Consider the following 72,089-nt stretch of genomic DNA (forward strand, 5'->3'; position numbering starts at 1 on the left):
CTGCCGCGTCGCGTGCGTGCTTTTCTTGTTTTTTTTATGCAAAATGCAGAATGCAGTATGCAGATGCTGATGCAGATGTTATGAATAATTCCAAGTTCAATAAAATAAAATAAAACTCAAACAAAACTAAATAAGATTGAAAATTGAACGATCATACCACGGTGGGTTGTCTCCCACCTAGCACTTTTAGTTAAAGTCCTTAAGTTGGACATTTGGTGAGCTCCTTGTCATGGCGGCTTGTGCTTGAACTCATCCAAGAATCTCCACCAATGTTTGTAATTCCAATAGCCTCCGGGATCCCAAACTAGGCGCAGAAAGCCTTCAAGCAAGGTAAAGCAAGTGACAAGGCCCCAAGAGTGTTGATTTCTAGAATGAATTCCGGGATCCCAAACCTTGCTTTTGTGCCCGTCTTCTTGTTGATCATTATGATTCCATCCGTGTAGCAAGCAATCTGAATTCTCACTAAAGCGGCCAAACAACTTCCTAGACCCATTCAGTTGAGCTTTACGCCAACCTTTGCGTTTAAACTTAAAGCTTCCAACCATAATGAACCTTGCAGGACAATTCTTACCACTGACCATCTTCCTTTTACTCTTTATGCCACAAAGAGCTCTAAGTTGACCATCCGTCTCCAGTAGCCCATATTCAAGTGGAATTAGAAAGCTAAGGGATATGAATTTTACCCACTTGAATGTTGTGAAGGATGATGGCAACTTAGGGGGAGGTATTTCTAACGAATTTGCAAGCTCCACTCCCTTGTGCTCTTCTCTGACAACTTCCACCTCTTTGTAAGTTTCTTCAATATCAACCTCTTCCTCTTGGTAGCTTTCTTCCAATTCAATCTCTTCTTCATTGCTCACCAAGGGCATGGGAGGTTGTGCCTCTTTTTCTTGAATCTCCATCTCTTGATCAATCTCTTCCAAGTCTTTAATCATGACATGCCTTGGAGGTTGTACACCCTCCTCAACATCAAATGCAACCGTCTTGGAAGGAGGCTCTATGTCTTGACTTTTCCATGGAGGTTCAGCATCTCGCAAGTCTTCAACCATTTTTTCCTCTTCAATAATTACTGCTTTATCCAGTAGTTTTAATATAAAATCGTACTCATTCTTGATGATTTTTTTTCATGACAACTCCTTTCAACTATCCTTTCATCTTCAAGGGTCTTTACGACCTTCACCTTTAGGGCCTCCTCTAGCTCCTTATGAAGTATGGATTCGCGAAGATGATCCCTTCTCTCTTGTTCCATATCAATACCATCATTGGAATCATGTTGCTCTTGGATTGATGGATGTGGGTGCTCTTCCATGGATGGTGGTGATGGGATGGAGAGATCATTCTGTGGTTGAAAAGGAAGTGAACTCGAGCTTGAGGGTTGATTGTTGAAGGTATTTGGTGGTTCGATTTGGGCGACGAGAGCTTGTATAGTAGAGTTTAGATCGGTAAGTACTTTCTCCATGGAGGTTTGGGGTGGATAGGAGGGTTCAGTTGGCTCATAAGGTGGTTGGTATGGTGGATACGGGTTAGGGTCATATGGAGGTGAATGGTGGAAAGGGGCTTGTGAGTATGGTGGTCCAAAGCTATTTTGAGGAGGTGGTTCATTGGCATATGATGGAGCTTGCTGGTAACTACAAGGGGGTCCACCATATCTATTGTCTTGGCATGCACTGTAGGATGGTCGTTGTACATGGTGTCTTGGAAGGTGATGTTGTCGAAAGGGTTGATCAGATCCTCGTGGCTCCTTCCATCTCTGATTGTTTTGACCTTGATACATGTTCTTGTAATAATTTCTATTCCTTGCAACAGCATTGGGACCAAACTCAAAGCGATGGGGGTGAGAACTCATAATAGCAAATAAAAATTAAAAACAAAAATAAAAAATAATTTTAAATTAAAAGGTTATTGAAATTTAAATTTTGAATTTGAAAATTAAATTTTGAATTTTAAATTTTGAAATTTGAAATTTGAATTTTAAATTTTGAAATTTGAATTTTGTAAAAGTCAACAATATAAGATAAAGTTTTGAAAAAGATTTAAATTTTGAAAAGGTTTGATTTTTAAAATTTTAAATTTGAATTTTGAAATTTGAATTTTGGAATTTAAATATTGAAATTTGAAATTTGATTTTGAAATAAGATAAGATAAGATTTTGAAAAAGATATGATTTTTAAAAAAGATTTGAATTTTGAAATTTAAAACTAAGATAAGATAAGATAAAAAAGTTTTAAAATAAAAATCTGAATTTTTAAAAGGAAAATTCGAAAATCCAATTAAAATAAAGAGAAAAGATATTTTTGAATTTAATGAGGAAAGAGAAAAACAATAAAATGACACCAAACTTAAAATTTTTAGATCAAAACGAAGAAAACAACTAAGAACAACTTGAAGGTCAAGATGAACACGAAGAACAATTTTTTTGAAAAAATTTTAATAACTAAATAAAAACCAATAATCTCTTAATTTATGAAAAAGCAAAAATAAAAACAAATAAACAAGCAAAAAGAAAATATTTACAATAACCAATAATAAGGCACACGTTTGCAATTCTCCGGCAACGGCGCCATTTTGAAGAACGAAACTCTCGCGCGATCTAGAATTTTCACAACAAATTCACGTTGTAAGAATAGCTTCTAGATCGACAAGAATTCCTTTCTTACAAATGTTTTGGTTGTCACAAGTAACAAACCCCTTTAAAATTGATAACCGAAGTATTTAAACCTCGGGTCGTCTTCTTAAGGAATTGCAGGGAGGTGTTCTTATTATTGGTTATGAGTCTTGTAAATTGGGGGTTTTGAAAGTAAAGAAGAAGTATGACAAGTAAAATAAATAAATAACTATAAAATAAACTCTTGGCAAGGTATAAGGATTTGGAAGTCCTGTTCTAGTTATCTTTATCAGATGTGATGAGAATTGGGTTTTAATCCCACTTAGTTAAGTCAAGTGGAGTAATTAGCTTGATCCTCAAGTCCTAGTCAATCCCTGTGGGAAGACTAGCTTTAGAGCGATCTAGATTAATTAGTAATCTGCCAAATTCAACCACTGCTTTATTTGATAACTCAAGCGTCACCAATTACTTAACCAGAGCCAAAAGGGAAGAAAATCTACTCGAATGAAAATAATTTGGATAAATCGAAAGCATTCATAACATAAATAAAACAATCTTATAACTGAATTACCTCAAATTATATTAATTAGAATATTCAAATCTAACATGGAAAATTTCATAAATTAAATTGGAAAAAAAAATAAAAGGAACATTGAACCTGTGATGAAGAAGAAATAATCCTAAATCCTAAAACTAAATCCTAAGAGAGAGGAGAGAACCTCTCTCTCTAAAAACTACATCTAATCCTAAAATTATGAATTATGAGCTGATGATTATGAATGAATGGATTCTCCCACTTTATAGCCTTTAATCTGTGTTTTTTGGGCCGAAAACTGGGTCGAAAACAGCCCAGAAATCGCTAGAGAAGAAATCTGCCACGCTGATTTTCGTCACTGCAACGCGTTCGTGTGGAGCACGCGTTCGCGTTGCCTAGCGTCAATGAAACTATGGCATATTGTATATCAAATCAAAGCCCTGGACGTTAGCTTTCCAACGCAACTGGAACCGTGTCGTTTGGACCTTTGTAGCTCAAGTTATGACTGTTTTAGTGCAAGAGGGTCAGGCTGACAGCTTTGCAGTTCCTTCAACTTCTTGTATTCCTTCCACTTTTGCATGCTTCCTTTCTATCCTCCAAGCCATTCCTGTCCTGTAATCTCTGAAAACACTTAACACACATATCAAGGAATCTAATGGTAATAAGAGAGGATTAATATTTGGTAATTTAAAGCCAAAGAAGCATGTTTTCAATCATAGCACAAATTCTGGGAAGGAATTGTAAAACCATGCATATAGTATGAATAAGTGGGTAAAGAGTTGATAAAAACCACTCAATTAAGCACAAGATAAACCATGAAATAGTGGTTTATCACATACTTTCGGGAGATAAGATTTTTTTAGGAGGAGATTTAAATGACCATGTTGGAAGAGAAGTGTCTAGGTATGGAAGTATTCACGGAGGCCATGGTTTCGGGGTGGTCAATACTGAGGGTAAAACTATTTTGGATTTTTTCCCAACTTTTGACTTTCTCATCGCAAATACATGTTTTAAAAAGAGAGGCGAACATCTTATAACCTATAGGAGTGGCATGACAAGCTCTCAAATCGACTTCTTCTCGTTGAGGAGAGTCGACTGAAAATTTTGCATTAATTGTAAAATTATTCTGAGAGAGATTTTAACAACACAACATAGGATGCTCGTCATAGATTTTCATGTTGAGCAAAAGTTGAGGAAAAGACATCATACGAAGATCCCAAGGACGAGGTGGTGGCGGATGAAAGGTGAGGAACAAGGAACTTTCTAAGACGAGTAGGAGAAGAGGCAAAGTAGGATAGGGATGGAAGCGCAGAGAAAATGTTGAGGGAGATGGCAGAAGTTATTAGAAGAATAGCAAAAAAAAGTTTTGTGAAATCTAGTGGGATAGGACCAAAAGACAAAGAGTCATGATGGTGGAATGGGAGTGTACAAGAAATGATAAAGACTAAGGGAGTGCTTTAAGGAGTGGTCTTTGGCCGCAATGTAGATAATTGAAAAAAATATAAGGCAGCTAAGAAAAAGATAAAAGTGGCTATAAGTGAAGCAAAAACAAGAGCTTATGAGGGTCTCTACCAGTCTTTAGGCACGAATGAAGGAAAAAAATGTATATATAAAATCGCAAAGAGCCATAAAAGAAGAACGAGAGACTTGGATCAGGTTAAGTGTAAAAAGAATAAAGACAGAGAGGTTTTGGCACAAGATGAGAAGATCAATGAAAGGTGGAAGAACTATTTCTACGAATTATTTAATGAAGAGCAGAAGACTCTTCCGAGTTTTGGTCGGTTATGAACGAGGGAAGAAGATCAAAATTTCAACTACTATCAAAGGATTCAAGATTTCGAGGTAAAAGAGGCTCTAAAGCGGATGAAAAATGGCAGGGTAGTAGGACCCGATAATATTCCGATTGAAGTTTGGAAGGGCCTTGGAGAGAAAGTCATCAGCTGGTTAACCAAACTTTTTAATGAGATTTTAAGGTCAAAGAAGATGCTAAATGAGTGGAGAAAGAGAGGTACCTATCTACAAGAATAAGGGGATATACAAAGTTGTGAAAACTATAAAGGGATCAAGCTCATGAGCCACACCATGAAGTTATGAGAAATGGTGATAGAACAGAGGTTGAGACAACAGACACAAGTAACAGAGAACCAATTTGGTTTTATACCAGGCAGATCCACCACTGAAGCGATATACTTGTTAAGAAGGATGGCGGAGATGTATCATAGTAATAAAAGAGATCTACATATGGTGTTTATTAATTTAGAAAAAGCGTACGATAGGGTGCCAAGGGAGGTCTTATGGAAGAGAATAAAGATCGCATATATTCGTGCAATTAAAAATATGTATGATGGGACTACAACTAATGTAAAGACTCAAGGTGGTGTAATAGAGAAATTTTCTATTGGTATAGAATTATACCAGGGATCCTCCTTAAACCCATACTTTTTTACATTAGTCTTGGAAGTACTCACAAAGCATATCCAAAAGCCTGTGCCATGGTGCATGCTTTTTGTCGATGATATCGTCCTTATGGGAGAACTAAGGAAATACCTAAATAAGAAGTTAGATTTATGGAGAGAATCTCTAGAAGTGTATGGTCTACGCATAAGCCGTAGCAAGACGGAATAAATGGAATGTAAGTTCGGCCGTCAAAGGGAAAACCCTAATACATAGGTGAAGATTGGAGAAAACATCATACGAAAAGTTAAAAATTTTAAGTATCTTGGGTACATCATATAAGATAATGGAGAGATTGAATATGATGTAAATCATAGGATACAAGCAGGTTGGTTAAAATAGCAAAGTGCGTCTGATTTTATATGTGACAAAAAAGTACCTTTAAAACTTAAAGGTAAATTCTATCGCACTGCTATCAGGCCGGCTATGCTTTATGGTACAGAGTGTTGGGCAGCCAAAGGCGAGCACGAACATAAGTTAAGTGTTATAGAGATGAAGATGTTGAGATTGATGAGTGGTCATACGCAATTGGATAGAATAAGGAACGAAGATATAAGAGAGAGAGTTGGAGTAGCACCTACTGTGGAAAAGATGGTAGAATCACGTCTCGGGTGGTTTTGACATGTGAGAAGAAGACCGACAAAGCACCCAGTCAAAAAGATGGATGAGATCGAAGATGGACAAGGGATGAAGGCAGAGGAAGACCTAGGAAGACTTTCCACGAGATGGTCAAACGAGATCTATATGTAAATGGTCTCTCTGTAGATATGATATATGATAGAGCTCAATGACGTCGTTTGATTCATGTAGCCGACCCCACCTAGTAGGACAAGGCTTTGTTGTTTTTTATTGTTGTTTCCAAATGCTAGGATCCACATGATCTACTGTAATTCTGAAACCATAATGAAGAAACAAAATGAAAGAAACCGAGATCCAAAAAGAAGTTTAATAAGTTACATGCAAACACATGTCCAATTATTTATAATGAGGATCGCTGAAGCTTCTTCAGCTATATTTGCCTCGGTTGTGAAACTATATTGTCTTCAGTGCACCAAGATGATCTCGCCAATGAGCTAACGAAATCGCAAGGCACTTCAGATTACAAATTCATATTCTAAAAAAATTTTGGAGCTTTAAATGTATACTAGATATATATGCTTCAAAATGCAGAGAAAAGTTGCCTTCAAAAAATTCTATGGCATAAATTAGGATACCTTATTCTTCGTCTTGCTACAACAAATAGGAGGGTCCGCAACGGCGACTCTAGTAGTATGGTTGGCATGTTTTTCTTTAGATTATAAAGTAGGGCCAAATCTTGCACCAATACCAACATATATACTCACAGTTTTCCATACCATTAATCTAAGTTGGGACTTTAACTTAAGAGAAATTAGTCAAAATTGTTAAAGAAAATACTCATTTACACTTACACCTATCAATACTTTTAAAGAAAATAACACTGAAAACCAAAACAATTACACATTGATTTTAAAATTTTATTATTTTATCACTCAGTTTCTTAACATCATCTTGAGAGCTATATAGATAAACTAAGAAAGAACAAAAATAAACTAAGAGAAAACAACAAAACCCAATTGAAAATATATGTTACAACTTACAACACATTCATGTCAACAAGAAGGAACAATAAAATGATAATTATGTTCGTATCCTTTTCTGGAAGTAACCAAAATAGTAGAACCAAATTAGATACCCTGGTTAAGTAGAAGCACAAAAAATTCAGGGCAAGCACAAGCACAAAAATTCAGTTCAAATTTAGACTTACAAAAAAACGCAACAAATAAACACAAGATTCATTTTAAATTTAGACATATAAAAAGAATTTCAGCAAACAATGCAAGATTAAGTCAAGAAATAAACAAACAGCAAGCAAGCAAAAAAACAAACACAAGATTCAATTCATATAATGTTAGGAATAGCAATAATCCAGTGACTACCACCATTCTTATTCATTAATGCTTATATTCAGGGCAAGCACAAGCTCAAAAAATGCAATAGAAACATCACAAGGATGTTAAACACGAAACAGATAAACAGAGAATAAACTAAACACAACATTCACTCACAATGGCAGAGAATCAAATAGGAAATAAGAACAGGAACAAAAATTGATAAATCAGATTCAAACTTTCTTGTGTTATGGCGAGGGTTGAGCACTGATGGTTTCAGTGGCTAAGAGAATGGGGGGTTGAATCTTAGCCCCTTTTCACTTGATAATACTTGCTGGTCTTTTAAAACAACTTCTGGAGACTTTTTTATTTTTGTCTCGTACCCAGCTGATAAACCCATATTTTATGATATATTTTGTGCTTAATTTGAGTGATTTATTCAATCCTTCACCCACTTATTCATATTAATTGCATGGTTTTACTTTCCCTTCCTTATTATGTGATGTATATGAAAAATATGTTTCCTATGCTTTAAAATTAATTATTTTAATTACCTTTACTTCCATTCGATGCCGTGATTAGTGTGTTGAGTAGTTTCAGATCTTCTAAGGCAGGAATGACTTAAAGGATGAAAAAGGAAACATACAAAGATGGAAGGAAAGCACAAAACGGAGTTTCTAAAGAAACGGGCATCCACGCGATCGCATGGGCGACGCGGACGCATGCCAAGCGCGAATCAACAGCGACGCGGCCGCATGACTGACGCGACGGCATGACAAGAAAAGTTCCGAATGACGTGACCGCGTGACCCACGCACCAGAAATTGCAGAAAACACTCCCAGCGATTTCTGAATCCCTTTTTGGCCCAAATCCAAGTCCAGAAGGCATAGACCAGAGGTTATGAAGTGAGGGAATGCATCCATTCGAAGGGAGCTGGACAATTTTAGTTACCTTCCATGATTTAGATTTAGTTTTGAGAGAGGTTCTCTCCTCTCTCTCTTAGGATTTAGGATTTCTCTTAATTTTAGGAGTGACTCTCGATCCCAGGTTTAATGTTCCTTTACTTTAAGCTTCCCTTTCACTTTTATTCATTCCATTACTTTAGTTGATTATTTACTTTTACCATTTAATTTATGAATTCTTCTGTGTTCCAGATTATTTGAATTAATGCTATTTGAGGTATTTTAGTTTATTATTGCTCTCTTTTATTTATGTCACCATTGCTTCCAATCTGAAGATATTTTTATTCCAGCAAATTTACTTTTTTCCCTTTTGGTCTTGGTTAAGAAAGCAGTAACTCAGGAGTTATCTTATCTCAACATAATTGATAACTGTTATCTTTGCTAATTGAACTGAACTTCAATAATCCCAACCTTTTCTTAGGAAATAAATAGGATTCAAAGATCAAACTAATTAGTCCCTTGACTTTCCTTTGCTTTAGTAAAGGTCAACTAAGTGGAATTAAGATTTAACTTTCATTATTATTGATAAGGATAACTAAGTCTAGACTTCCAATTTCTCATACCTTGCCAAAAGTTTATTTTACAGTTATTTATTTATTTTTAATTGCCATTTAAATTATTTGTCATATTTGTTCCTCATTCTTGAACCCCCTAATTTACAATCTCCATAACCAATAATAAGAACATACTTCCGTTATCAATTTTTAAGGGGTTTGTTACTTGTGACAACCAAAACATTTGTATGAAAGGACTTTTGAAGGTTTAGAAACTATACTTGCAACGAGGATTTATCCGCAAATTTCTAGACCACGCAAAAGTTCTCTCGTCAAAATGGCGCCGTTGCCGAGGAACTGCTAATGTGTGCCTTATTATTGGTTATTGTAAATATTTTTCTTTTACTTGTCTATTTATTTCTGTTTTTTTCCTTTTTAATTTTATTTGCTACTTTGAACTCTCATCCCTCTCGCTTTGAGTTTGGTTCTAACTTTGTTGAAGGAAATAGAAGCCACAGCAGGAATATGCATTAAGGTCAGACCAATCAAGGATGGATGGAGCCAAGAGGATCTAATCAACCTTTAGGCAACAACACCCTCGAAGATATCATGGACAACGACCATTCTACAATGCATACCCAGCTGATAGATATGGTGGACAACCTTGTAACTACCAACAAGCCCCACCCCGTGCCTATAGACCATCCTCTCAACATAACCTCGAACCACCACACTCACAAGCTTCTCTTCACCATTCGCCACCACATGATCCCTATTTACCCCAGTTCCAATCCAATCACTCCCAAGCACCACCACTTCCCTATATATCATGTCCAAATCCATCACCCCGAGAATCAGAGGTTTGCCTCAAGGAAACAGTAAATAAACTTTAAACAACCATTCGACAAGTGGAGCAAGCAGTAATTCAATTAGCTTCTAGACGTTCGAACATCCAAGGACCAACCACAGCCCCATGTGGACAATCTAACGAAGAGCGTAGCATGAAGGAAATACTAGAAACTTCAGTGGACAAGACAGAGAATGACTTCGTACTAGAACAAGTAGAAGAAGCTGTCATTACGCAAGAAGAAGAGTTGGTTGAAGATCTAGGAGACACTGAACCTCCATAGGAATTCAGAGCTGAGGAGAACTCTGTCAAGGACGTTACAGTTGATGCTAAGGAGGACAGTGCACAATCCCCAAGGCAAGTCGTTTATGAAGAACTAGACGGAATAACCCAGGATACAAATTCCCTTGATGATGATAGTCACAAGTCAACTTCTCTTAGTAATGAACTTGCATCCGCAAGTGAATTCTCTAAGATCGAAGAATCTTCCCCAAATGAATACGAAGATGATGCAGAGGTAGATTTCTCTCAACCTCCAATCTATGACTCGAGTGATGAGGAAGACACAGAAGACTTTGACCAGGACACAGATGCATTTGAAGAACCTTGTAAAGAAGTGGAGGAATTCACAGAAGAGCACAAGGGAGTAGAACTTACAGAACCATCGGAAACACCTACCCCAAGGCCATTACCACCCAATACAAGCTTCAAGTGGGTACAATCCATAACCTTTAACTTTACTTTTTCACTTGAATACGGTTTGCTTGAAACAGATGGCCAGCTTAGAGCTCTCTGCGGCTTTAAGAGTAAGAGGAAAATGGCTCGTACTTAGAGCTGGTGCACAGGGTTCAATAAGGTTCCACGCTTCAACTTGAAGTGCACGGATTGGTATCATATTCAATCGAATAGATCTCGGAAAACGTTTGGTCACCATGGTGAGAATCTACTTTCTAAGCCGCCCGGATGGAAAAATATAGATCAAGACGGAGGCGAATTTAAAAGCAAAGTTTGGGATCCTGGAATCTATTCCGACATTCGTCATTCCGGGAGCCTAAAAATTTGTTTGAAGCTGCTCAGGAGCTTTACATGCCTAGTTTGGGACCTCGGAGGCTATTGGCATTCCAAGCATTGGTGGAGATTTTTGGATGAATTTAAACATAAGCCACCATAACAGGAAGCCCCTCCAATGTCCAACTTAAGGACTTTAACTAAAAGTGCTAGGTGGGAGACAACCCACCATGGTATGATCGTTCATTTTTCAATTTTTATTTCGTTTTGTTTGTTTTCAAGTTTTATTTTATTTTATAATATTGAACCTGAAATTTTGCATCGCATTCATATTAATCATTGCATTCTGCATACTGCATAAAAAAAAAGGGGGTGCGTGACGCGACCGCATCACTCATGCAATCGCGTCATATTGCGAAAAACACTACCCACGCGACCGCGTCATCCATGCGGCCGCGTGATATGGAAATCGGCGTAAGGATCCAACGTCCAGAAAGTTGGGCTGGAATCATGTGGCCATTGTGCGTTTTGCACAAGATGCCCACGTAATCGCATGCCCCATGCGATCGCGTCACTTGCACACAACCAATCCCACGTGACCGCGTGAGCGACGCGATCGCGTCGCATGGATTGCACAACACCCCAGAGGGAGACAGAGAGTTGCGCGGAAACGACGCTGGATTCGTGCGTTTCGCACAAATTCCAATGACGCGATCGCATGCCCCAGGCGATCGCGTCATTCACTCTTTTAGCCATTCCATGCGATCGCGTGCCCTATGCGATCGCATCACCCCCCATTCCGCTCCAGCCACGCAACCGCGTGCCCCACGCGATCACGTGGATTTAAAATTATAACCCCCCTCAGTCACGCGAACGCTATCAGTCGCGCCCCCCTGAAACCCTTTCTTCTCCCTCTCTTCTCCTCCAATCCAACCATCACCACCCAGCCACCACCACGCCACCGCCGACCACCCAGAACCCGCCGCCACCCACCCCCCCTTCCTCCTTCCCCCTCCTTTCTTCTTCTCCCTTCTTCCTCCTCCCTCTAACACCACTGCTCCTCTGCCGTCACCGCCGCCGCCTTGCCCAGCGCCACCCACGCCCTCCTCCCTTCCCCTATCCCCCCTACCCCCCTTTACCTCTACCCTTCCCTTCCTGTCCAGAGCCCATCTATCATCTAGTGCACCGCCTATTTTGACGGCTTGACCAGATGGAGCGTCGCAACAAGCGACGCTATGAGCACCTGAAGCTGATGATACGATCTGGTGACATTCCCTCCGAGCCTGACACACCATCCGAGGCATCTAAGGAGGAGGCGGATGCGCCCGAGGTTGCGACTCATCCACAGCAGGAGACCCCGCATCAGATCTAGGCTGCAGACCCTGAGATCCCTATTCAGACAGCCCCTCCTCTACAGCAGCCGGATGCTCAGACCGCCACCACAGAGACCCCTGCCACACATCCTTCCAGTGATGACACCCCTTCACACCCTGCATGACTGAGCATCAGGGACGATGCTACATTTTAAGTGTGGGGAGGTCACCATCTCTGGCGTTCTTTTTTTTTGGTGAACCACTACATATTCTTTTTATTTATTTTGCTATTTTTCCGTATTTTTCTTTTAATTTCTATTTTGCAGTACTTATACATTGCTATTTTCATGTATTTATACTCTATTTCTGCATTTTGCATTTTCAGTTCATATTTTAGCCACTTAGTTTAGTTGCAATTCTAACTTATTAGTTATAGAAATTGTGGATTGATTAGTATAGTTTACCCTTTTTAGCATAAGATAACTCGGAATAGATTGAAAAGAAAAAGGAAGTAAACTAGAGACTTTAACAGAATCAAAACAACCCACACCTTGTATATATAGCATTACATGTTAGTTAATTAAACAACATTTCATCAAGGAGAAACACTAGAACTTTAAAGCCACCTTAAGTTTTACATTGAGAATAATGGGAATTTTTAACTAAACCTGCATGACATACATAATTGATAAATGATTTTTGAGCTAGAGAACACATAACCTGTGAGTTCTGAGCTTAATTGTATGGTTACATTCAAACCATAATTTTTATTCCTGTGTGTTCCGCCCTTCTTGTTTATTCTGGTGTTCTTTACTTTGTTTTAATCTATATGTCCGATTATAGAATAGAAATACATACCAAGAGAGTGATTGAGGCCATTATTTGATTTTAGCTCACTTATCCCAAAATAGCCTACCTTTTACATCACCCTTGTTAGCCCCCTTGAGCCTTTAAATCCCCTTCTATTCTATTAGCCACATTACTAGCCTTAAGCAGAAAGACAAAATAAAAGTCCCAAGTTGAATCCTTGGTTAGCTTAAGATAGAAATTGTGTAATTGTTTAAATGTGAGGAAACCTATTGGGAACATGGATGATAGAAACAAAGGGTAGAAGGTTGAAAAAGAATAAAGATGTTTCAAAATAAGAATTTTTGGGAAACATGCTCATGTGAAGTTAAAGAAATTAAATTACCATGTGTATTAAAAAAAATTATTAATTTTCAATATTTGAATAAAGGGGACACCAAAGGATTCCCCAAATGCAAATAAAACAATGCACATGGGATAAAAATAAACATTAAGGCATGAACATGTAACATCAAAAGTGGGAAAATATGGGAAAATAGGTAAAGCAGCTTTGCTTTAGAAAGTATGTATGTTAGGTGAGATCTTAGACTAATTAAGGATTCATTTATTAGCTCACTTAGCCTTATACATATACCATTACCTTTACCTTGGCCCCATTACAACCTTAATTAAAGACCTCATGATTTTTGATATGTCTATATTCTATAATTGTTGATTGGTTAGATGAAGAACAAAGTTATAGAAAGAAAGAATAAAAAGAAGAATAGAGTGATTAACCCAATAAACACTGAGTGATTAGAGAGTAAACACAAAATCCAGTGAGGGTTCAATAGCTCATTAACATATATCTCTGCTTAAATTATTAATTGTCTTGTAAGTTTTTAAAATGTTTTTCTCTCCCATCTCAATTGTAAAGGCACTTTATCACTATCTAAGGCTTGGCTATATATATATATATACATGACTCCTTGAGAATGTGAATTAATTTAACTACATGCAAGCTTTATATTCAAGTGAATAAAAATTAGAATTGCATGATGCATCATTCATCTAGGTAGTTGCATTTAGATTAGATTACATTGCATGACATTCCACCACTTTAACCTTACTTTTTATCTTGGATTTAGCATGAGGACATGCTATTGCTTAAGTGTGGAGAGGTTGATAAACCCATATTTTATGATATATTTTGTGCTTAATTTGAGTGATTTATTCAATCCTTCACCCACTTATTCATATTAATTGCATGGTTTTACTTTCCTTTCCTTATTATGTGATGTATGTGAAAAACATGTTTCCTATGCTTTAAAATTAATTATTTTAATTACCTTTACTTCTATTCGATGCCGTGATTAGTGTGTTGAGTAGTTTCAGATCTTCTAAGGCAGGAATGACTTAAAGGATGAAAAAGAAAACATACAAAGATGGAAGGAAAGCACAAAACAGAGTTTCTAAAGAAACTGGCATCCACGCGATCGCATGGGCGACGCGGACGCATGCCAAGCGCGAATCAACAGCGACGCGGCCGCATGACTGACGCAACCGCGCGCCTCAAGCAAAACACATATGACGCGGCCGCATGACTGACGCGACCGCGTGACAAGAAAAGCTCCGAATGACACGACCGCATGACCCACGCGGACACGCGACAGAGGCCACGCACCAAAAATTGCAGAAAATGCTCCGAGCGATTTCTGAAGCCCTTTTTGGCCCAAATCCAAGTCCAGAAGGCATAGACCAGAGGTTATGAAGTGAGGGAATGCATCCATTCGAAGGGAGCTGGCCAATTTTAGTTACTTTCCATGATTTAGATTTAGTTTTGAGAGAGGTTCTCTCCTCTCTCTCTTAGGATTTAGGATTTCTCTTAATTTTAGGAGTGACTCTCGATCCCAGGTTTAATGTTCCTTTACTTTAAGCTTCCCTTTCACTTTTATTCATTCCATTACTTTAGTTGATTATTTACTTTTACCATTTAATTTATGAATTCTTCTGTGTTCCAGATTATTTGAATTAATGCTATTTGAGGTATTTCAGTTTATTATTGCTCTCTTTTATTTATGTCACCATTGCTTCCAATCTGAAGACATTTTTATTCCAGCAAATTTACTTTTTCCCCTTTTGGTCTTGGTTAAGAAAGCAGTAACTCAGGAGTTATCTTATCTCAACATAATTGATAACTGTTATCTTTGCTAATTGAACTGAACTTCAATAATCCCAACCTTTTGTTAGGAAATAAATAGGATTCGAAGATCAAACTAATTAGTCCCTTGACTTTTCTTTGCTTTAGTAAAGGCCAACTAAGTGGAATTAAAATTCAACTTTCATTATTATTGATAAGGATAACTAAGTCTGGACTTCCAATTTCTCATACCTTGCCAAAAGTTTATTTTACAGTTATTTATTTATTTTTAATTGCCATTTAAATTATTTGTCATATTTGTTCCTCATTCTTGAACCCCCTAATTTACAATCTCCATAACCAATAATAAGAACATACTTCCCTGCAGTTCCTTGAGAAGACGACCCGAGGTTTGAATACTTCGATTATCAATTTTTAAGGGGTTTGTTACTTGTGACAACCAAAACGTTTGTATGAAAGGACTTTTGAAGGTTTAGAAACTATACTTGCAACGAGAATTTATCCGCAAATTTCTAGACCACGCAAAAGTTCTCTCATTGATAGCCACGAGACTTTTCTTTTTATCTCATTACCCGGCACGAGATATTTTTCAATTTTATCTCCTGTGCAGCAGAAACAGAAATGGAGTAGAAGAGAGAGAAAATTACACCCAGATATATCCTGGTTCAGCTGCTAAGTGCAGTGCAGCCTACATCCAGTCTCCATCACAACAATAATGGAATTTCACTATAATCATCTTTGATTACAATCACCAATTTTTCCTAGGAACTACCCTTCCTATCCGGGACAAATCCAGAATCTAAACCCCAATCCTGAACTTGACTTGATCACTGCCAAGCTTTCAACTGCTAAGTGCTAACCTAACTTGCAAGGGGATTTCCACAGAATCATGAAACACAACACAGATGTAACAAAGGACCTCTAAGAACATCTATGACTTTTTCTTTTAATTTTGCGCTCTTTGCCTTTTTCCGCTCTATGGCTTTTTCTTTACAAACCTCACTATTTGCCTTTTTTCCATGAGACTCAAGACAGACAAAATTAAACAGAAAAATACAAAACAGAAAATATTGAAGGAGAAGAAATTTTGTTAGCTTAGGTAGCTCTGAGAATCCTGTGCTTTGCACTCTCACTCCTTGCTTCAAGCCCTGGCTGTTCACCCTTACTTATAGGGAGAAGCCTCCACGGTTGAAACCAAACAAACCAAGCTAATATTCTTCTTCTTCATGCAAACCGGTTCGGCCAGAGAGAGAAGAGAAGTAACCGAATGCAATAACCAACATGCAATTACCTCTGGTTCTTCCTTGGTCACCAACAATCATCAATCCGAGCCTTCCATCTTGCCTTGCACTCCAAGATGAACTCCTAGCCCTTGATGCATGCTTGATGATGACATCTTCATCTGCTCCAATCTCTGCCTCTTCCATCACGTAGCCACTGTAGCTACTTTCTGTGGTGGTTGAGCAGAATCAGAGTCAAGCCATCCCTCCAAGGATCTTCTTCCTCTGACCAAAAATATTCTTCAACCATTTTTGGTATGGAGAAGCCAAGATCTCTTCACCAAATCTTACCATAAGTGATGAGAATCTCAGCCACAACATACTTTTAGTTTTCTTTTTCTTGCCATCATTGTGATGGTCTTGTGGCGTGCTTCTTCTTCTCTTCGGTGGCTAGCTTTAGCTTCCATGGTTGCTATTGTGATATGACCGAATAGAGAAGAGAGATGAAAGAGAAGAAAGAGTAGAAAGAAAAGCAATTAAGTGAGTTTGAACAAAGTAATTAAAAGTGAGTTGCTTTTGCTTCCCTCTATGCTGAGTAGCGTGCCTTCATTAAGGCCAACCATCTAATCAATCATAATTTCTCTCTCATGATTTCAAGGACTGTATTAACTCTACTCAATAAAATTTTGAGTTCCATCACATGATTAAAAAGGAGATCCGTTGGAAGTAATAAAGCAAAATATTTGCTTTCTTTCTTAATTAAATTCGGACCAAGCATTGGATCATTTAGCAAAGATTATAATTGGGCTAGTGGTAATAATAATCCAATCTGGCCCAATTCCTTTTGATTTCGGACCAACTTTAATGGTCTTGGAACCAGAATTTCAATTGGGCTTGTATCACAAATTCTGACCCAAATAACAAAACAACAATTCAGCCATAAGGATCAAAATAATTTTGTATCAATGCTGAATGTGTTTTCAATATAATTAGGCTTGCAACATTTTTCTTCTTTGTTCGGCCCATTTGCAAAATCTGCACCAACAAAATTATCAATTAATACATATGAATTAAAATCAAATTAACAATTTTGTATTTTAATTAAGTTAATAATGTTTGTTCATCATCAAATTAAATTTAGAGTTTTTAAAATCATCAAGCGCCGATTGGGGGAGAGGCAGCGGCAATTGAGGGAGGAGAGAGAGAGGCAACATCGACGGAGGTAGGTTTTGCGAGGGAGAGTGAGCGCCGAAGGAGGGGCCGATGTAGGGGGCATTGATAGAGGGTGTGAGGGTTGCGAATCCGATAAGGAGGCTTACAATAGAGAGTGCGAGGGCTGCGACAGAGAGGAGGGTTGTGATAGAGGGTGCGAGAAAGGGCTGGGAGAGACGATATTGCGAGGGTTCTCAGTGATGAAGATGAAAATGGATTAATGTTCGAGGGTTCTCATCACAGCGTGAGTGAATGTTGAAAGTGAGGGTTGAGGGTTCTCACTTCTCAATAGGGTTCGCACTTCTAAAAAAATTAGTGAAAATTTAATTTTTTTGTGTGAACTCTATTACTACGATTTTTTAGGGTGTCCAAATAATTAGAGGATATGGACACGCTTTGAAAATGTGACCGTAAGAAAACAAACTAGCCACGCTTCAAAAGCATGCATGTTTTTCTCTATGGTCATGCTTTTGAAGCATGGCAAAAAAAAGTGTGGCCAAATCACTAATCAATCGCCACCCTCATAAAAGCGTGTCTGTTTTCCTTTATCGCAAGAAAAAGCGTGGTCAAATCTCTAATCAATGGCCACTCTCATAAAAACGTGGTTATTGATCATTTTTGGCCATGCTTTTAGAGCGTGACAAGAAAAAAGAGTGGTGATAAGCTTTTTTTACTTTAGTAATTTTTTTATTTTGTTTGATGATAAACTATAATAAATGGTGAAAGTTTAATTTATTTTTATTTTTTTATTTAAAAAATTTGGGAAGAAAAATATAATAATAAAACATATAATTACAAAAAATAATAAGAATAATAAAAAAAATAAGTTGTATCTCTTATTAATGTCTCTGTGTCTTTTCTATTAAAATTGACATATATATAATACACTAATTCAATATTTCTAAATACAATATCTCTATTAATGTCTGATCTGTCAAATACGATTTTATGTTTCTATATTCATATCTAACTATCTCATGCCAATAAACAAACACACCCTATAATAAGTTCGGTCAAGAATTGGCAACACACACAAAGTTCGAAAACGATTTATTAATCACATTAATTAGACGGATCCATCCTTCACATGTATGTTCGTTTAGAGCTAGTACTAATTCAGAAGGTAACCATTATTTAATGGGAGTTGGTTCAGCTTCCACATTTCTATATATAGTGTCGGGGTCTATGTTTGATTTGATCATATATATTGAGGCAATTCAATTATAATAGAGCGAAAGAGTGAAACGAATAAAAGGGAAAGAAAAATAATGGACGTAGCGCATGTACTGCACATGAATGGAGGCGATGGAGAAGCAAGCTATGCAAGAAACTCCTTTCTTCAGGTATATATATATATGTGTGTGTGTGTGTGGAAAATCAAGAGTAAACTATTTAACTCATTACAATTTAATGAATGGTGAGTATTATAGATTGACCCATATTGCTGAGATGGAATAAAATGACTCTTTTGTTTGCGCCACACAGCGAAAGGTGATTTGCATGACAAAGGGGATGAGAGAGGAAGCCATAAGGAAGGTGTATTGCAGCAGAAGGCCGAGAAGCCTAGTGATTGCAGACTTGGGTTGCTCTTCGGGACCCAACACGTTGCTTGTGGTATCTGAGGTTATCATGGCGGTGGAGAAGCTTTGCAGAGAACTGAAGCATGATGATGAGTCTCCGGAATACCAAGTATTGATGAATGATCTTCCTGGGAACGATTTCAACAACATCTTCAAGTCGCTTGACTTATTCGTAGAGCAGTTAAGTAAACAAGTGGAAGGTGGGGTTGGTCCATGTTACTTCAGTGGGGTTCCTGGTTCTTTCTATGGCAGGATCTTTCCAACCAAGTCTTTGGATTTTGTCCATTCCTCTTACAGCCTTCAATGGCTATCTCAGGTTATTATCATCTTCTGCCTAACTGGACAGTATGGATTTATGTTTAATTTAAGAGAAATATCAAGGATTATTAGAATTTATTAATTTTAATAATTATTTAATTATTATTTAATTTAACTTTTTTAGTATGATAATTTAATAATATATTTTTTTATATTTTTAAATATTAATAATTAATTAATAAAAAAATAATAAATTTTAACAATTTTTTATTTTTTAATTAATAATAATTATATTAGATATATATTAAATAATATATATTTATATATAAATCCATACTATTTAATTTAGTTGCTATTTTTTTCACAAATCATTGGTTTTAACAACACCCATCAAATACATTTTCCCCCTTTTTTAAATGTTCAAGAGGGACTGAGTGCCATAAGCGCAGCTAGGGTTACTTGACGTTGCTGAACAAGTTATGGAAACACTACTGTTGAAGTAATCTCACATGGCTTAATAAATCCCTAATAATTTTCATAAATATTATGAGTCATCTAAAATATCCCATCAATCAAATTTTACGCACGTGAAAAAAAAAACCACTTTTTTTATAATTATTCACACTGCTACGTATCCTATTCATCACCTAAATTAATTAGACGCTAGAAAATTTTTTAAAATTAGTTACAACATATATAGAATTAATATTTAAAATGGTCTCTGAAATTTGACTTTTAATTTAATTTAATTTTTTAATTTTTAATTAATTTAAATTGTATCATAAAATTTTAAAATATGATTCAAATAATTGATCTATTTGTCCATTTTTTATCACAAAAAATAACGTGACAAAATTAAACGATATCATTTTACATTTTACGCCTAAATAACATCGTTTTACTCTTCCATTCTTCTTCTTCTTTTTTTTTTTCAATATCTGAACCTCCCACCATTCTATTGTCATCTCTCTCAATCATACCTTTCTAATTCCGCCATCTTTATTCTCACCACCACCACCACCCTTTTCCTCCTCAACAAAACAATTTTATACTCTCTAGTTTTGGAAATTTTACAAGTGTCGCAGTTTTCATCAACCTTTCTATCCTATTACAATACAAGATTCTCAATTCCCTCAAGTTGGACAAATCTATGAATTCGTCTTCTTCACTCCAGATGATGTCTAGTCTTTCCAAGCTATATAGAACCAAACATTGAAGGTTTTGAAGATATTAGCAGAAGAAACAGGAATTAGATACATAATATAATCTCTCCAATTTTAGGCAGTACACACTTTTATCTTCTTCAACAAAGAAGTTTTGCTAATGACAAAGTTTCACATAAGTTTCTGTTCCACTGTTAAGGAGGAGGAGAGAGGTGGTGGTGATGGTGAGGGTGGTGGAGTTAAAAATGTATTATTGAATGTGCTGATGGGGTGGTAGAAAGGTCTTATTACATTGAGGAGGAGAAAAAAGAAGTGGGAGTAAAACGATGTCGTTTACGTGTAAACTGAAAAACGATGTCGTTTAATTGTGCCACACTATCTTTTTGTGACGAAAATGGATGGAGAGACTAACTTGAGTCATTTTTAATTTTAGAGTATAATTTGGGTTAATTGAAAATTGGAGGAATAAACTAAATCGTGGTCAAATTTTATGGACCGTTTTGAGTATTAACTCCATATATAAAATTTAAATTTTTTTCAAAAATATTATTTATATATCAAAATTAACTACTAAAATTAGTTATTATATTTGTATATAAATACATATATAATTTAACTTATTTTTAATATGTATGCTATATTTTAATATATATTTTATACTAAATGATAATTAATTTTAATAGTTAATTTTAATACATATCTAACATAGCTGATTTTTTTTTTATATTGAAGTCGGAAACTTTTTTTTTCTGATTTAAGAATAAAATATTGTTGGTTTCTTGTGATTATTGAATAATTAGGTTCCTGAAGGTGTAGTGAACAACAAGGGGAACATTTACATGGCGAGCACAAGTCCCTTAAACGTCTTCGAGGCCTATTACGAGCAATTTCAAAGAGACTTCTCTTTGTTTCTCAAGTGTCGTGCTGAAGAGGTGGTTGAAGGGGGCTGTATGATTCTAACATTTTTGGGAAGAAGAAGTGATGACCCATCTAGTAAAGAGTGTTGCTACATTTGGGAACTTCTTGCCATGGCTCTTAATGAAATGGTCTTCGAGGTACATCTTTAATTAACTAAAATTAAATAATCATTTGTAAGTTTATTTGTAAAATATCAAATGTATACAAACTAATATTACGAACGACAATTTCATGATGCGTATAAATTTTTTGTCTAAATTATTTAAAAGTGAGTGTTGAGAGTGAAAACCTCTTTTATAACATTGAAAATAAATATTTTATAAGTACCACAGAATACATCTACTATTATTACTTAGGTACTATATCATTTTTTTCCATAACAATAAATACCTAACTCAAAATAAAAGTTATTTATTTTTATGTGGTGATAAAGGGTATTATAAAGGAAGAAGAAGTGGACAGATTCAACATCCCTCAATACACACCATCCCCATCTGAAGTGAAATCAGAGGTTATGAAAGAAGGCTCATTCAGCATCGATCGCTTAGAGGTTTCTGAAGTACATTGGAATCCTTTTAATGATGATGGCTCCTCATCAGAATTCAGCACCGATGATGGAGGATACCATGTTGCAAACCTCATGCGCTCTGTTGCTGAACCTTTGCTAACCACCCACTTTGGAGAAGCCATAATCGAAGATGCTTTTTGCCGCTACCGAAGAATCTTAACCCGTATTATGTCTAAGGAGACAACTATGTTTATTAATGTCACTGTTTCCATGACACGAACTGCATCATGATTCATGTGCCAACAACATATGTTGCCATGGTTCACTTTATTTTGCTAGCACTCCTCATAATAAAATTATGTTCAATTTTGATATATTGAAATATAAATTTTTTACACAATAATTTCATTTCATTATTCAAATTTATGTTTAAATCATAAATTTTAAAATTAGTTATTTTGCTAATGCATATAACAATAAATATAAAAATTTAAGATTTAAAATTTAGTATGGCTAAATTTTTAGAGTAGTTTCTTAGATTCACAGTTTTTATTGTTTTAATTTCTCAAATATAAAATTATCTATATTGATCTTTAAAATTTAATTTTAAATATTATGTTGGTCCCTAAATTCTTTTTAGTATAAAATAAATGATGAGATGGCTCTGACTTGTCATGCTGAACACATAACTAAATATTATCGTTTTGTTTTGAGACTTAAACAAAGTAAAAACAAAAAAAAAATTATATGATATACAATTTATTGTATCTCATTTTATTCTTTAAAACGACTTTATTTTTGCTTATTTAAAAACTAAAATAAAAAGATGTCATTTAATCATGTATTTAACATAACAAATCAGTACTAATTCAGTATTTTATTCGTTCACTCAATATCAAAAAGTATACAAAAAATAGTATAGTATTTATTGAATCTCAAAAATCAATACAATAAATTTTATACCTAAAAAATTAAAATAACAAAAATCTTGAATCTCAAAAACTATTACAGAAATTTAATCGTTTAGTATATAGAAATTAAGTTCTAATAAATATAACTATTACTATGCCATTTATTATGTTTTACCATCCTTGTATTTATTTTTTATGAGTATACGTGTTACAATATTACTGAAATTTTTTCCTTTCACGTGGGATGCATTAGGTATGTGCCTTTCATAATTAAAAAAGGATTGGATTTGTTGATAATACTCTGAATAAAGATTAATTTTTGTTTTTATTTTTTTCTTTTTGATATATTTTTTAAAACACCGTTAACTAACAAAAATTTACATAAATAAATAAATACATATGTTCGGAAAGACATGGTTGATATGAATTTGTATCAAGAACTAGAGAGAATTAGAAATAATCAAAGAAAATAGAAAAAAATCCCTAAAATTAGGGCTAAAAATTTTTTTAATTACATTATATCTTCTCTATATATTATTATATCATACTTCTATTTATAATATAATTCTCTAATTGAACTAGTCTAATACTAATTCTATCAATGTTCACATGGATTATGGATAGATACCAAGTGTAAACAAAATAAATACAAGAGTTTATTGACATTCTCTTAAGTTGATAATGTGAAACAAATTAAAAAATATTGACCAAGTGTAAACAACACCGAATATATAATAATAGGCCAGTTGCCTCCAACCCCCAGTTGATTCTTGATGATTATTGCTGAAGCATATTATATAATTGCATTAGAATTCTGATGGAAATCATGGAACTGATTGAGAATTATGGCGTTCATTGTAACGTCTCAGTTTTTTTAATTATATTTATTATTTAATTAATTAAATTTTTAATAATTTAAATTTTAAACTTATAATAAAATATTAAAAAATAATACACTTAAAAACTTAATATATTTAAATAGATAAATGTATTACAAATTTATAGTAGAAAATCGTGTTCGAACTAACCATCTTGAATTCTTGATATACTAACAATATTTTGTGAATATCTCAAGTTGTGGTCATCCGATTGACTTCGTTCAAAATTTGTTTTAAATTTAACTCAATTCTCTATAAATTTGCGTGTAATAGCTATTTCCAAATTCTAAATTTAGAAAACTTTATAGGACTTGTAAAGTGACGATTCGGATTAGATATTTCACCTAAACGCGAGTACATTCTCCTAACACAATCTGTATATACCTAAGAGGTATTTAAGTCTTTCCTTTCTCATTCTATTACTCTTTTTTTTATACAAAATATTATAGGTAATCTATCTTCTATTATCTCTATAAACTGTCATCTATATACTTTCTTCATTTCGTTATAAGAAAAATAATTATCTCTTCTCACTTTCTTACTCTCACTTTAAATCCTTTGTCAAATTATTTATAAATTTCACTCATATATTGTTTGAGAAAATATCCTCTTTGAACTATGCAAACTATGAAATATAGAGATTTTCTTTCTAATAATAATAATAATAATTGAAAGAATATAATATACAAGGAGTTTTGAAGAATAGGTAAAATAAAAATTATAAAATTAAAAGCGTAATGCTCAGGAAAAGAATTTCTTGCGTACGAAAAAAGGTAGGGTACATAATATATATATATATATATATATATATATATATATATATATATATATATATATATATATATATATATATAGATAAAGAGAGTAGAATGTCAAGGATATAGAATAATCAAGTTCCGACCTCAGTCTGCGAAGTTGAAGCTGAGCCAGAGAATATTTACATACATACATATAAGAATTTATAACCCAAAATACTCAAAAGTAACCCTAGTTCTTCATAAACCTCTATGAGGTGCAAAAGTAAAACATAAATACATATGGAGAGTCTATACATATAATATAGATATAGCAAAATAAAACCAAATATCAAGTCCCAAAATCCCACTTCACTGCAGAGAACTCTAGATGGCTAGCGAGATGCCTCTCGACCTGCATCTGAAAAACACAAATATCCGTATGGAATGAGAACCGGAGGTTCTCAGCATGGTAATGGTGCCGCATACATAAGATATAAGATCTCGAAAAAGGTAAAGGCAATCCTAGAACTCCGACACTCAGATTATAAAACTTAAAGAACTAAAACAGAAACCATAAATCATGGTGGTTCTCTAAGGCTTCCTAAACTTAACCAAAACTTTAACCTAACCCTCCATCATCCACTTTCCTCCAAAACTTCCATCTCCGGTGGAATCACACAGACAAGCAAGCAGACAACCACAATCACAATTAGGATACAAGTAATGCAGATAGCATATGTAACAATTAAGCATGTTAAAGTCACATAGGCATTCTTAATTAGATCACAAGAAAATAATTCAAACATATGCATATGATGCATGCCCGTCCTATGACTGATGAGTCTCATCTATCGATTATTAAGCCAATCCGATAAGTCCAGCTGCTAAACCCTGGACTGTCCCTCGATGCGCATCCTCAAGAGTCTATGCATAGCTTTTTCTCATATATAAATCTTGCTCATTGGGGGATATCCTTCCTGGGAATTTATACGTTCCCGGTCACCCTTACGTCGTAGGGTCAACAAAGTATCGAGTCTCAACTTGGAGCACGTGGTAGCAAGCCACTACTCTTTACCCAAAAAAAACTCATATCTCACAAAAATAAGTGCATAAGTCACTTAAGCATTTATATTCATTCATAATCATTTCATAATCATTCATTATAGCCATAACATCACTTATGCATTATATATTCAAACTTTTAATACATAATTCATCATAATCCAGAGCAAGTGGGGCGAACCACACCCTTGCATCTATCAGGGAAGCCTCTATACTAACCAACCTCAAGCAAGTGGGGTGAAACAACAATCCTTGCGTTTACCCAGGAGGTACATTCTCATATACCCAAGAGAAATAAAGGAGGGAATCCTAACCTCCCACCATCTTGTTGGGGGCGATTTTACAATATCAGGAGGAACAAAGAAGAGAATCCTCATCTTCCACCATCTCCTGAGGTTGCACTTTCAAGAAAGAGTGCTCAGATGTATCATTTTTTTCTTTCTTTAATCAGCTTTATAATATATATATATATATATGTTTAAATCACAAAAATACATGTTGCTGAAAATAGGGTGTGTGCGTGCGCACACTTGTGCAATTGTTCATAAAGGTGTGTACGCACCAGGAGGTGCGGATGCTCTCAACAGCAAGTATGTCCATGTGTGTGCATGCGCATCCTGTGCGCATATGCACGTTTGCCAAAAACACATAGGGTGTGCATGCGCTCCAATGTGTGCGAACGCTCTCAGTAGTAGGCAAGTCCCTGTGTGTGCGTGTGCACCATAGTGTGCGTACACACGTTTTCTGAAAATTACAGGGTGTGTGTGCGCACAGCGCCCGAGTGTGCGTACGCACTAGAGAAAATGTTGCTCATGCTAGGCGCGTGCGCACATCAGTGTGCGTATGCACACAAACCAGAAGTTCTGGTTTTGCTGTAACTTGGAAAAATCAGTTTTTTGCATAAAATTTTTTACGTCCATAACTTCCTCTACAAAATTCTGTTTTTCACAAAATTTATACCGTTTTAAAGCTTGTAAAACCATCTTTGATTTGAAAAAAAAGTTTATTTCGATCCAAAATTTGAAGCTCTAGTTATGGGCCGCCGAAGTTCATTAAAAATCAAGTTTTCATCCAAAACATCAAATCTCCATTTTTACCACAACAAACTCAATACCAACATTCTATGCATACAAACAACACCACAACATACCATATCACAGCAACACAGTCTCCACATCCTACCACAATCCACCATACCTCAATATTACACAATCTCATACATAAAGTCGTCAATTAACCAACAACATCATCAATAATTCATCACATATTCATTTTGAACACCATGTCAATCATCATTGAAACATCTTATAGCATTCTATTTTTATCAGCAACATCAATCACTAAACCAATGCTCAACCTATTGCAACAATTACCATCAAGACACTAAACAATTAACATATTCATGCATTCCCACTTATCCTATAGTCATCTAATCTAAGTTTTCACGAGACATTATATATTAAATACGAGAAATCAAAACCATACCTTGGTTGATTTCCTCATATAACCCAAAGACAACCCACTAAGCAAGCTCACGAGTTCCACTTCCAAAATCCAGCCTCCACAGTTTTCACCAAGCATTCAACATCCACAATTAAGCTCCAATTTACATATATACACACCTAACACATATTATCACATATACATACCCAAAATTTAATACCCAACACACTTAATCAAGGAATTAATTAGGATTGATGATCCTTACTTTGTAGGTGCCTCAATTAAACAAAAGTCCACTAATTCCTTAAGTCAATTTGATCCTAAAACATCAAATTAACCACAAATCTTAACATCCAAGACTATACCATTTTCGAATTTGAGAAGAAAAAATGAAGCTGGGAATGTGATTTTCTTACCTTACAATGTATTATGCTTTGTAGAGTTCGTCACTACGGATGCGTGGCGACAAACAGTGCGGCGATCAGAGCTCGGAGTGAGAATATATGAAGATTTGAATGAAATCTAAGGGTTTGTGAAAGTTGGGAATGTTCTTCCCCCTTGGGTGAGCTTCTGCATTCTTTGCATGCAAATGGGGAAGAGAATGAGCTGAGCTCATTTGTTTAAGCGAATGGGTTGGGCCCACGGTTCAGTTTGGGTCCGATTCGATTGGTTCGGCCCGTTCAACTTAATTTTGGACCAAATTATTTAAAATTAGTGTCAAAATTCTTATTTTAATTATCTTTATCTCATTGAACTATAAAATTTATATTTCTAATTTTTTATTAAAAATTAATTTATTGACTAATTATTTGTTAATTTTACGGGGTTTACAATCGTCAAACTTTTGGGATAAGAACCTTCGGTAAGAGAAGAAGACTCCCACCTTTTTACGTTGGTTTAAACTCAATACCTTCCAAAATCAAAGTAACGTTAAAAGAATGCTTAAGAAAAATTAAAATCTATTTCATGCATTATATAAGAATTTTTTTTATCAGCAAGAGATTGTTTTCTTTCTATGTAAAGAGAAGTTAGGAGAATGTTAAGAGAAACAAGTCAAGGTCTATGTGTTTGCATTACGTATGATTTAATATTATAGGCATTTCATCATGAGTCACATGAGTTATAACATAAGCAAATGAGAAGTATTTAAAAGTCACACTACTTCGACTAACAGACTTTTGAAAATGATAATTGAACAACATTGCATTATCATTCTTTTTATTTTAAAAACTTGGAGTGGCTGGAGATGGATACGATGACACCATATAGATAAATCAATGAGAAACTTTTGTTTCTCACTCCCTTTTTCCGTACCATTTTCAGGAACAATGCGGCACGAAACGATACACTACTTGATTGAGCTGAAAAGACCAATATAAAATTAGAGCAAGATATCAAGAGTGTAGATACGAAACGTTAAGCACTTACCCAAATTCTTATTAAAGAGAAAAAATAGACGATTGTTTTAATCATAGTTATGTAAATTAAGAGAATTGTGAATTTTTGTGTATCTTATTTTATCTTTATTTAGTGACTTCAATTGTGACTATAAAGTTTCTTCTTTTATGATTATTTAATATAAGTAAAGTTTGTTATTATTTTTTTCTTTATAGTTTAGTATGTCCATTTTTTATGTTAGTATCTCTAATTCCGTTTATATTTTTTAATTAGTAACGATTTTAATAAAAATTAGCTACTTATTATTTTTTTATATATATAAATTATTTTATATAAAGATCTTATTTTTTCAATAATATCATAAAGTTTCAATATCAACGAAATAAAACTTAAACATAGTTTAGAAATATTAGGATGTCACATTGATCATCTAATTTCCTATTGTTTCTGTAACTTTCCAATCAACTGACTTTTGCTTTCAAACAACCAACATGTGTATCATGCAATGCAAGTTGCAACAAAAATAATAAACTATCAACCGTCAACAGCTATGTATTAAAGTTGGGTTTACTATATGTATACCTATAACTAACTGTAAGTAATATACCTATATAACTAACTGTAAGTAACCTCGTAAGATAAGGATTGTCAACCAGTTATAATATATATACTCTCCCATGATGATAGGGGGTTCAATACAAGGAACACACATGGAGTTAGAAATCTGTACTAAATACAAGATAAACTCTAAATTTGAGTGGATTCAACCTAAAAAATAATTAATTAAAAAAACCAAATTATTATAAAGACTATCATATCATTATCATGTACCATAAACTTCTAAACCATACAAATGCAAGAAGCTAAAGACAAATAGGTCTTCAGGTTTTGCTGAGGAGGGTGAACAACCAAAGATGTAGGTATCAATTTATTAATAAGCGGGGTTCACCTGAAATGAAACTTCAAATATCAGAAACTAACCTATTATGAAGATATATAACTAAAACCGGCTGTGGATTTTATTATCACCATTATAGTGATCAGAATTAGGGGAGTGATAGTTTCGAGTAATACCAAGGTCATGAAGTCGGTGTTGAAGGTTGGTATCAATTGTGATAAACGCAAAAAGAAGCTTCTACTCAAAATTGTTTCTTCCCTTATCTTCATAAAAAATTATAATTGAGATATGAAAACAAACTTGTGATGTTAAGTGGTTTAGTTATATATACCAAATTATACAATGGTTTTTAACTATTATTTGTATATGAATACTATTTTAACTATTTTCATGTAAGTAAATAAGTAATCATTCTAGAAATAAAAAATAATGTGTTAACTATTTTGAATTGCAGGGGTAGATAAAAACAGAAGCTGCTGAAGGGAAGGGTGCGTTGACTGTAACAGGGGGATGCAGTCCGCATAAGAAAATCAAACGGGCTCAACTTTTGATTATTGGGCCTCCTTCTTCTACGTAAAAGAAAATCCCCAAGAAAACAAGAAGTGCGGCCCATATATGCAGCCCATTCCATCCGTAATACAAAACAATTAAACAAATTAGAAAGGTGTTATGGAGTAATTTACTAATTTCTTGATCCTATAATGGAAGCTGAGCAGACATTGCGGAGGACAGTAGTCATATCATAGAACACAAGCAAGGACAAGGTTCACTCCCCTTGCCTCCGAATCCACTTATCTTGCCTTTTATTTATTTACTTTCCTTTTTTTTTTCCGAGTTAAACGCAATGCAAATCACAGCCTCACAGGTAGATTACGCCATCAGTTAGTTTTGTGGCTGATGATGCATACAAAACAGTGAAGTTCGGTCATGTTTGAACATGTCATAATGTAATATCATATCATACTATAAACTATAAAGTAAGAGTAGTGAGCTAATCTTCAATTTGGGACGCCGAAAGTACATTCTTTCTTATATTACCAACCATAGAATAAAGTATCAAAATATTGAAACATAATAAACGACATCAGAGGATTTCGAATAATCAAATTGTTAAGGTTGTGGGAGGATTATCAAGGACTTAATTAAGCAACAATATTATCATTTGCATACAAACAAGCTAAGTTGGTGTTATCAAAATGTAAATTTCACTTGTATAATGCATTAGTTGCACGCACCTGTCTTTCAACGAGGGAGAGATGATTCTGCAGAATAAAATCCGCAGACCCTTGTTGCATTGGGAAAGAGATTCTCTGCATGGGATCGTGGAATATTCTGAGGCCAGAGTACATAATAAATAAAAATGATTTTTTTTTCAATTTTTTATATTTAATCAACATTAATTAGTTTTGCCAATTTTTCACTAAAAAAAAATTGATTTCTTAGCATTTTCCAATAATAAAAAGTCACGCTAGAACTAGAGTCCAAAGCATTGAAAGGAATCGTATTGTAAAGTGGAGAAGGACAGTAGCAGTGTCAAATTAAGATTGGTTGGAATGGATGAAAGGCTTTGAAAAGCTGCTGATTTTAATGTGGTCTCTCAGAGACAACCTTTGAGCCTTCGATTTAATAGGAAAACGATACACGGGACAAATATATTTCTCAGCCCCATCACATGACATAGCTTCTATACCAGATGCAATAGGCCTAGCAATATATACGTGTCAATGTATGAGTCGTAGGATCTGCGAAGGTGTACAATGTGAATGTGTAAAGAACTAAATATATTGAATCGGTGACTAGTGATTAGTGATTGTGTATTAAATATTAATATTGTTATGGGTGCTAGACACTTATCTATAAGCTTCAGATACTCTGTACTAGACTTCTATTATTATAATAATACTTTTAGAATTAAATTGAGCTATTCAATTCTTATAGTACGATGCAAAGATAAAAAAATTATAATAAATTATTAATACTAAATTTTAAATTATAAATTTTAAAAAAATTATATAAATATAATTAACAAAAAAGATCTTTCATGAAAAAAAGATTTTAAAAAGAATATATTCCGTAATTGTTTAGAATTAAACCAAAACTTACAAGAAAACGATATTGAAATGCTATAAAAAAAAAAGTCATATCGAAAAACGGATTCATAAAAGAAAAAGAAGTAGGATGCAAGAAATCTCGAATACTTTGAAATCGATATGTAAAAAATTTTAAATTCTAAATCTCATGATCAATAAACTTGTGATATCTCATAAAAAAAGAGAGCAGAAAATGCTATAACATATAGAAAAGAACTTAAAGGAATAAGTACGTAATTACTTATTATCGAAACTAACTTAAGTGTTAACATGTCTTTACAACTATGATTTCTGGCATGATCTTATAATTTGCACGAGATTACGAGTTCCTCTATCTCAATATGGTTGGATCGAAATAATTATAGTAAATATACACAAAAAATCAATCACTAAATTAGTCACTTATTAAAAATATATATTTTAATATAAAATATATATTAAAAATAAATTGAATTATACCTATATATTTATACATAAATACATAATTAGTGTACATATAAATTTTTTATATCTGAAATACTTCAAACAATAATAACATTATTATTTCACTCGTTTTTTGGTCAATTTTGATAGGTAACGTCGAAACAAATTTGTATCAGATCTTAAATATCTAGGAGCAAATATGACTCTTGTGAAAAAAGAAAACTGAACTCAACTTGAAAATTATTTAATTATAGTGTCAAAGCAATTTTCTAACGAAATTACTAGTGGTAGAATTATAGAAAATAACAAAAGAATAAATAATTAAATAAAGAGGACAATAAAAATGCAAAATATTGATCAAAGAAAAATAATAACAAACTTCAAAGAAAATAAAACGAAAATGAATCAAATAAACAAAAAAAAAAACAAATTAAAAATTGACTTTCAATACTCACATACACTCAATTTTCTTCTGTCGTAGAGACTAAAAATCTTATGAGTTTATATGATAATCTAGTGTTCTTGATTGAAATCTCAGAACTCTTTTGAGTTTCTCCTATTTATAGACCATGGAGATAAATTTGTCATGGAGCATGTTGTCCACTATCTTACTTCCTTCTTTTTCTCATCTATGACCTTATCTTGACCATGAAGAATCTTGACCTCCAAGTTTTAACACCTATGTCTTTTTTTATCTTCAAATCCCACGCTTCCTCAAATTTTGCGCACATATTCTCCACTCAGTCTTGAAGGTTGAGTAGCAAATCTTGATACTCAAGGAAAGACAATAACTACCTATCGATTTCGACGCTCTTTGTACTATCTTTCTTCGACTTCAACTTACTCATATCTGCTTCTGTAGTCGAAACACTACTTCATATAGTCGAAACCATTGGCAGTAGAAATGCCCACTTGTCGAGAAAAATCTATTTTTGTACTAATAAATTACCCTTTTAAAATTTATTATTTTGTTCAAAAATACAATTTTTAATATTTCTCGTGCCGCCAGGCACATGCAACCTTTACAAATTCTCAAAATTTGAAAGGACAGTTACGTATCACATAAAATGACGCGCGCTTTTCTGAAAACACATACAGTCCCTTGGATTTTAGTGAGTCGTTTCTTGAATAGAGGATTTCATGATTACTTCTCAAATTAAATCAAATAATCCCCAATTTCTAAGAACTTTGATTCTTGAAAACCCTAATCTTTTTCTTTCCGAGCAACGCACTTTCCACAGTTTGTCAATCGCTTTCATTTAACTTCTATGCCAACCATCATCATCGCAATCTCTTCTTCAGTAACCATGGCCACCATTTCTCATTCTCGCGAAGAAGGAGATAAAGTCCTTCATTTTTCTCTATTAGTGGCTGAAGCAGCACAGTTCTATGATGAGGATGGAGCTTTGAGAGTCCCAAACCCAAATATAGAAACCTCTAATCTCTAGTGCCGCTAGGTATTTCTACCATTCTTAGTTAATGGAGTATTATATTCTTTCTTAGGTCCTTTGACAACTCAAGAATAAATTGATTATATTTCTTATTTCTTTCCATCACCATTAGAGCATTTACCATTGATTTTTCATAAAAATCTCAAGGCTTCTACTTTACTAGTCGAGTTTTTAGAACTACTCCCCCTAAGAATTTGAGTCCTCTTTTTTCGGCCTAGATGTCTTGACTTGCACTTACATATAAGCCGGTTTGGAAATCTCTATGTGCATGCCTTAGAATTAGCTACTTTTGATCTCTCTTATATTGCTCCTTTACTAGGAATAGTTTGTACTTCTAGTGTCTTGCCACTAATAACTTTCATTTTCCTTATATATGGAATGATGGATCCGATTCTAATAGACATTTCAACCTTGACCGGTTTGCCAGTTGATGGTAAACTCGTGTCATGGTCGACCGATTATCTTGAAGATGATTTTCATATCAACTTCGATTCGAATTCCATATTGAACTTCATTCAAAATAATATGGGTTCTGATAGAGATCTTGTTTCTGACAGTGAGCATGTAGTTTTCCTCTTACTTTGACTCAATTCTTTTGTTTTTTGCTCTAAGTCAGTCAAAATTCAAAAGAACAACTACTTGTCCCTGACTATTATGTTCCATCACAAAAAACTCATCGATCTTCCTGCCTTGATCCTGAGTTAAATTTATGAAACTTTTTTTTTAATTCTTGGTGAAATTCGTCAAGAGGATCTTTCTATCAACCCTTTTGGTCTCTTTGGGTTGCAACTTTGTGGCTCAAAGCTGTTCTTGAACTTCGTCTCACAATCTCTGATTTGAAAGTTTTCAACACTCCAATTGACGGTATTTGTCTTTCCCAATTTTCTTGGATGAAAACAAAAATTATGTCTTTCATTAGTACTTTTTAACACTTTGTTAGAATTCTACTTGACATTAATAAAGATAACAATGTTTTTTATTTTCCAAATTCATTCACATTTCGACCCAGTTCTGTTTCATGTCTTGACTCTTTTACTAACTCTCAGCCAAAAAATCAAGCAACAATCGATGATATGTGGGATAGGATCCTAACTCCTCAAATTCTTCCTATTGGTTTACATCATGAGTCGACATGGGATCTCAAGAAGAAAATAGTTGTTTATTCACCTCACTATGTAGCTCGACAATTTGTCTTAGTCCAAGCCTTACCTTCTCTTTTGTCTCTCGACTCTGAGGCACAAAAGATTCATTATGAAGTGTTGGATACAAAGAATTTGACGAGATGTTATAGATGAACCACCAACGGATATCAAATCAATACCAACGTCTTAATATCAGTAGTTGCTTTTTATCAACTTTTGGTTTTTATGCCTGGTGGTCAAAGTACTTTTCTTCCCATTGTACATTTTTCGATCAAGCTTTCTCGAATCTGGTCTTCTCTCCTACACAAATAGTGTCTAAGAAAACAAGAAGTAATAAGTAAAAGAAATCTTGAGATATAAAAGGTTGTTTATTAAGGGGTGATAGGCATTATAGTTTGTCATGTAAGAGTAATATTGATTGTGTGTACCCACTGGAGGATATCTTGAAGGAGGTGTTGGATTATACAAAGGATTATTTCTTATAGTGTTAATACCTCCAGTATATACGACATTAGGATTCTCCAGAGGTGGTGAGTAATTTGGAGGTAGTCCGTATTGAGGCTATATGACGGGTATGACCGTTGGATTACCTTTGTTGACCGTTGGCTCGAAAGACTGGTTGAATGGACTGTCTCTATTTTAGGCCTCTAGTGAAATTTTCATTATCATTATTCAACGTATCCGCTGAAATTGAACTCTATTCGTCATGATTAACTTACCACTGCGTAATTGCATGTACATCTTGACACAAATTTAACCCAGAACCCCACCGGATGTGCGAATTTATTTCACTCATTTTGGGTCGACTTCGACAGGTAACATTAAACGAGCTTGTATCAAGATCTCAAGTATCGAAGAGCAGATACGACTCTTCTATAAAAAAGAGTGAGTTTGACTTGGAAATTATTTAATTATGGTATCAAAGTAATTTTCTTTCGAAATTACTAGTGGCAGAATTATGAAAAAAAAAAACAAAGGAATAAATAATTAAATAAAGAGGATAATGAAAATGTAAAATATTGATCAAAAAAAAAATAATAACAAACTTCAAAGAAAATAAAACGATAATGAATCAAATAAACAAAAGAAAACAAGTTAAAAATTAACTTCCAACACTCACATGCACTTGCACTTCATTTTCTTTTGTTGCGTCCCAAAGACTGGAAATCTTATGAGTTTATGTGATGATATAATATTCTTGACTGAAGTTCCAGAACTCTTTTGAGTTTCTCCTATTCATAGACCATGGAGATAGACTTTGCCGGCTAAAAAATTTAGATATGGAAGTCGAATGAGTGATATACCTTAACATTGTAATTTTTTATTTTTTTTAAACTATAAGAGGTACACAAATCGGAGTGTCCGATTTGTGTTTAAAAAAATAAAAAAAAATTGGGGTACACAAATTGGACCGTCCGATTTGTGTACTTCAATTTTTTTTAAACAAATCGGAGTGTCCGAGTACACAAATCAAACAGTCCGATTTTTGTACCTAAAAATCGAACGGTCCGATTTCTGTACCTCTTGAAAATCGAATGGTCCGATTTTTACTCCCTAAATTAAATCATCTCACATTTTAGAAAAATACCAACAGATCACAATTCAGAAAAATATTATCCACTATCTTATTTCCTCCTTTTTCTCCGCCATGATCTTGCCTTGACCATGAAAAATCTTGACCTCCAAGTTTTGACACATACGTCTTATTTGGTCTTCAAATTTCACACTTCCTTAAATTTCGCACCAATGTTCTCCACTCAATCTTAAAGGTCGATTAGCAAACTTTAATGCCTAAGGAAAGGCAATAACTACATATTAATTTTGACGCTCTTTGTACTATCTTTCTTCGACTTTAATTTATCCGTCTCTCTTCTGTAGTCGAAACATTGCTTCTTGTAATCGAAACTATTGGTAGTCAAAATATCCTCTTATCGAAAAATCTATTTTTTGTATCAACAATTATATTATTATAGAAACATAATTTAATTTTTGGAGTCTTAAATTCAAATTTACTTTATCATTATTTCTAATTGCTAAATTTATTTTTTTAAAAATATTATGAAGTTATCAGAATTTATTATTTTGGTTATCACTTCATTATTAATTTGATTTTTTTAATCTATTAATTTAATAATATATTTTATTTTATATTTTTAAATATTAATAATTAATTAATGATAAAAATAATAAATTTCTGCAAAAACTTTTTCAACACTTCCAACTTACATATGCATGAGGATCAGTTTTTTCTATTCTATCTCCTTGTAGACGAAGTTTGTAAATATAGTGGAGTTGGTCGCTTTCACATTGCATGTGGGGAAGACTTGGAGAGAGAATTGATGCCAACTATGTGTTTTATAGTAGCCTTGTTAGACTTATATATTTACAGTACTCGTACTAATTTTCCAATATAAAGCTACGATGGAAATGGAAATGAGCTTGTTCAATGAACCTACAAATCCGTAATCTTTCAAAACCTTTTGAAAATCGTCATAGAATTGTTTTATCTTCGCTTTGATTCGTATATTAACTAAAAATTATGTATATAAAACTATCCCTGCTTATATCTTTGTTAATTATGTTAGTAAAATGTAAATTAAAATAAAAAATAAATTAAATTGTCTCGCTTTTATATATACAATGACTAGCTTGACCACCATATGGAATGAAGTGATGAGTCATTGCTTTCTTGTAAGTGAATCTTATTACAAGTTTATGACAACTTTTATTACTATTATAAAAAATAAAAAATGAAGAATTCAATTTGTATAGATTTTCCCAATAACGAAATAAGAAAATGAAAAGGAGGTCCAAAAGCAGATACAAAAGAGAAGGACTAGCAAAAAGGAAAAAGAAGGCACACTGGCACACAGTAATCACTAGTAGGATTCCACTCACCTACGCAATTCATTCAACTTGTGGCTGATGATTCATCAACAAATACCGGCAGATGTCTGGAGATAAATTGAAAAAATAGGATGTTCAATATTTTTTTATCAATTCAATTAAATTTTTTAAAAATAGTATAATATTCAATTTTTATTACAATAGTTAAAAAAATAAAATAAATATATATAAATAGATTTAATATTTTTTTAAAATTAAATACAAATCTAAACTACAAACTAAATAAAACTGAAATTTAAAATTTAAAATTTAAAATTTAAAATTTCTGTTTTAGTTTTATTATTTTTAATTATTAACAAATTATCATTTAAATACACTTCCAAAAATATAAATTCAGTAAAATTGAAGATTTTAATTCGTCCGTGTGATTATTCGTCTGCGCCGCGGTCCTCTTCGGCGTCGCCGCGTCATCCCCAACGTCGTTCTTCCAATTTGCTATTCCTCTGCAATGCCGTCGTCCGCCTCGCTCGTTTTTGGCATCGCCTTCCTCCTCGCTGTTCAGTCCGCAGCCTTGCTTTGTCCTACTCCTCGTCGCGTTAGTCCTCATTAGCGTTGCTAATTCTTCTTCGTCGAAAGTGGACTTCTGGTATTTTGGATGTGTTTAAGAGAAAGCGATTCATAGTTAACCGTATGTATTTGTTTAGTTATTCAATCACATTAATTTTTCATGCCATGTACAACATCTCAATTTACATTAGAGAATGGTTTAGGTAAAAGAACAACTTAAAGAATTACAATTCTCAAATTATCAACACTTTTATAGCTGCAATTATGGCCACAAGAGTTTAAATTTTTTATTTATGATTTTGAATGTGTTTTAGAAATATTTTGTGTATCACTTCATAATTTTAGATGTGTTATAATTATTTTTTAATGTTTAAATTTAAATTTTAAATTTATGATTTTGGATGTTTCAAAAACATTTTTTCTATAAGTTAATTTTAAAAGTGTTACAATTGAAAAATAAATTACGACCACTATAAGAAAGAAGCGAAGAACGAGATAAAAAAATTGAAAAAGAAAGAAAATTGTGTTACAGAAAAGAAACATAAAAAAAGAAAACAACTAACTATAAAGTAGTTAAGAAATTAGAGAAATTTTAGTTTTTAAAATTTAAATTAATCTTAATTATAAATGTGTATTTAAAAAATAAAAATATGTTTTAATTAAAAAATAATTAAATAATATTAAAAACTGACCAAAGCCTGAATTTTATTATACAAGTAACATTTTTCTTCTTATATATTTAAATTAATACTAACGAATTTCTATTTTTTTATTAAAAGTATTAAAAATGAATATAAATATTAATAAACGATGTAAGGTCTAAAATTTGTGAGATATATATTGATGGAGCAAGAGAGTGAAGTGAAGAGAGTCCCTGGTCTTAGAGAATCAGAAGGATAAGCATGTTTTCCCAAAGAGAGATGCCATCAGCGTCATCAATGTTCTCCGCATATGCATCCATGGCAGCATCCATGATGCTGCTGCGATCAATGGCGAACGAGCTCATTCCGCAGCCGATCAGAGGCTACATCCTGAATGCCTTCCACTACTTAGTGAAGCCGAGATCCCAGTCGCTGACCCTGGTGATCGAGGAATCCAACGGCATAGCACGCAACCACGTGTACGATGCAGCCGAGGCCTACTTGTCCACCAGAGTGAGCCCCGACAACGAGAGGCTCAAAATCTGCAAGAGCCCCAAGGAGAAGAAGCTCACCATCCGCCTCGAAAAGGGGGAGAAGCTGCTGGATCTGTACGACGGCGTGTCCCTCCGCTGGAGGTTCATCTGCGCCGAGTCCGACAAGAATGCCCCCAGCGAGAACACCAGTATTAGTAGCAACGTATCGGTGAGGTCGGAGAAGCGCTACTTCGAGCTGAGTTTCCACAAGAAGCACAAGCAAATGGTGTTGGAGTCTTATCTGCCTTTCGTTCTCGACAAGGCGAAGGAGATGAAGGACGACGAGAGGGTTCTGAAGATGCATACTCTCAACACTTCTTACTGTTACGGTGGTGTGAAGTGGGATTCCATCAATCTGGAGCACCCTTCCACTTTCGAGACGCTTGCTATGGACTCGGAGCAGAAGGAAGCCATCATGGAGGACCTCAACAGGTTCGTGAAGAGGAGGGAGTTTTACAAGAGAGTCGGGAGGGCGTGGAAGCGTGGCTACTTGCTCTATGGACCTCCGGGGACTGGAAAATCAAGCTTGATTGCTGCCATGGCTAATTACCTCAAGTTTGATATCTATGACTTGCAGCTTGCTAACATAGTCAGGGATTCCGATCTCCGAAAGCTGCTGCTGGCAACTGCCAATAGGTCCATTCTTGTAATCGAAGACATTGATTGCAGCGTCGATCTTCCCGAGCGTCGCCATGTTGATCATCACCATCATCATGGACGTAAACAAACTGATGTACAGGTCAGTAATCCTATCCGATCCTATGCATACTTGCATACCTTTCATAACTATTCTGGATGGGGACATGCTTTCTTCACTGAGTCGCTGTTATCTTTCAAACATCTGGCCCCACTCATACATTTCATCAATATTAGCTATTCAGTAAAGTATAATTTTTCTCTAGTTTGGAAATACTTCTAAAGTTGTCTTTAATGTTAAGTTGTAATATTTAAATTCTTAATATTTTAAAATTTTCTTAATACTAAAAATTTTAATAAAATAATTTAAATTTTAAAATTTATTCTAAATATTAAGAACAAAAACATTTTTTATTTTTAATTATTGAATTTCACTTCAAGTTCTGAGATTTTATATCCCACCCAATCTAATAGTAATAATGAAAAAATAAGTATCGGATAATCATTATTGGTCTTTTCAATATATCACTTCTATTGTCAAAATAAGAAATATTAGGGTGACCAATTTTTTTAATTTGTTTTATATTTAAGTTAGCACTAACTTTTTTTCCAGTTAAAGTGTTGTCATCTAACGTTCTCTTTTAGTAATGTCTACTTAAATAATATATACATTATATTAATCAAATTATTCGGTTGTTAAGCATAATATTACATTTTAAATTTTCTATTTTGTTCAGAATAAAGATTACTTGAACCCGAACAGAATAATAATATAGTCGTCTATGTCATTTTCTGCTGAGTGAGTTGCATATCATGCATGCCATGATGTGTGTGCATTATATATATATGGTCTAGAGCATTGTATTTTCACATTATGTTTTAAATTTACGAAAAGAAGGGAAAGGCAGTAAAGAGAAACGATTTATCAACACATGTTTAACATACTAGCGATTTGCAAAATGCAAAGTAGCTTTCATTATATTGATTTAGAATGCAAAGTACCTTTGATTACTTTTAGGTCACGATCTCATTTGTTTGGTATAGTGACTTATTTTATGCTGATGCATGATAGCAAAAGCGATAGGGGGTAGTAGGTTCTTGGCTTAAAATCGTTTGTTTTCGAAATCACAAACCCAATCACGTGGTTTCTGATTGAGGGATGCAAGATGCAATATTATTGCTCGTCCCTTGTGGTTTTAGAACTCGACACGTTCAATGCTTTACATTTTCTTTTAAGAACATGTTCTCATTTGAGACAAAACACTTTTTATATTTTTTCCCCCTTCCTTCTCCTATACCTAGCTACTCTTGCAAGTGGAAATATTATATTGCATTTTAAAGCAACCCTTAAATGGTAAGTGGGACACAGGACTAGATGATGCATATATATCACAATTGGTTGATACATTTGGTTTTTTGGTAGTAGTTTAATAGTTGTAAGTGAAAATAAATTTTAAAAAAAACGACAAAAAGTATTTACCATGTCATCGTCCAGCAATGGGCGAGCCCAAAAAAGCATGCTTTCACCATCGGTCCACGCATTCTGTTTGGACCGTTCATTGTTCTTGTCGTCTTGTTTTGATGCTTTCTGTATTTTAAGCAGAGCAAGAGCATATATAATGTTGTTCAAAGGTCGTTATTATAATTATTATTATAATGTTTGGGGATGGTACGTGGCAGGCCACCATAGGAATAGGACGATCCTCGTGTAAAGCTTCTATTCATTATGTTCCAGAAAATTTTGCTTTATTCCTTCTTGGTACAAGATTTTCTGCTGATCTCGTAATATTTTATATTGGTTTCCATGAGAAACCAACACGATTATTCAAAGATGAAGACAAGACTATTGTAGTGACAAGTGACAGACACATCACCATGAGATCTGATGTACATACATCTCTTAAAACATTATTAGCCAAAGATAGCATAAACCCAATCTCCTTTTCTTTTCTTTTTTTTTCTTGTTAGTTCAAAGATTAAGTGGTCAACATTGGTTTTGGAATAATAAATAGCATGATTCATACCTCATCAAAATTCAAACTTCTGACGGTGGTCAGGATATAATTCATCAAAAAACTGAAACCACTTTTTAAGATCGAAAAGATACTTTAAATATTACTTAAAATTGTTTTATTTTATATTTTTATTAGAATAATAATAATATTAGATATAATAAATATATAATTATAGATATTACATAAATAAAATTACAGATGCTAAACTAAATAGTTAGTAGTCTTATTATAGGAAGATGAATGGTGGTGAGCAAAGTTATATGAATTGTAGAAAGCAAAAGTGTATATGATTGATGAAAGAGTGAGATGATTATATGATTATATTGGTGCAGTTAACATTGTCCGGATTGCTGAACTTCATAGATGGGCTATGGTCAAGCTGCGGGGACGAGAGAATCATCATATTCACGACGAACCACAAGGAAAGGCTAGACCCTGCTCTTCTCAGACCAGGAAGAATGGACATGCACATTCACATGTCCTACTGCTCCTTCCAAGCCTTCAAGATCCTTGCCTCCAACTACCTGGACATCTCGTCCGACCACCACCACCACCTCTTTCCGGAGATCGAAGGGCTGATCGAGGACACTCAGATCACCCCTGCTCATGTGGCAGAGGAGCTGATGAAGAGTGAAGACGCCGACGTGGCCCTCCAAGGATTCGTGAAGCTCCTCAAGCGGAAGAAGATGGAAGGTGATGTTTGCGAGAATGATGATCCGGATAACAAAGCTGAACCTGCTACTAAGCAATCTAAGAAGCGCAAGGTTGCTTGCAAGCAAAAGAAAACTGTAGCTGCTGCTGGTACACAGAGAAGGACAAGAAGGCTTAGTAGAGGCTCTAGTTTGTAAATTGTTGTAATCAACTTGCTTGCTGCTGCTACTTATTGTATGTATTTATAAAATAAAATTTGCTGATCAATCATCTAGGATTATTAATTTTCTACTCTTTTTTTTTTTTTAGTTTATTTTCCATCTAAGAGAAGATGATGAAAAAGAGAGGCAGAGTTTGAGGCAAGTGGACATGTTTATGTATTGTATGGATGTAGTGATGACATTGATTCACTGGTTACATCTAATTCAAATAGAAAGTCTCCTCTGTATGTGTACACATATTGGTTTGTGGCTAAACTCTACATATCTACTACTACTGCAGGAGCTACTTGGATTCGAATTCTCAAACTCGATCCAGAGTTTTAATGATCTTTTCATGTCTAAAACTAGACTATTCAAGTTATAACTTGATTTTGACTGCACAATTATTATATTTTTTTTTAACAGTAGGCTATACTTATTATGATGATTAGTACCCATTTAAAGACTTAATGGTCAATTGGTCATGGCATCAATGGCTGGTCAACCCAATGTTTATAGGGCCTGCTACACATACAAGCAAAGAGGCCCTACAAGTTTTACAAGTTTCCAGCCCACACTTCATTCACACGCGCACTCATTTCTCTTTGAATGGAACGTAAACTACACGCGCCCCACTCAACAGTTGCTCTTCGCAAAATAGCGCTCCTTAATGGCGTACTCTTTCACTTCTCCAAGTCCTTCGAAGAAAACACAAACCGTCCGTTTTCGAGCAACATTCTAAACTGCAGAGATAGGACTCGTCGCGAAGATTAGAACTCTCCATCAACACAACATAGAACTCTCGATCAACAATCTCCAGAAAAAACGAAGTTATAATACTCAAGGTACGTTACGTTACTATTTTACTCATATTGTATATTTTCCACATTTCGAAAACGAAGAACTAGGTTTTACTGTTCTTCTATGTTCTTCTAGGTTTTACTGTTTTTCTTGTTCTAGGTCTCATTTTACAGTTTTTAATGTTCTACTTGTTCTAGGTTTTATTGTTATTCTTGCTTCTAGGTTATTCTGTTCTTCTTAGTTGTTCTAGGTGTTACTGTTCTTGTTGTTCTAGTTCTTCTGGTAACTGATTTTTGGGAGTATATTGCGTGATTTGGTGGATGTATATTGAGTATTTTGTTGGGTGTATATAGCACAATTTGTTGGGTGTATATTTCTGAAATGATATATTGTAATATAGTCAACAGTTGCAACTGTTCTAATATTTGCTTGTCCATGGGTTTATATTGCTTGACCTTGTAATGTTGCTTGACCTTGTATATTAATCCATGTTTGAGTGATATCTGACTGATATCTATGGGTGTATCTGACTCATATCTATGGGTGTATCTTACTGATATCTATGGGTGTATTTTTCATTTCAGAAAAAATGGCAGGCAGAAACCAAGCTGAAAAAAATGTAAGAACAAATATATGTCTTAGATGAAATCAGTTTTATATAATAGAAATATATCTGACTATAATTTTGCTTTGTTTACAGCAAATCAAAGACCTTAAGTGTGCAACACATTTGTTAAGTGAGAAATTCAGAAACATAAGCGAGGAGAAGAAAACAATTGTTAGGGATTTGGGATTTGGTGGCCTGATGCACATCCCGCCGCTAAGGGTGCATCACCAAATTGTCAGATAGATTCTAAGGATATTGACACTGATTAATATAAATGTTATATAGTCCTGTAACAAATTGAACACATGCTGTAAAAATTTTCCAATTATAATCTAGTTTATTGTAAAATTTCTTTCAATAATTAAACTCTCTCTGCTGTATTCAAAATGTATGAATTACAGGTACTATAATATGAAGGAAAACATCAAACCAAATATACACCCATAACCTGCCATTTTTTACACCCAAAGAAAGTTGAATATACACCCAAAAATCTATCCCCCTGATGCTTTATCCCTAAAATCCTGAATCCTAAACACTTAAAACCTAAACCTTAACCCCTAACTTGTAAACCCTAAAACCTAAACCGTAAACCATAAAACCCTAAACCCTAATACCTAAAACCCTTAAATCGTTGTAAAAAAAAAAAAAACAAACAGTATTTTATAACATAAAAACAAGATTCTGAAGTATATATATGTATATATATGTAAAATGTGAAATACAAGAAAATTCAGAAATACACCCAAAAGAATACATGCTTTCGCTCTTTTGTGTGCTTCTCATCCCTATCCAGAAGTGGTGATCCAGATAGATTGGAATCCATATATGACGGTCTTCATAAAGATCTGCAGAATACACCCAAACACAGACTATAAATACACCCGAAAAAAATTAAATTTACACCTCTGCTGCAGATTTTAAACAAACATTACCTGAAAGTCACTTGTTGTCCACAAGACCAAAATTCAGCAGAAAATCATTCCAATTCCTATCAAATAAGTCTTTAAGCACACCCACGCTTCTCGCACTTCTCTCGTAATGTAATTTCTCACATCCTTTTCAATAAAATTTAACAAACTGGTCATCAACAGAGAGAGGCTGCAGAATACACCATGTCAAAAACAAAAAATACACCCAATCATGTCTGATCTAATACACCCGAACGATAACAACTCAACTAAAAATAACAAAAAAAGTCATAAACTGTAAATACACCCACACTTCCCCCAAAAATACACCCAAAAAAGCCTGATCTACACCCGAGCGTCTGCTATAAATTGCAGATAATTAATCAAAACTAATACATTAGATTCAATCCACAGATTTATATTCACGCGTTAGTTTCACAGTCAATGTTCACGAATTATTCAGTTACACAATGCTATACAAATAACTGCAACAAAATTCAGAGTAATCATATGTAAATCGCTCTCGCTCCTTTGTGTGCTTCTCATCCCTGCCCAGAAGTGGTGATCCAGATAGATTGGAATCCATATATGACGGTCTTCATAGAGATCTGCAGAATACACCCAAACACAGACTATAAATACACCCGAAAAAAAATTAAATTTACACTTCTACTGCAGATTTTAAACAAACATTACCTGAAAGCCACTTGTTGTCCACAAGACCAAAATTCAGCAGAAAATCATTCCAATTCCTATCAAATAAGTCTTTAAGCACACCTATGCTTCTCGCACTTCTCTCATAATGTAATTCCTCACATCCTGAGGTTGAATCATCCATTATCTTCAAAACGAGTTCAAACTTTGATTTCAGAAACCAGAAAATCGAAAAGAAAACGAAGCTGGAGTTACAGAGAGAGGAACTAACGTCAATGACGAAGAACAAACCAGTGAGGAAGGAGGAGAAAGAACGATCGAAAAAGCAGGGGAAGACGCGCGAGAAGAAGAACGAGCAAATTTGGAAAGAAGGAGATATATAGCGCGTGTAAGGGACGTAGCACTTGCAGCGTGTTTTGGGGGGTTAGGGGTTAATTGACTTGTAATGCTTACAAGCCCTAATCGCTTGTATGTAGAGCTTTTCCGATGTTTATATTAGATACCATCTATAATTTAATAAAGAAAAAGTATAGGAAAATAATGCTAATTGTGAACAATGGATTAAAAAAAAAAGGTAAAAATTAGATTATTAATTAATTATTTAATTTTAAAAATTAAAATTTAAAAAATTATGATTAACATTTAAATTCATTTACATTACGTACGGTTATTCCTAATCTCACCCTAACTTTCAATACACGTCCAAAACTCGCCATCATCTTCTTCGGTTCTCACCTCGCGCCGCTGTACTCCCCGCCCGCTATACCGACACCGCCGCAGCACCGCCTCCACCTCTGCTGGTCAGCCCGACGTGCCTCGTCCTCCGACGCTTAGCCCAACGCTGCTGTCGCTGTTTTAACACCACTCTTTCGGACCGGCTTTACTTTTTTCCATTCCATCAAACTTCTTCTCACCTATGATACTACCATACTCTTCTTCTTCTTCGGATCCAAGCATGGTTAGCTTCTTTCATAATTTGAGCTCTATGCTTCACAACAGTGCCGCCCCCAATCCTTCAAACTTTCATTCACCACAAACTCCAACTATAGATTTATTCAACTACTTCCTAGATTGATTATTAGATCTTACTACATACATACCATTTATTCATCAATTTAATTCCATTATCACATCATCAACTATAGTCGTTGCGTCGTTTTTAACATAGCATTTCAGTGAAGCTATTTCAATAGCTAGTTTAGGATGATTATTTTAGTAGGTATGAGATGGTTATTTTAGTAGGTATGAAATTATTATTTTGATTGAATTGGATTAGTTATATATAATTAAAATATGTTGGATGTTCAATTCATTAGGTATGCAGATAATTATTTTTATCCTTAAGTGGATGGTTATTTTCACTATGGGTGAGTGACGCCGGAGGCGGTGTGTTGCAAAGCAAGCAGCGACGGTGAAGTGGGATAATTATTGAAGAAGATAAGGTGGCAGCCGGTTGGAAAAGAAGAGAGTATTGGAGTGAAATGCTTTGGTAAATTAAGATTTTGAATGATTATTTTTTTGAAATAACTGAGTAGACTTTTTTATTTAGGTAATTTGTGGAGTATTTTTTTATTTTTTATATGTATTGAACTAAACATCCGCCCCATTATTCATATTGTTAAGATTTCTCATTGTCTTCCTAATATAATTTTTTAATAAAAGAATAGCTCTAATAAGTTACAAGACCTATTTCTAATTCTCTATGAGAAGTTTAGAGTTGTGACTCTATTCAAAAGTATTTTTGCTCTTTTAAATTTAGAAATTATCTGAATAATATTATATAGAGTAGTTTAGAAACACAATGTTATTACTATTTTTTAATTTTGAGTTTTTAATATTCTGAATTTATCATTTTTAATGGTAAAGATAAACTCTTCTTCTTATGTCTGAAGTTATGAATTGTCTTTTAGATTTAGTTGATTTAAGTAGATAAGTTGCTATTTTCATGAATTATTTAATACTTTGTTGTGATATCATATGTTCAGTCACATTTTCTTGGATACATATATATTCAATATTGTAACCTCCTCTTTTAAAAAAAGAATAATAATTATATTATAGCCATTTGTTATGTAGATTTTTTGTAAATTTTAGTTAGTTAGATATCTAATTTATAAGAACGAAATTTACTCTTCTTTGCAAATAATAATTTACCATGCATCATAGTCTATCATCTTTGTCATGAAGAAGAGAAGAAGATTTTTTGTTGTTTTTCTTTAAATGATGAACTAGAAAGTTAAAATAAAATTAACTTGCGAAAATAACTGCTTCGAATGCAAATAAAACTTGACTGAACATAAAGTTTGTTGCAGAAGTAAATAAAAGATATTAAAGAGGAACTTCGAATGTAAAATTACTGGAATTAAATTTGCTAAATAAAGATAAAACTTTATGAAAATAAAGTACAGAATTTGAATTTGAAAAAGAATGTAAAGATATGAAAGGAACCCTCCAAAAAATAAATTCGTGATAAACTCAGAAAGTCGTTGAAATGTGAGTGTGTGAAAGTATTTTTTGAAAAAAAATTCTAACTCTTTATTCTAATGATAAAACTCCTATTTATAGATAATTATAACAATTAAAAATTATAATTATATCTAACAACTGTCAATGCAAGAATCACTTTTAAATGATTTGTTTCTGTCGACACACTTGTATAATTATGACTTCAATAGAGTACCTAATTAAATACATAACTATTTTTAAAGTCAACTTTAACATGTGTTTGTAACTTGATCCGACAAAACAATATTTTTAGCACTTAGAACCTTATCAAAGTTTTAAATTTGTCGAACATTGACCAGTGACAGAGCTTCAAAAAAATTGGGAGACCCTTTTATGATAAAAATTATATAATAATATTTATTTTAAAATAAAATATATAAATATAATTTTTTTTAATTTATTAATAATATGATAATAAATAAATGATTATACAAATAAAGATTATAAAATATTTTAAAATTATATTTTTGAATCTTAAGTGACTTAAAAGTTTTGAGTTTTAAAATATTATCGAGTATTAATAAATAATTAAATATTGACATTGTATAAGTTATACAAATAAAATTTTATTGAATATTATACTGATTTTGTGTAACACACACAATTAAATTAAAAAACTAATAAAATAACACTAAATTAAAAGTTATTGAATTTCTTAAAGATGATACAAAAAAAATTGTTTGGACTTGACACTTAAATTAAAAGATTAAAATTTCAAAAGATACAACTTGTAAATTCTTTATAAATCAATATGAATACAATATGACAAATATTTATTGAATATTATACTGATTTTATGTAACATAAAAAATTACATTAAAAAACTAATAAAATAATACTAAATTAAATATAATAAAATATCTAAAATTGAAAAATGGTAAGTTTTATAGTGTCTTTTATTGTGGTGTCTAAATTGTTTAACTAGCTTTTAAAAATAAAAAATAAAATGTTTAAAAAATAAAATAAAATATTTAAAATTTATTAAATATTATCTATTTGCCTTTTTTAGTAAGTTAGGCAAAATTTCAAAGGTATTGTAACATTCACCTTATCCAAGTCCAAGATGTGATGATTGAAATTTTAAAAAGAAAATTAACCCGTTAACATGGTAAAACTTCAACAAATTGTTTTCATTTTTTGCAAAATAATTACTAATAGTTTTATAAAAGATTTAGGGCCATGATCCCGATTGTCTAAGTTAAGCTTCGCTAATGATTGGTTTGTTGAAAAATTCAATAATAACTTATCAAAAATATTATTTTTGATTTAATAAATGCCTCTTAAGTAATTTTTTTACCAAAAAGAATAAAAATATAAAGATTTAATTTATTAAATATTTTTTACGAAATCCGAGTCATCAACTATTTCTCTAATAACCGTTCTCATCATCAAATATTACTCGCTCTTCTTTGTCGAAGTTTTTTTTTGATGACTTGATTAATATGACAACTGTTTCAAGAGTTATTTGAAACGTTGATTTTGAGCCTGAACGTGAGGTCCAAACTCCTTTAAAAAAGCGTCCGACTTGTTCTTACGTCGAGGTGCCGCCGTCCGAGTTCCTCATGAGGAGGTGGAGGGTGGTACCTGCAAGAAGGTTCGATACTTAAGTTAGCAAGGGCTTTAAGCAAGTTTTTAGTAGCTTAGAACATGAGTATATCTGAGGAGTGTCAGTGTTTTTATAGTAGAGCTAATAACCACATTTGTTGGAGTAGTTCTACCTTTGTTGGTGGATAACCGTTTCCTTTATCTTGGGGGAGTTCGTTAGGATCTATCTTTTAGGAAGATAGAGATAGCGAGAGAGATTCAGTGAGGCAGTTACTTATTCAGATAAGTACAAGTCGGTCCCTTTCGCTGAGTCCGACCTCTTAAAGAGGTCGGGTATTTGGTAGAGGCTAATAGGCCATCCTTTGGGGTGAGCCTTTTGTCTTTATTGGGCCTGCCTTTATAATTTGGGGCAGGGTATGAACAGTGCCCCTGCTTGAATCCGGGCTTTTCATGAGGTCGGATTCAAGCATTTTATGGCTTCAGTTACGACGTCAGATACACTGCCTTCACGAGATCGGGTACTCGACGTGTTTTGAAATTTTGAATGTCGCCTTTTTAAATGAGGGACGAACATTACACGGTAGTTCCCTTAGGATCCGCGCACGTCTTTAAAGAGGGGTGTGAAATGATTATTTTGCCCCTTCTCCCTCTTCTCCTTTTCTCATTTCCGAAATGCTTCTTTTGCTCCCTTCATCGCAAAAAACCCCTCCTTTCCTTTCTTTGTTTGTTTCACAATCGCTTTTGGCTTTTTCAAGATTTTTTTTATCTCAATTCATTAGAAAGAGTTCTTGGTGAAGAGGATTGCTCGTGACTTTGCTGCTTGACGTGCCCTTCCATTCTTTGAATTTCATAAAGGTTGGTATTTTTATGAGCTTTCATTTATAGTCTTGGTTGTTCTGTGTTCCTTGAGACTGTTCTAAATAGTATTTGAAAATAATTGGGAATGTTTATTGATGATGGGAGCTTTAGATTTTCTTTTATCTATCACAAATCTTTTTTCGAAACAATTTTGTGGTTTGTGATGAATTTAAATTGTGTTTCTGGAGTTTTGAGGGACTGTAGCCATTTGTGACTGTTGAATGTATTTGTGTTGTCTCCAACGGCGTTGCTGCTGTTGGCACAGAAGAGATGCCATTTCTGTTGGTTTTGAAAAGATGTTTTCAAATAACATTTTGCATTTGGTTTCTTTTGTCCGATTTCTTTTACTGGTGTCCGAGCCCTTTAGTGTCAACTTGTTTACTTTGTATTTGTAGGTGTAGCTTTTATGTCTCAGTCTATAATTATGAACATGTCATAAAAAGTCTTGCCTTCTTTGTTATCTTGGGTAGATACTGTTGTCATTGCTCCTGTTCCCGTAGTTGATAATAAGTACAACGATGTATTTCGTAGACACCATAGGCTATGTGAGAGTCAGAAGGATGAGCGAAATTATGAGATAGTAGTGCTAGATTTTGAGGAGAGAGTGTGTTTTCCTCCTTTAGACAACTCGGAGCGCCCTTTTCTCTATGCGTATGATTGTTTTTTCTCAAAGTTAGGCATTAAGCTTCCTTTTTCTGACTTTGAGATGAATATCCTTTGGACTTGTAATGTCACTCCTTCCCAATTTCACCCGAATTCATGGGCATTTTTGAAAATTTACCAGATTTTATGTCAAGTGCTTGATGTCCGATCTTCTCTCATGGTCTTCTTTCACCTTTTTGTGTTGATCAAACCCAGGTCTTCGAAAGGAAAGTCTTCTTGGTTTTTCTTTTGTGCTGTTCAGGGTAGAAAGATTTTTTCCATTTTTGATAAATCCTTCCATGACTTCAAAAACTATTTCTTCAAAGTCCGAGCTGTAGAGGTTGTCCGACCTTTCTATCTAGATGAGAATGATGAACCTTCCTTTTCAATATACTGAGAGGAAAAACCTGTGATAGCTAAGTATAATGTAGAGGCCTTAGATGATCTTGAAAAGTGTGTGGTGGACATGTTGGAAGATTGCTGGGGACGGGCTCCTCACTTTGACACTAAAAGGTTCTTAGGGGACCCCAGTCAGCTTCAATCCGAGATAGGTAGCTTTCCGACCTTTAGCTTTATGACTTTCAGTTGTGATTTATTGACTAAGATGCCTTTTATTTTGTTTTTCAGAGAACATGGCTCCAAAGTCTGTAGCGATGAAACAACTGCGCTAGACCAGAAAAAACGTCATGGCTCAGACTATTCAACAAAAGGAAACCGAATGTACCTCTATCCAATCTTCTCCGAAGAAATCAGACTCGGGTACTTCGGCCCAAAAGAAAATCATTCCTACTCCCTCAAGTCAGTTGATCCCTTCTGACTCCTCTCCAAAGAGTTCTGCTGTTCCTCATTCTCCCTCATCTTCAGAGCCCCCTTCCAAAAGGCAAAAAACTGTTGAAGAGGGGAGTATTTACAATAAAGGTTTTCATGGGCTTGCTTGGTGTAACACCCTAATTACCCTAAGCCTTACCTCTAGCCGTAAAGCAAAAGAAAACTAAGTACCAAGACAGTTCTAAGGCTTATACGATAGTACATATATAGAAAGGAATTATAATACGAAAAGCCTGATGAAGGATTACAGCTCAAAAACGGAGATACAAAAGCGCGAAGCGTTCCCACGATAACTAAAAGCGTAAAGGATAAGATACAAATACAAGATAATAAAGCATATGTAGATATATAAGTATAATAGTCATAGAGTTCTAGCCGTAGCCCGCGGAATTTAGGCCGACTAGTTATAGACAGATATAACAGAGTTTTATAAAGGTACAAACATAAACAACCTATCTCTCAAGTTTAACCTCTAAGGCAACAAAGAAATAAAGATACAAAAGATAAAGAGTGCTACAACAAAATAATCAAAATGCAAGAGATGATAAAGGATCCTCCGCTCTGTCACCATCACTCAACTCACCGAGGTGGGTTACGACCTGCATCTGAAAAACAACAACAAAATATGGTATGAGAACCGGAGGTTCTCAGTATGGTAACTGTTCCGAGGGTTACCTAAAACTGTAGGTCGATCTCGGACGAGATCTTCTGTACGGGTCGGAGATAACGTGTCCGGCTGGTGGGTGGCGGCCGGAGCTGTCGTGTCCGACTTGTTGGATTGGCTGTGCTGCTGATCCTTTGTCACCGGAGGGTGGTGGTACCTGCAAGGAACTCTGATGCTTAAGTTAGCAAGGGTATTAAGTAGGTTTTTAGTAGAATCAGAGTATGAGTTATACCTGGGTACTCCAGTGTATTTATAATAGTGTGGAGTGACCTTTTTAGATAAGATAAGTTAGTTATCTTATCTTATCTTTTCTTATCTTTGGGTGAGGTCAGCTTATCTTCAAGGGAGCCGCCTTTATCTCTATAGGCTTGGACTGCCTTTGGATTTGGGTCGTGTTCCTCTATTTGGGCCATTTACTGGGCTTTCCTGTCAGTTTGGCCGAGCTCTTTAAAAAGAGGTCGGATAGTCTGACCTGAGGAGGTCGGTCGCTTTATCGTTAATCATCCCGGGTCGGACAGCTCGACCCAAGGTATGAACGGTGCCCTTGCTCGAGCTCGGTCTTTCTTTGGGAGGTCGAGTCTTGTATTTAGGACTTCGATCCTGTTCTGATGAAGCCGAACTCGGGCACCTGTCGACTTCTTCTTTGTTGAGTCTTCGTTTTTGAATGTGGAATGTTTTCTTCTAAAAGCGCGCGCTTTTGTATTAGCGCTCTGTTCTTGGGAACGGGCGAGGGTTTTTAATACCGTTATTAATTAGTTTTTAATGCCCCGTTTCCTTTGGCTTTCTAATTTGAATCTTTACACACAGAAAAACGGTTTCTCTTCTCTTGTTACCGTAACTTTCCTTTTCTTTCTCATTTTCTGTTTTTGCCTGGAGTTTGCAGTTTCGCGTTTCTTCCTGCGACATTGCCTGGTGATTTTGCTTGTGCAAGGGCGATTCTGGATTTCGTCTTCCATCCTCAACTTCTCTGAAGCTTTCCGCTTTTTCCAAGTTGGTTCTATTTACAGTTTCTTCACTTTTTTCGTTGCTTTGTCTTTGGTTTTTTGCTGGAGCTTTGATATTTGGATGCATGTCGAAAAGCTTGAACCTTTTTATGATCTTGTGTTTGCTCGTCGCTGTAATGTGTTTTTTCTGACTTTCTTTTTCGTTTTTTACGCATACTCCTGGTATTTCTGTTGAGGCTTCCTAGGGCTTTGCATGTTCTACTGTCGCTTCTAGCTGTTTTTTGAAAAAACTGTATCTTGCTCACTTCTGTAAAGATTGCCCCTTGATTTTTGCCCTGTTGATAGCTTTCCTTGTTGCTGCACCTTTGTAGGAGATAACGATACTTGTTTTGATTTTCTTTGTTTGTTTGGGGTGCGTTTTCGATGACTACTTCTTTGATCCCTGCTTTCGCTTGATAGCTTCCTTTTTTACTTTAAACTGGGACGGTGAGTCTGGGAGGTAGCTCATTTGGATGGCTGTGTTCGATTTGTGGTTTGTGGCCTTCGAGGTGTCGTTTTAGTTGCAGAACAGAGAGGGTTTATTGTTTTCTTGTATCGTGACGTAGGCTTGTGGGTTTTCCTGAATCCTTGTCCTGTTAACTGCCTCCAAAGGATGCCCCTGGATCTTTTTGGTATGGGTCCTGGGGTTTCCTTTTGTTGCTTGTATTGTACTGGATTATGTTGGCCGAGTTATTCTGATTTCATCCGAGATGTTTTTTAGTAATCCAATCTTCTTTTCTTGCTTGTAGGACTAGTTTGGCCATGTCTTCTCGCAAAAATATTGTAGAGATGTCTTCTAAAGTTCCTGAGGGGATGTTCGATTGGCTGGACTCCCTTGTCTTAATCTGTGTCTTTGTGGTGGATGCTGAGTTTTGTGTAGAGCTGAGGAAACATTATAGGGTTTGTGGTAGCGGTGCCCGGGAAAAGGATTATGAGCTTGTAGCACCCGACTCTGACGAGAGGGTTTGTTTTCCTACCTCGGTCGAGGGGGAGCGTCCCTTCTTTTATGCCTAGAATATTTCTTCAGCCAGTTGGACATTACTTTTCCCTTTACTTCTTTCAAGACCGACTTGTTGTGGTCGTGTAACGTTGCCCCATCCCAGCTTCATCCGAATTCCTGGGGTTTTGTCAAGATCTTTCAGCTGCTTTGCCAAGAGTTAGGCGTAACACCTTCTCAGACTTTTTTCCTCTACCTTTTTGTTTCAGCCAAGCCTGGAGCTTCTTCCAAAAAGAAAGCTTCTTGGGTTTCTTTCAGGTCTGCCCAGGGGCATAAAGTTTTTGCCATGTACGATGAGTGCTTTAAGAATTTTAAGAATTATTTCTTTAAAGTTCGCGCTGTTGAGGGGGTCCGCCCATTTTTTCTTGATGAGAATGATGAGCCTGCTTTTCCTCTAGAATGGCAAAAGAATGTGAGAGTGTCTCGTTATACATGGGAGATGCTTGACGAGGTTGAGCGGGCTTTTGTCATTGTTCTTGAAGATATATGGGGGGAACCACCCCACCTTGATACAAAAAAGTTTCTGGGGGACCCTTCCCTGGTTCGCACTGTGTTGGCTACTGTCTGACTTGTTTTAATCCTTGGTTTTAGCTTTGCTTCCTCTTTTTGTGATTGTAACCCGTTACTGTGGTTGATTGATGTTTTTCAGAGATGTCTAAAAATAATGACTCTATGAAGGCCTTCAAAAAGGCAAGGAAGGCTGCTGCTGCTCAAAATATATCGGCCAAGGTGGCAGGAGAGGGATCTTCTCAAGTTCAGGTGAAGCCGCCTGTGCCAAGTTCACCTAGGCCGAGGAAGGTGATCCCTACTCCTCGGGTTCGTCTGGCTGACCCTCCACAGACTTCTGTCGCTACTTCTGGTGCTCCTCCCAACAAAAAACAAAAAACAATTGAGCCTTTCAACCTTGATGCTCCTGACTTCGACGCGGTGGAGTTTGTCGATCAGCAGATCGGTCCTTATGGTGCCCTCCCTATGGATGATGTATCACTCCTTCGCCATTTAGATTTTATAACTCGGAGTAGCATTAAGATGACATATATGGGAGCTGCCCTGTATCGAACTGCCCAAAATCTTCCTCTTCATGCTACCAAAGCCTTCATGGAGGAGGCTAAACAGGAGTTCGATCGGATGAAGGGCTTGAAGGAGGAGCTTGAAGTGAAAGTGACCAAACTGGAGAAGGAGCTGAAGAACGAGAAGGCTAGCTCTCTTGCCTTGGCGGCTTCTGTGAGGTTGGCCGAGGACACGGCATTGAGGCATAAAGACAGCTGCATCACATCCTATCGGGAGGTAATGCGTCTGAGGGAGGAGTTGGAGTTTGTCCGAGTTGATTACTCCGAGCTCTAGGGTCACCTTGTCGGCAGCGTAAATGCTGCTTATGGGAACCTGAAGGAGCAGGTTCGAGTTCTTGCTCCTGAGTTTGACCTTACTCTCTTCAGCCTGGACAATGTTGTGAGGGATGGTAAGATTGTCCCTGACGACCCGGATGATGATGATGTCGAACCTCCCTCTGCGCCTGCTGCCAAAGTGTCGGCTTCTACAGTTCCTCCAGCTGGGGTCGTTCATCCAAAATTAGATCCTGATTGCCAAATTTTGAATAGGGATGATAGCACAGTGGATGCAGTGCCTCTCCAGGCTCGCCCTCCTTCACCCCGTGCTGACGCTGCCGAAAAGGCTTCGGATCTTAGCTGAATTTTCTATTTGTTTGTGTATATTGCCCGGCTTGTGGGCTTTTAAACTCTTTATTTTGGAATTGACGTTTTGCTGACTGTGGACACATTTTAGTTGCTTGTTTAGCAACCTTATTTTGAAAAACAAAAATAGTTTCCAAGTTCTTGGGGCTGGTTTGGGTAGCCTCTTTGAACTTGTTTTTATTATATCTTCACGCCTTTAATATCATGTCGATCTTTATCTTATCTTGGCACCTCTTTTAGGTTTTTGGCAGTGCTGGAGCCTTGTTGCTCGACCTCTTTGGGCTATTTTTGTACTGGTATCTTTGTTTCCTTTGAGGCAACTTCCCACTTTTTCTAGTAATCTTATCTTGTTTTGGACCCTTTGTGAGGACTCTGCCAGATGTTGCTTTTTTATAGTTTTTGCATTTTATGTTGGCCGACTTTGTCATGTCGGGTCCTTCCTTGTGTAGACCGACTTCATCATATCGAGTCCTTCATAGTTATTCTTATAATCCTCTTTCTTGGACCTTGGACAGGTCTCTTTCAGGGATTACTTCTATAATTTTATGTTTTGGGCCGACTTTGTCATGTCGGGCCTTTCCTTGTGTAGACCGACTTCATCATGTCGAGTCCTTCATAGTTATTCTTGTAATCCTCTTTCTTGGACCTTGTGCAGGTCTCTTTCAGGGATTACTTCTATAACTTTATGTTTTGGGCCGACTTTGTCACGTCGGGCCCATCTAAGTTATTTTTGTAATCCTCTTTCTTGGACCTTGTGTAAGTCTCTTTCAGGGATTACTTTTATAACTTTACGTTTTGGACCGACTTTGTCACGTCGGGCTCTTCTAAGTTATTTTTGTAATCCTCTTTCTTGGACCTTGTGCAAGTCTCTTTCAGGGATTACTTTTATAACTTTACGTTTTGGGCCGACTTTGTCACGTCAGGCCCTTCTAAGTTAAAGTAATCCTCTTTTATAGGGTTGGCCAGACCTCTTTCCAGGGTTTACTTGTAACTTGGGTTGACTTGGTCCGACTTCTTAACGTCGGCCAGTCTTTAAGTTATTATTTAGCAATCCGTTAAGACCTCGTCAGGTCCTTTCTCCGGATCACTTTCGATAACTTTTTACATTATTCTGTTTTCATCTTTGCCGATTTGTAGAAGGTGGGTTCGATCCTTGTTTAGTCGACCTTTAGATGATTTTGGTTTTCATCTCTTCCGGTCTTTATGGTGATCGTGCAGTGAATTTTATTTTTCACTTTCTGCCGATCTGTTGCTTTATAATCGTGCGATGAATGTTTCATATTAATGCGTCTTGAAAACTTTGTAGAATATCTAAAATGTATTTTATTCAAAAGAAAATGCAAATATATACATGCGGGAGTGTCTCATCCCTTTAAGTTGGATAGTTTGTAGGTCTTGGCTTGGTGCCTCGTTAAAAAACCTTTTCAGGAAAAAGAGTGTACCTTATGCCAAGATCCTTTTTCATCCCTAACTATAATACCTTCTTAGGTTGCAGGCGTGCCACGACCTAGGAAGCTCTCGCCCGTCGAGTTCGGACAGTCTATAGTAGCCCTTCCCAAGTACTTCGATGACTCGATAGGGTCCTTTCCAGTTTGCTGCCAACTTTCCTTCCCCAGGTCGAGTTATTCCGATATCATTTCGGATTAGGGTGAGGTCGTTCTCTGGGAAACCCCGTGGCACTACCTTTTGATTATATCTTGAAGCCATTCGACGTTTTAGTGCTTCTTCCCTGATCCGAGCTCTCTCTTGGATTTCGGGAAGTAGGTCGAGCTCTTCCCTTTGAAGTTGGGAGTTGGCTTCTTCATTGAAGTGGACTACTCTAGGCGACCCTTCTTCGATTTCTACTGGGATCATTGCTTCCGTTCTGTACGCTAATCGGAAGGGTGACTCCCTTGTGGTGGAATGTGGCGTTGTCCGATATGCCCATAGGACTTGTGGGAGCTCCTCGGCCCAGGCTCCTTTTGCGTCCTGTAACCTCCGTTTTATCCCAGCTAATATGACTTTGTTGGCAGCTTCGGCTTGTCCATTAGTTTGGGGATGTTCTACGGAAGTGAACTGGTGCTTTATGTTCAAGTCGGCCACTAATTTTCTGAAGCCTGTGTCTGTGAATTGGGTGCCATTGTATGTGGTGATGGAGTATGGGACCCCGAACCTTGTGACAATGTTCCTATATAGGAATTTTCAGCTTCTTTGAGCGGTGGCGTTGGCTAGGAGTTCTGCCTCGATCCACTTTGTGAAATAGTCTACCCCTACTATGAGGAATTTAACTTGTCCTGATCTCTGAGGGAAGGGTCCGAGAAGATCGAGTCCCCATTTTGCAAATGGCCAAGGTGAGGTTACGCTAATGAGCTCCTCTGGCGGCGCAATGTGAAAGTTGGCATATTTTTGACATGGTAGACATGTCTTTACGAACTCTGTGGCCTCCTTTTGTAGAGTTGGCCAATAAAATCCTGCCCAAAGTACTTTTTTGGTAAGTGCTTGTGCTCCGAGATGGTTGCCGCAAATGCCACTGTGTATTTCTTCTAAAGCTTCCCTTGTATTGGAAGTCGGCACACATTTTAACAGAGGTATTAAAATCCCTCTTTTGTATAGAGTATTATTTATGATAGTGTAATGTTGTGCCTCCCGTTTTAACCATTTTGCCTCCTTTTCATCTGTGGGGAGTGTTTCTGTTTTAATGTAGTTAATTATGGGGGTCATCCATCCTTGATCCTAACCTGTTAGGGTTAGGACTTTTTCTTCTTCGGAGATGGACGGATTCTGTAGCATTTCTTGGATGAGGCTCCTATTGTTGCCTTCTGGTTTGGTGCTGGCTAGTTTTGAGAGTGCATCAGCTCGGGCATTCTGTTCGCGGGGTATGTGGTGGATCTCATACTCTTGGAGTTATCCGAGATGTTCCCTGGTTTTACCCAGGTACTTCTTCATAGTGGGGTCCTTAGCTTGGTAGCTCCCTGTTATTTGTGAAGTGATCACCTGTGAGTCGCTGAAGATACTGAGTCTTTGAGCCCCGACCTCTTTAGCCAGCTTTAAACCAGCTAGTAGTGCCTCATATTCTGCCTGGTTGTTTGAGGCAGGGAACCCGAATTTGAGGGAAAGTTCAATTTGGGTTCCTTGGTTGTTTTCAATTATCACACCTGCGCCGCTTCCAGTCGTATTTGAGGAACCGTCCATGTAAAGATTCTATTCTATATATTCTGCAATGAAGTCGGCTAAGTATTGTGATTTGATGGCTGTCCGAGATTCGTACTGAAGGTCGAATTCGGACAACTCGACTACCCATTGTAGGATTCTGCCTGCTAGATATGTTTTCTGCAATATCCTTTTTATGGGCTGGTTGGTCTGAACTTTAATTGTGTGAGCTTGGAAGTACGGGCAAAGTCGTCGAGATGTTAGTATGAGTGCGTAGGCAAGTTTTTCTATTTTTTGGTAGTTCAGCTCGGACCCCTGTAATGCTTTACTAATGAAGTATACAGGCTGTTGCCCCTTGTCGTCCTCTCAAACTAGTGCTGAGGCTACTGCCCGACTTCCTACTGCGAGGTATAATATGAGTGGCTCTTCCTCTCGTGGTCGAGTTAGGATAGGTGGTTGTCCCAGAAAACTTTTGAAATCTTGGAAGCCTTGCTCGCACTCTGTTATCCATTCGAACTTTTTTCCCTTCCTTAGAATGGCGTAGAAGGGGAGAGACCTTATTGCAGATCCTGCTAGAAATCTGGACAGGGCTGCCAACCTCCCGTTGAGTTGTTGTACCTCTTTGACACAAGTTGGGCTCTTCATGTTGAGTATGGCCTGGCATTTATCCGGATTTGCCTCGATTCCTCTTTGTGTGAGCATAAAACCCAAGAACTTGCCAGCTTCTACTGCAAAGGTGCATTTTGCAGGATTGAGTCGCATGCCATGCTTCCTTATAGTGTCGAACACTTGGACCAGGTCGGACAATAATGTCTCTTCACTTTGTGTCTTTATTAGCATATCGTCCACATAGACTTCCATGATTTTTCCGATGTGATCCGAAAAGACTTTATTCATTAGCCTTTGATAAGTAGCTCCCGCGTTTTTAAGGCCAAAAGGCATTACGATGTAGCAATAGTTTGCTTTTGGTGTTAGAAACGTCAGGTGGATACATTTGGAATTTGATTGTATCCAGAATATGCATCCATAAACGAGAGGTATTTATATCCGGATGAGGCATCTACCAGAGCGTCTATACTTGGGAGTGGATAAGGATCTTTTGGGTAGGCTTTGTTGAGATCAGTGTAATCAGTGCACATTTGCCACTTCCCGTTTGACTTTTTTACCAAGACGACGTTAGCTAGCCATAGTGGGTATTTGATTTCTCTTATGAATCCTGCCTCCAGTAGGGCTTGCACCTGCTCCTCCACAGCTTGGGATCGTTCTGGCCCAAGTTTTCTTCGTCTCTGCTGTATTGGCTAAGATCCTGAGTAGACTGCCAACTTGTGGCACATTAGTTCGGGGCCTATGCCTGGCATGTCTGCAGCTTTCCATGCAAAGAGATCGACGTTATCTCGTAAGAACTGTACGAGTGACTCTTTTACGTCTCCTTTCAGAATTGTGCCAATATTAGTTGTTTTGTCCGGGGTGTCTCCGAACTGAACTCTCTCTACTTTACCTTCAGGTTGTGGATGGAGTTCTTCTCGCCTCTGAACTCCACCGAGTTTGATTGTGTGGAATTCTTCTCCTCTACCTCTGAGGTTTAGACTTTCGTTATAACAGCGGCGCGCCATCTTCTGATCTGCTTTTATTGTAGCTATCCCTTCTGCAGTTGGGAATTTCATGTATAGATGTGGAGTTGAAACTATTGCGCCGAGTTGATTTAACGTTGTCCGACCTATTAAGGCGTTATAAGCTGAACTCACGTCGACCACGATATAGTCTATTTTGAGTGTTCTGGATTGGTTTCCTCTTCCGAACGTTGTGTGTAGTGAGATGTATCCAAATGGTTGAACTGGGGTATCTCCCAGTCCGAACAGGTTGTTTAGGTATGCTTTTAGCTCTTTTTCTTCTAAGCGGAGCTTGTCGAAGGCAGTTTTGAATAAGATGTCGGTGGAGCTCCCTTAGTCTATTAGTGTGCGATGGAGATTTGCATTTGCCAGTAGAATGGTGATGACCATAGGGTCGTCGTGTCCTGAGATGATACCAGATGCGTCTTCTTTGGTGAACGTAATTGCAGGGATGTCGGGCACTTCCTCCTTTCCTTCAACATGATATGCTTCTTTGAGATATCTTTTGCGAGATGATTTAGAGATTCCTCCTCCTGCAAATCCTCCGTGTATCATATGAACATGTCTTTTTGGTGTACAAGGTGATCGCTTGGTTCGTCCAACCTCCTCGTCCCTCCTCCTTTTTCTTTGCTCATCATCTCGGGTGGCCAGATACCGATCTAGTTTTCCTTCTCTCACTAATTTTTCTATTACATTTTTTAAGTCGAAGCATTCGTTGGTGGAATGTCCTCAGACTCGATGGTATTCACAATATTCGTTCCAGTTTCCTCCTCCTCTTTTGCCCTTGAGTGGTCGAGCTGGGGGTATTTTTTCCGTGTTACAGACTCTTTGTAAATATCCACAAGGGACACCCGAAGGGGGGGTGTAATTATGATATTTTTTAATTTTTTCCCCTGGTCGATCTTCCTTATTTTTGGACTCTTTATCTTTATCTCGGTAGGTGAAACCGGATCTTGAGGTTTCTCCCAGTCGAGAATTTTCTTCCATGTTGATGTATTTCTCCGCCCGCTCTTGCACTTCGTCCAGAGATGTGGGGTATTTCTTTGATATAGATTGGCTAAAAGGTCCCTCTCGTAAGCCATTGATGAGGCCCATGATGGCGGCCTCTGTTGGTAGGATTTGTATATCTAGGCATGTTTTGTTGAATCTTTCCATGTAATTGCGAAGACTCTCCCGATCTCCTTGCTTGATTCCTAATAATCTGGGGGAGTGCTTAGCCTTATCTTTTTGGATGGAGAATCTGACCAGGAACTTTTTGGCCAAGTCGTCAAAGCTTGAGATGGACTTCGGAGGTAAGCTGTCGAACCATCTAATTGCCGTCTTTGTGAGAGTTGATGGGAAAGCTTTGCAGCGAACTGCATCTGAGGTGTCAGTGAGGTACATTCTACTTCTGAAATTGCTGAGGTGACGGTTGGGATCTGTAGTGCCATCGTACAAAGTCATATCCGAAAGTTTGAAGTCCTTAGGGATTTTGGTCTTCATGATTTCTCTGGTGAACGGATCTTGATCCTTGCGAGAATTGTCCTCAGGAGTGGATCGAGTAGCTTTGGCTTTGAGATCGGTTTCGAGTTTTAGGCGTCACCTCACCTCCTTTTGTAGATCATTCCCAACTTCTCGTTGATGCTGGCTTTCTTTTTCAAGTTGCTCTAAGCGATCTTGAAGTGCTTCCATCATTCCCGGATTTGATGAGTTTTTGTCCCCGTTAGATTCCGGGGTATCTTTTAGTGTAGTGTCCGTGTTTTTGTGCGGTGTTCTATTCTCTAGATCTGAGTCATGGTCGTTGTCATGGTCGTCCGCCATGGTGATGGGATGACTTCCAGGTTCCCCGGCAACGGCGCCAATGTTCCGAGGGTTACCTGAAACTGTAGGTCGATCTCGGACGAGATCTTCTATACGGGTCGGAGATGACATGTCCGGCTGGTGGGTGGCGGCCGGAGCTGTCGTGTCTGACTTGTTGGATTGGCTGTGCTGCTGATCCTTTGTCACCGGAGGGTGGTGGTACCTGCAAGGGACTCCGATGCTTAACTTAGCAAGGGTATTAAGCAGGTTTTTAGTAGAATCAGAGTATGAGTTATACCTGGGTGCTCCAGTGTATTTATAATAGTGTGGAGTGACCTTTTTAGATAAGATAAGTTAGTTATCTTATCTTATCTTTTTTTATCTTTGGGTGAGATCAGCTTATCTTCAAGGAAACCGTATTTATCTCTATAGGCTTGGACTGCCTTTGAATTTGGGTCGTGTTCCTCTATTTGGGCCCTTTACTAGGCTTTCCTGTTGGTTTGGCTGAGCTCTTTAAAAAGAGGTCGGATAGTCTGATCTGAGGAGGTCGGTCGCTTTGTCGCTAATCATCCCGGGTCGGACAGCTCGACCCAGGGTATGAACAATAACAGTGCCCAATAATGTAAGATATAAGATTCCGGAATGCCAGAGGCAATCCTAGAACTTCACATCAATCATAACATTCAAGCTTATAAAAAAATTAAATAAATCCTTAAATAGGTCATCTAACTTAGGGGATTTCTAACTATCAGTTCACCGCTATCCCACAGCCTTCACCAGCCTAACCTCAATGCGATTCCATCGCCACCGCCTTCCGAGTCTCCTCAATCCCAGTAGAAAACACAAGTAATTCATACAAGTAAAGCACAAGTAATTATCATGTATAGCAAGTAAATCAAGAAGCACTTAAGCATGTTATTCAATTAGGCATAGTATGCAAGTAAACAAAGTAATCAACCATATAGAAAATGCACATGATGAATGTCTGCCTTATTGGCTGTGATATCACATTGTCAGTTCAACTGCCAACCCGATACATCTGCATGGAGATGTCGCCTTTCGGTCACGAATAAAATAGGAACCCCTGGGATATCATGTCCGACACACGGTCAAGGATATAGTGCCTACACAGTCTTGTGATTCTGAAAGGATGCGAGCGGGATACTCTGCCACAGACCTCACATCTCAACATAAGTGGGATTAACCACCGTCCTTACGCTGCCGCCACAACCTCGACAAGCGGGATTAACCATCGTTCTTGCCAGACGCATAGAATCTCAACAATCTTAGTATAATACAATATATTTGTGGTTTTCAGAAATCCTTTTCAATACTCAGTAAAGCCATCATTCTACTCCGAGTCCTAGACTCATCTCACACATCATCACTCCGTAATTCCACAATTCATCATATCAATCGTCATTATAGTACTTCGCCATCTCAATCAACAAATCCTTCCTCAGTACTTGTTCCGAGGTTTACCTGAAACTGTAGGTCGATCTCGGACGAGATCTTCTGCGCTGGTCGGAACCGATGTGTCCGACTGGTGAATGGCGGCCGGAGCTGGTGCGTCCGATTTGTTTGGACTGAACGTGCTGCTGATCCTCTGTCACCGAAAGGTGGGGGGTACCTGCAAGAGACTCCGATGCTTAAGTTAGCATGGGTATTAAACAGGTGTTATGTAGAATCAGAGTATGAGTTATACCTGGGTGCTCCAGTGTATTTATAATGGTGAGATGCGACCTTTGGATAAGATAAGTTAGTTATCTTATCTTATCTTTATCTTTTGGTTTGAGGTCAGCGTATCTTCAACGGAACCGCCTTTATCTCTATAGGCTTGGGCTGCCTTAGGATTTGAGTCGTGTTCCTCTACCTGGGCCCTTTATTGGGCTCTCTTGTTGACTCGGCCGAGTTCTTTAAGAAGAAGTCGGTCCGCTTGACCTGAAGAGGTCGGTCGCTTTATCGTCGATCACCCCAGGTCGGATAGCTCGACCCAGGGTATGAACAGTGCCCCTGCTTGAGCTCGGTCTTCTTTGTCGAGGTCGAGTCCTTGACTTCGGTCCTTCTTGTAGCGAAGCCGAACTCAAGCATCTTGTCGACTCCTTTTTGTAGCAGCTTTTGAATGTAGAACGTTTTCCTTTACAAGCGCGCGCTTTTGTATTAGCGCTTTTTTGGGAATGCAAACGGTTTTAATATCCGCATTTAATTGGCATTTAATTGCCCCGTTTTCCCTAACTTCTTTATTTTTGAATTTTGCACTCAAGAAACAGTTTCTCTCCTTCGCCCTTTTCGTAACTTCTTCACATTTCTTCTTTCATTCTCTCGCTTTCAACTTTTTGATTTTTCTGAAGCTTCTACCTGGAGTTTGCAGTTTCACGTTTTAGCCTAGCGACGTTGCTTTGTCACTTTGCTTTTTCGTGGGAGAAAGGGTGATTCTGGCTTTTGCCTTCTGCTTCCCTGCTTTTCTTCGCAGTTTTCTCTCATTTCACAGGTTCGACTCTTCTTCCTTCCTTCCTCTACGCCATTTTTGTGTCTGTTTTGAGAAAGTTTGGATCTTTCTGTCTTTTTGCTGATCACTGTGTGTCTTGTAGTTTCTCCATCTGTTGCTTGATACTTTTAGAACTTTGCATGTTTGTGAATGCTTTTGTATTTGAAGCTTTGGAATGATGACTTTGTTTGATTCTGAAAAAGGTTGCGTCTTTGGCAATTTCTGTTTGGTATGTTCGATGTTGGTGCTTTTTCTTTGCTGATGATTTTTTGCTTGATTTCGAAAAAGTTTGCGCTTTTGCTGTTTTTCCGCTTGGCCTTTTTGGGATTTCTGATAAACTGTAGAAATAGTGCTTTTCGCTAATAAACTGTAGAAGGGTGGACCTTTTGCGTTTTTGCTTCCTTTGTTTTTCTTTCTGGATTTTATTTTGATGAGTGCCGGGATGTAGGCTGTAGAAGTAACTTAAAGACCTTGTTTGTTTACTGCCTCCAAGGGATGCCCCAAGACTTTTTGTCTTGAGTCTTGGGGTTTTCCCTTTTTTGTTTATCCGCCCGTCGAGATGTTTTGCCCCCTGTCCAAGATGTTTTTAAGTAATCCATTCTTCTTTTCTTTTTGTAGGATTTAGTTGACCTCATGTCTTCCCGAAATAACATTGTAGAGATGCCTTCCCAGGTTCCCGCGGGTATGGCCGATTGGGTGGACTCCATGGTTCTCATGTGTGTCTCGCTGGTTGATTCTGAATTTTGTGCTTAGCTTAGGCAGTTTCATAGTGTCTGTAGTAATTCTGGTGATGAGAAGAACTATGAACTTGTCCCTCCCTCTTCTGACGAGAGAGTCTGCTTTTCAACTCGGGTTGTTGATGGTCGCCCTTTCTTTTATGCTTATGATTTTTTCTTTGGTCAGCTGGGTATCACCCTTCCTTTTACCCAATTTGAAACCGACCTGTTATGGTCTTGTAATGTTGCCCCTTCTCAACTTCACCCCAATTCCTGGGATTTTATTAAAATTTTCCAATTGTTGTGCAATGGTTTTGGTATTCCTGCTTCCCAATCTCTCTTTTTCTATCTATTTGTCTTGACTAAGCCCGGTGTGGTAAAAAAGAAGTCAGCTTGGGTCTCCTTTCGTTCTTCTCAGGGAAAGAAGGTTTTTTCCATGTTTGACGAGTCGTTCTGTGATTTTAAAAACTACTTTTTCAAGGTCCGAGCTGTTGAAGGAGCTCGGCCCTTTTTTCTGGATGAGAATGAGGAACCTGCTTTTCCCTTGGAATGGCAAAAAGACGTGAGGGTCTCTAGGTATTCGTGGGAAATGTTGGCTGAGGCTGAGCGAGCCTTTGTGACTATCTTGGAAGAATGCTGGGGTCACCCTCCCCATCTTGACACAAAGAAATTTCTAAACAATCCTTCTCTTCTTCAAACTGAACTGGGTATCTTATGTTTCTTTTATTATCTTGTTTATGTTGCTTGTAGCTGTCTTTCCGACTTGTCTGACTTGTAGCTGAATTTTCTGTTTTATTTGCAGAGGCAATGAAGAATAGTGAATCCATGAAAGCTTTTAAGAGGGCGCAGAGGGCGACTGCTGCCAGAAATGTTGCGGCCAAAGCGGCTGGGGAGGGGTCCTCCCAAGTGCGCGAGAAGCCATCAGTGCCGAGTTCTCCCGGGGTGAAGAAGGTGATCCCTACACCCCGAGTCCGTTTGGTAGATCCTCACCCCACTTCTGCTGCTCCCTCTGTTGCCCCTCCCAATAAAAAACAAAAGACTGCTGAGCCCTTTGACCTCGATGCTCCTGATTTTAATGCCATTGAATTTGTGGATCAGCAAATTGGTCCCTACGGCTCTCTCTCCATGGACGATGTGTCCATCCTCCGTCACTTGGAATTTATGGCCCGAAATCACGTGAAGATGGCGTATATGGCGGCTGCCATATATCGAACTGCTCAGAATCTCCCTCTCCACGCCACTAAAGCGTTTATGGAGGAGGCGAAACAAGAGTTTGATCGGATGAAGGAGTTGAAGGAGGAACTTGAGATAAAGGTAGCCAAACTGGAGAAGGACTTGAAGAACGAGGAGGCAAGTTCTCAATCACTGGTGGCTTCTTTGAGGTTGGCTGAGGACGCAGCCATGATGCATAAGGAGAGTTACGTTGCATCTTATCGGGAGGTGATGCGCCTGAGGGGGGAGCTCGACAGTGTCCGGGAAGATTATTCTGAGCTCCAAAGTCATCTCGTTGGCAGCGTGACTGCTGCTTATGAGAACTTGAGGGAGCAAGTTCAGGTCATTGCTCCCGAGGCCGATCTCACCTCTTTTAGCCTGGACAACGTTGTCAGGGATGGCAAGATTGTTCCTGATGATGAGGATGGTGATGATGAGGTTGTTCCCCCTGCGTCCTCTGCCAAAGTGTCGACCTCTTCAGTTCCTTCTGCTGCGCCTGACTCGGATTGCCAGATTCTGAATCGGGAAGATGGAACTGTGGACGCTGTGCCGATCCAGACTCGTCCTCCTTCTCCTTGTCCTGATGCTGCCAAGAAGGCTCCTGATGTTTGCTGATCTCTTTCTGGATATGTAGTTGGCCCGGCTTGTGGGCTTTTAAAACTTTTTATTTAAGTGCTGACATTTTCTAGTTGCTTGTTTAGCAACTTTTTATTTTGACGAACAAAAGGTAGCTCGCTATCCCTTTATGGTAGGTTTTGGTGGCCTTCCGGGCCTTATAACTTTTTTGTAGAGTAAAAAGAAGTAGCTTTTTGACTTGGCATTTTTTCTACTGATGCTTGAAATCTTACATCTTGACCTCCTCAGACTGCTTTGTTTTATTGTTTGTAGCTTGGATCCTTTGAGGTTGTGACTTATGGGTCCAACTTGTTTTTCGGTGGTTCCTTTGCGCTGGTCCCCTTTTAAGTTATTTCTGTAATCCTCCTTTTTGGACTTTTGTCAGGTCTCTTTCGGGGATTATTTTTATAACTTGTTTGTAGGAGGTCGACTTCGTTAGGTCGATCTCTTTCTAGGTTATTTTTGTAATCCTCTTTCTTGGACCTTTGTCAGGTCTCTTTTAGGGATTGCTTTTATAACCTTTTAGTAGTAGGAGTCCGACTTGGTTATGTCAGTCTCCTTTAAGTTATTTTTTGTAGTCCTCTTTTTTGGATCTTTGTCAGATCTCTTTCAGGGACTACTTTGATAACTTTTTAGTAGTCGGTCTCCTTTAAGTTATTTTTTGTAATCCTCTTTTTTGGATCTTTGTCAAATCTCTTTCAGGGACTACTTTGATAACTTTTTAGTAGTAGGAGTCCGACTTGGTTATGTCGGTCTCCTTTAAGTTATTTTTTGTAGTCCTCTTTCTTGGATATTTGTCAGATCTCTTTCAGGGACTACTTTGATAACTTTTCGTTTTGGGCTGACTTTATTATGTCGGGCCCTTCTAAGTTAAAGTAATCCTCTTTAATAGGGTTGGCCAGACCTCTTTCCAGGGTTTACTTATAACTTGGTTTGACTTGGTTCGACTTCTTAATGTTCGACCAGTCTTTAAGTTATTATTTTAGCGATCCGTAAGACCTCGTTAGGTTCTTTTTTAGATCACTTTCGATAACTTCTTACATTATTCTGTGTTCATCTTTGCCGATTTGTAGAAAGTGGTTGTCATCTCTAGATCGTTCTTTGGGTGAATCGCGTTTTCACCTTTATCGGACGGTTGTCTTTATCGTGATCGTGCAGTGAAATTGTTTTTCACTTTCTGCCGATCTGTTGCTTTATAATCGGACGATGAATGCTTCAGATTAATGCGTCTTGAAATCTTTGTAGAATATCTAAGATATATTTTATTTAAAGGAAAAGTGCAAATATATACATATGGGATTGTCTGAGTCTCAACTTGGTGCCTCATTAAAAAACCTTTTTAGGAAAAAGAGTACATCCAATGATGAGATCTTTTATCTCTTCTAACTGTAGTACCTTCTTAGGTTGCAGGCGTGCCATGACCTGGAAAGCTCTCGTCCATCGAGTTCAGACAGTCTGTAGTAGCCCTTTCCAAGTACTTCTACAACTCGGTAGGGTCCTTTCCAGTTTGCTGCCAGTTTTCCTTCTTCTGGTCGAGTTGTTCTGATATCATTTCGGATTAGGATGAGATCATTTTCTGCAAAACTTCTCGGCACTACCTTTTGATTATATCTGGAAGCCATTCGGCGCTTTAGAGCTTCTTCCCTGATCCGAGCTCTTTCCTGGATTTCGGGTAACAAGTCGAGCTCTTCTTTCTGAAGTTGGGAGTTTGCTTCCTCATTGTAGTGAACTACTCTAGGCGACCCTTCCTCAATCTCTACTGGGATCATCGCCTCTATTCCGTATGCTAGTCGGAAGGGAGATTCCTTCGTGGTGGAATGTGGCGTTGTTCGATATGCCCATAGGACCTGTGGAAGCTCTTCTGCCCAGGCTCCCTTTGCATCTTGTAATCTCCATTTTAATCCGGCCAGTATGACTTTGTTAACGGCTTCGGCCTGTCCATTGGCTTGTGGATGTTCAACGAAGGTGTACTGGTGCTTTATATTCAAGTTGACTACTAGTTTTCTGAAGCCTGCATCTGTGAATTGAGTGCCATTGTCTGTGGTTATTGAATATGGAACCCCGAACCTCGTGACAATGTTTCTATATAAGAATTTTCGGCTTCTTTGAGCGGTGGCATTAGCTAGGGGCTCTGCCGCGATCCACTTTGTAAAGTAATCTACCCCTACTATGAGGAATTTAACTTGTCCTGATCCCTGTGGGAAGGGGCCGAGGAGATCGAGTCCCCATTTTGCAAACGACCAAGGCGAGGTCACGCTGATGAGTTCTTTTGGCGGGGCGATGTGAAAGTTGGCATGTTTCTGACATGGTGGACATGTCTTTACAAATTCTGTGGCTTCTTTCTGCAGAGTTGGCCAATAAAATCCCGCCCGGAGTACTTTTTTGGTGAGAGCTCGTGCTCCGAGATGATTGCCACAAATGCCGCCGTGTATTTCTTCTAGTACTTCCCTTGTGTTGGGAGTCGGCACGCATTTTAGTAAAGGTGTTGATATTTCTCTTTTGTACAGGATGTTGTTTATGATGGTGTAGTACTGTGCCTCCCTTTTTAACCTCTTTGCCTCCTTTTCTTCTGTGGGGAGCGTTCCTGTTTTGAGGTAGTTGATTATGGGGGTTATCCATCCTTGGTCCCAACTTGTTATCGTCAGGACTTTTCCCTCTTCCAAGATTGACGAGTTCTACAACATCTCCTGGATGAGGCTTCTATTGTTGCCTCCTGGTTTGGTGCTGGCTAGTTTTGAGAGTGCATCAGCTCGGGCATTTTGTTCGCGGGGTATGTGGCAGATCTTATATTCCCCAATTTGTCCGAGCTGTTCCTTGGCTTTATCCAAATACTTTTTCATGGTGGGGTCTTTGGCTTGGTAGCTTCCTGTTATTTGTGATGTGACCACTTGTGAATCACTGTAAATGTTGAGTTTTTGAGCTCCGACCTCTTTAGCCAGCTTCAAACCAGCTAATAATGCTTCATATTCCGCTTGTTTGTTTGAGGCCGGGAACCCGAACTTGAGGGAGAGCTCAACTTGGGTTCCTTGGTTGCTTTCTATTATTACACCTGCGCCGCTTCCAGTTTTATTTGAAGAACCGTCCACGTAAAGATTCTATTCTGTGGGGTTTCTAGGGCATCTGTGAATTCTGCAATAAAATCGGCCAGATACTGTGATTTAATGGCCGCCCGAGCTTCGTATTGGAGGTCGAATTCTGACAGTTCGAATGCCCATTGTAGAATTCTGCCCGCTAGATCTGTTTTTTGCAATATTCCTTTTAAGGGCTGGTTAGTTCGGACTTTAATGGTGTGGGCCTGGAAGTAAGGGCAGAGTCGTCGAGACGTTAGAATGAGAGTGTAGGCAAATTTTTCTATTTTCTGATAGTTCAGCTCGGATCCCTGCAGTTCTTTGCTAATGAAGTAGACGGGTTCTTGTCCATTTTCGTCTTCTCTGACTAGTGCTAATGCTACTGCCCTGCTTCCCACTGCGAGATATAATATAAGTGGTTCTCCTACTCGTGGTCGGGATAGGATAGATGGCTGTCCTAAGAACTTTTTAAAGTCTTGGAAGGCTTGTTCGTACTCTATTGTCCATTCGAACTGTTTTCCCTTTCTTAAAGTAGCATAGAAGGGGAGAGATCTTATCGCGGCTCCTGCTAAGAATCGGGATAGGGCGGCCAATCTCCCGTTGAGTTGCTGTACTTCTTTGACACAGGTTGGGCTCTTCATGTTGAGTATGGCCTGACATTTGTCTGGATTTGCTTCAATTCCTCTTTGAGTGAGCATGAAACCTAAGAATTTGCCTGCTTCTACTGCAAAGGTGCATTTCGCAGGATTGAGTCGCATGACATGCTTCCTTATGGTGTCGAACACTTAAGCCAGGTCGGACAATAATGTCTCTTCGCTTTGTGTTTTTATTAGCATGTCGTCCACATAGACCTCCATGATCTTTCCGATGTGATCCGAGAAAACTTTATTCATTAGTCTTTGATAAGTAGCTCCTGTGTTCTTGAGACCGAAAGGCATCACGATGTAACAGTAGTTCGCCTTTGGTGTTAAAAACGAGGTTTTTTTCTTGATCTGGTGGATACATGGGAATTTGGTTGTATCCCGAATATGCATCCATAAACGAGAGATATTTATATCCAGAGGAAGCATCTACCAGGGCGTCAATACTTGGGAGTGGGTATGGATCTTTTGGACAAGCTTTGTTGAGATCGGTGTAATCGGTGCACATTTGCCACTTCCCATTCGAATTTTTCACCAAGACGACGTTGGCTAGCCATAGTGGGTATTTGACTTCTCTTATAAATCCGGCTTCCAGCAGTGCCTGTACTTGCTCTTCCACAGCCTGGGATCGCTCTGGCCCAAGTTTTCTTCGTCTCTGCTGCACCGGTCAAGATCCTGGATAAACTGC

The 72,089-nt window shown here is 36.9% G+C and overlaps 2 protein-coding genes, 1 long non-coding RNA gene and 1 pseudogene across 3 annotated transcripts; all 4 read left to right on the forward strand.

The window, feature by feature from the left end:
* The first annotated feature begins 18,728 nt into the window (after positions 1-18,728).
* Positions 18,729-22,225, forward strand: LOC107641697 (S-adenosyl-methionine 4-1-methyl-2-pyrrolidinyl-3-oxobutanic acid methyltransferase-like). The gene is made up of 4 exons (XM_016345169.3): positions 18,729-18,850; positions 18,993-19,403; positions 21,309-21,563; positions 21,860-22,225. The coding sequence occupies exons 1-4, from the start codon at positions 18,776-18,778 to the stop codon at positions 22,223-22,225; spliced, it is 1,107 nt and encodes a 368-aa protein (XP_016200655.1). The 5' UTR covers positions 18,729-18,775.
* Positions 22,226-38,582: 16,357 nt separating this feature from the next.
* On the forward strand, positions 38,583-42,713 carry LOC107642907 (AAA-ATPase At5g17760). Its single transcript, XM_016346414.3, has 2 exons — positions 38,583-39,694; positions 41,939-42,713. The coding sequence occupies exons 1-2, from the start codon at positions 38,684-38,686 to the stop codon at positions 42,452-42,454; spliced, it is 1,527 nt and encodes a 508-aa protein (XP_016201900.1). The 5' UTR covers positions 38,583-38,683; the 3' UTR covers positions 42,455-42,713.
* Positions 42,714-43,246: 533 nt separating this feature from the next.
* On the forward strand, positions 43,247-43,980 carry LOC148563395 (uncharacterized). The gene is made up of 3 exons (XR_015883515.1): positions 43,247-43,302; positions 43,843-43,877; positions 43,959-43,980. It is a non-coding gene; the product is annotated as an uncharacterized LOC148563395 (long non-coding RNA).
* Positions 43,981-55,424: 11,444 nt separating this feature from the next.
* LOC148563396 (uncharacterized) lies at positions 55,425-56,141 on the forward strand (annotated as a pseudogene).
* Positions 56,142-72,089: the final 15,948 nt, after the last annotated feature.

Source organism: Arachis ipaensis, chromosome B5 (assembly GCF_059453495.1).
Source record: "Arachis ipaensis isolate K30076 ecotype BB chromosome B5, ASM5945349v1, whole genome shotgun sequence".
Taxonomy (NCBI): Eukaryota; Viridiplantae; Streptophyta; class Magnoliopsida; order Fabales; family Fabaceae; genus Arachis; species Arachis ipaensis.

What these genes read in the sequence shown, in the direction of transcription:
- LOC107641697 (XM_016345169.3), top strand. Translation starts at nt 18,776, where the DNA reads ATGGACGTAGCGCATGTACTGCACATGAATGGAGGCGATGGAGAAGCA. An exon ending in GCCTTCAATGGCTATCTCAG is followed by an intron (nt 19,404 to 21,308) that starts GTTATTATCATC and finishes TTGAATAATTAG; the next exon opens with GTTCCTGAAGGTGTAGTGAA. An exon ending in TTAATGAAATGGTCTTCGAG is followed by an intron (nt 21,564 to 21,859) that starts GTACATCTTTAA and finishes GTGGTGATAAAG; the next exon opens with GGTATTATAAAGGAAGAAGA.
- LOC107642907 (XM_016346414.3), top strand. Translation starts at nt 38,684, where the DNA reads ATGTTTTCCCAAAGAGAGATGCCATCAGCGTCATCAATGTTCTCCGCA. An exon ending in GTAAACAAACTGATGTACAG is followed by an intron (nt 39,695 to 41,938) that starts GTCAGTAATCCT and finishes ATATTGGTGCAG; the next exon opens with TTAACATTGTCCGGATTGCT.